At 45.9% G+C, this 71250-nt stretch overlaps 2 protein-coding genes across 3 annotated transcripts in view; one reads left to right on the top strand and one right to left on the bottom strand.

Annotated features, from left to right (window-relative positions):
- The first annotated feature begins 31117 nt into the window (after nucleotides 1-31117).
- Nucleotides 31118-64886, top strand: OTUD3 (OTU deubiquitinase 3). 2 transcript variants are annotated; one of them, XR_011563315.1, is made up of 9 exons: nucleotides 31118-31482; nucleotides 39591-39739; nucleotides 44767-44879; nucleotides 51296-51418; nucleotides 56386-56517; nucleotides 57197-57293; nucleotides 58837-59021; nucleotides 59902-60190; nucleotides 63538-64886. XR_011563315.1 is itself a non-coding variant. In XM_070777695.1 (8 exons), the coding sequence occupies exons 1-8, from the start codon at nucleotides 31262-31264 to the stop codon at nucleotides 60073-60075; spliced, it is 1194 nt and encodes a 397-aa protein (XP_070633796.1). In that variant the 5' UTR covers nucleotides 31118-31261; the 3' UTR covers nucleotides 60076-64886. The 2 variants fall into 2 exon arrangements, 1 of the variants encoding a protein (XP_070633796.1); XM_070777695.1 differs by having other exon boundaries at nucleotides 59902-64886.
- Nucleotides 64887-70621: 5735 nt separating this feature from the next.
- The window catches only part of PLA2G2E (phospholipase A2 group IIE), a 3409-nt gene continuing 2780 nt past the window's right edge, over nucleotides 70622-71250 (bottom strand). The window contains exon 4 of the mRNA XM_019985999.2: nucleotides 70622-70821. Coding sequence (XP_019841558.1) covers nucleotides 70679-70821 — 143 coding nt within the window. The 3' untranslated portion in view covers nucleotides 70622-70678. The remainder of the gene's footprint in view (nucleotides 70822-71250) is intronic.

The following is a 71250-nucleotide window of genomic DNA, read 5'->3' as shown; positions in this document are numbered from 1 at the left end:
AATCAGAGTTTCTCTTCAAATGTTCTAGATTGCACAAGCTCCCAAGGACATGTGCACAAACCTGGGGAGAAGAGGGTCAAACAGGATCAAGATAGAATTTCTAGGTAGTCAGGCAGGTGGGGGGGGACCCATTATTCTCATTAGAGGATGAGCATTTTCTTATGCCAGGTTGTTAGGGAGTTCGCTGCATACTCATGATATAGACACTAACTTTGATCCACACCACAATCTTTATATCTCTTTTACTTTCAAACTTTGGTGTATCCCATTGAATGAATACTTTATGAGATTCCAGCGAGGCCTTGTCACATACAAAATGTCATTTTACCTCACATTACACTTTGATGGTGAATAAGGGAAATATTGTTTCATTTGCTGGAGCCTAGGAAGAAAGCCGATTCATAAACGGGTCTTTTGTGGCTCTTTCTGATGCCTCTCTAACTTTCACTCCTTTGATCTGCTTTGCCCTATGCATGTGGGATTATCCCATGCTCTGTTTCTGTCCTCTATTGCCGGGAGCCAGCGAGAGACATTCCACTCTTGACAAAGGTCATGAGGAAGGAGGCTTGGCATACGCAAAGGTGGGATCGAGCCTCAGGAGTCCCCCTGGATATTCTTGAGCATCTACCCCCCAAAAAACCAGAGTCTGCCTACTTTATTGCTTTGTGCTCTCACCTCTGATTTTACTGGGGGCTGTCCCCTACCACCATCTCGCTCTCTCTGACAAAGGGTTAACTTACAGCTCCAATTAATAAAGTTCCTGGGCAATTAGGAGTGTTTAAATCCAAACCTCTCAGATAGCTCTCTAACTCGCCTGACAAGTTTACCCGGACTCCTACAGCTATGCATACGACTGTTTACAGTCTCCCAGCCTCGAGAGGCACGGGAAGCTTAAGATATTCAAAAAGCTTAGAGCCTCTCAGAGAGTTAGAAACTGTCAGAATTAAAACTAGTAAAAGATTTCATTGGTGAGTCAATGCTTGTTGCCAAGTTTTCACATCCCCTGAATTGTATCCTTGAATGTGTATTAATTAGTGTAGTTGGTATGTAGAAAAAATAAGTAGTGGCCTTGGTGTTAGTAACTTTAGACCCTTAAGGTAATAAATTCTTTCCTTTGTTGTAAACCCATTACACATCCGCCCTATAGGAATGCAATTTTATCTTCGGAAGATGGTGCCAAACCTTAAAATAATTACTCTTAGAGAAAATAAGTCTTTGTTGATAAGTCTTTGTCAAGAGTCATAAAATGTTAATAAGCCTTCTGGCCAGAAGATGATGTAAATCACCTAAACCATTTGTATACGATAAATTTGCAGGAAAGAAACCCTGGTTTTTGATAAGGATCAAAGACTGCTGACTTTGCATCCCCTATTATCCTCTATGTGTAACTTAGGGTATATAAGCCCCTGTTGAAAATAAAGCTACGGGCCTTACTCACCAAAGCTTGGTCTCCCCATGTCATTCTTCCCCTTAACTTCCAGCTGAGTCTCCATCTAGAGCGCGGATATCCTCTGCGACCATTTATTTGCCTGGGCTTCTAAGACCCACTGGAGAAGGTGTCTAAGGTGGGGCACCTTCCGCTATTCGAGAGGGCGCCTGCAGCCTCCGTGGTCAGAGCTAACCTGGTGTCACGGGTTATATTGATTTTCCGCGTAAACCAAGCTACTCAGCTTCTTTTCTCCACTGAATTTTCCTACTGAGCTATCCTCATTCTATTATATCTTTGATGAATAAATAAATAAATAGTTGCCGACGCCGTCTCCCCTTTGAATACCCTGGATCAGCCGGGGCTGGACCTCGGCACTCTATCAGTACTCCTTGCCTGGCTGTTATCCCCATCAGTTCTAATCTTCTCAACACGGGGACACTTCTGTTTTTGCCTCAACAATTGCCTCCAATCTAACAGGCATAAAGAGCACCTCCCCTGTGTCCGGCATGCTGGTAGGCATTCCCCAGTGGCACTCACTGGGGAGGTATACCTGTCTCTGATTTTCAGAGGTGGGATCTAAGATTCAGAGAGGTCAAGAACTGTGTCCAAGGTCACACAACAGAAGTCACAGAATGGGATTCACACCTTCCTTTTCCGGGTCTCAGTCTCTATTCTCTGCCTAACCCTACTTGGTTGCCTTACACAGTTCCCAGGCTCTCCATCCATTTCTAAGGAGGAAATGAGATAAATGTCAGAAGAAAATCTATGTTGTACACCTGTGAATCCCGACTCGCGTGTTAGTACCTACTCTGATTGAAAGTCACCCAAGAGTCAGCTTAGGCAGTGAAGAATCTGCCTGTAATGAAGAAGACCTGGGTTCAATCCCTGGGTTTGAAAGATTCCCTAGAGAAGGGAATGGCTACCCATTCTGGTATTCTTGCCTGGAGAATCCCATGAACAGAGGAGACTGGCAGGCTGCAGCCCATGGGGTTGAAAAGAGTTGGACACGAATGAGTAAATAACACATACACGAGTAGAAACTCAGTTTTGACTTTGATCTTAGACATATCGTTATAATAGCAAGTTTAGCTCTTGCAGTTCTATGTCCCAAAGTGAGTCCCATGGATTAACTATTGCATAGGATTTTTTGCAGATGGTGTTGGAGAAATCAGCTCACTCTATTTTTAAAAAAAGTTGAATCTCTATTTCTTACAATATGAAAAAAAAATCCTCCAGTGAACATAACACCTATTAGTGAAAGATAAAAACTATAAAACTAATAGAAGAAAAGCACCATTGTCTATTTTTGGACACATTGGCATAGGTAGGGATTTCAAAAATAAGAAGCTGAAACACCAATTTTAGGAGGAAAAATGGACTTAGCTGCATATAAATTAGGCTTCCCTTGTGGGTCAGTGGTAAAGAATCCACCTGCCAATGCAGGAGACGTGAGCTTGATCCCTGGGTCAGGAAGATCCCCTGGAGAAGGAGACGGCAACTGACTCCAGAATTCTTGCCTGGAAAATCCCATGGACAGAAGAGCCTGGTGGGCTACAGTCCATGGGATTTCAAAAGAGTCAGACACAACTTAGTGACTGAACATCATGTATAGGTTAACATGCTTCCTAAACAGAAGATACCATAAACAAAGTTAACAGATGGATGAATCAGAAGAAGGTATTTTCAATCTTAAACCAACAAGGAACTATTATGTGGAGTCTAGGTTCTAGATCTGCACTGTTCAATATACCACTAATCACATATAGCTGTTAAGCACTTTATATATAACTAATATGAACAGACATGAGTTTGGGTAAACTCCAGGAGCTGGTGATGACAGGGAGGCCTGGCTGCAGTCCATGAGGTCGCAAAGAGTTGGACACGACTGAGTGACTGAACTGAACTGAACTGAATACGAATGAAGATGTGCTATAATTGTAAAATACATACTGGATTTCAAAGACTCAGCATACACAAAGGAATGTAATGTATCTCAACCATCCTTATATTGATTACATACTGAAATGATAATATTTTAGATGGGGCTTCCAAGGTGGCTCAGATGGTAAAGACTCTGCCTGCATTGTGGGACACCTGAGTTTAATCCCAGGGTCGGGAAGATCCCCTGGAGAACGGAATAGCTACCCACTCCAGTATTCTGGCTTGGAGAATTCCACAGACAGAGGAGCCTGGCAGGCTACAGTCCGTATTTTAGATATATTATAATAAATATATTGCCCCAATTAATTTCACCTGCTTATTTTTATTTTTTAAATGTGGCTATTAGAAAAAATTTTAATTGCATATGTGGATCACACTATATTTCTACTGGACAGAGCTGTTTAGCGTATATAAGAAACTCCTACATAGCTGGAGAAAAAAAGAGTGGAAATCCAAGAGAAAAATGGGTAGAAGGTGCAAACAGGCAATTTACAAAAGAAAACTCCTATGGCTAAAACGTATGTGAAGAAATGTTCAACCTCACTAATAACCCAAGAAATACAAGTATATCCATGAGAGAACTTGATACCTATCAAATCAGCAAAAGTCAAAAGTTAGATAGTTTTAAATGAGGGTGACGTGTGGAAAAGGATTTTCATGCATCGTTGGTGGGAGTGGAGACTGGCAGGGCTGTTTCTGAATAACTCTAGTTGCCTGGGCTTCCCTGGCGGCTCAGATGGTAAAGAATCTGCCTGTAATGTGAAACACCTAGGTTAGATCCCTGGATTGGGATCCCCTGAAGGAGAGAATGGCAACCCACTCCAGTATTCTTGCCTGGGAAATCCCATGGACAGAGGATCCTAGCGAGCTACAGTCTGTGGGGCAGCCAAGAGTCGGACATGACTGAGCAACTCAGCACTGCTAGTTGCCTGATGAAACTGTTAATGGATATTCAAGGCAGAGGTTGAGTTTAGGAGCATCAATATGGCTCATGGAGAGTGTCCATTCTGGGTGGTCAGTATCTGCATTTTTATTTTTTTAATTGCATAGTGACCAGGGGTTGAACCCAGGCCCTCAGCATCGAAGGCGTGAAGTCCTAACCACTGAATGCCAAGGAATTCCCAGTGTCTGCATCTCAGCGATTGTTAAATATTTTGAATATCACACATGTGTATGACCCCCGGAGGAGGAAATGGCAACTCAGTCCAGTATTCTTGCCTGGAGAATCCCACGGACAGAGGAGCCTGGAGGGCTACAGTCCACGGGGTCGCAAAGAGTCAGACATGACTTAGCGGCTGAGCACACACATACTCTATGAACTAGCTTTCTCATGCTTAATAATGCTCCTCAGAAACTCTCTCATGCACGTCTGTAAGATAACCACAGAAATGCAAATAAATACTATATTATTGACTTGACACCCAATAAATGTGTACACAGTGTGACCCAGAGATGCTTGTGAAGTCAGGAGGTAGAGGTCACCAAGGTGGCCCCCACTGGGGGACTGTCAAGTAAGACTTGGTTTATGCATTCAATGAAATACTATATAAAATGCAGAACTAATGATCCAAATGTATATACGGCAACATGGGTAGATCTCAAGAAGAAAGTGTTGAGGAAACAAGTAGGAACAGAACGAGATTTATGAACATTTCCATTTGTGTGGATTTAAAACATTAATAGGATACAGCTTCAAATTTATGTATATATCAAAATAAAACAAATGGAAGGTAAATTACATGGACTTATCCTAAATAAAATCAACATAGGTGCTTATAGTGGGCAGACTAGAAGAGGAAATAGAAGATGAAGGCGAAAAAGAAAAAATAAACTTTAAAAGAAGAACTTTCATTAGTGCTGTCATATTTCACAAGTGAAAATACAGAACATCCAGTTTAGGGACTTCCCTGGGTGGTCTAGTGGCTGGGAATTTGCCTTCAAATGCAGGGGACGTGGGTTTGATCCCTGGTCAGAGAACTAAGATCCCACATGTTCCAGGGCAACTAAGCCCACGAGTTGCAACTACTGAGCCCTCGGGCTCTGAAGCCTGAAAGCCACAACCGGAAAGATGCTGCCACTAGAGAAACCCCTGTACCACAGCGAAAGGTCCCACGTGCCACGACTAAGACCCGATGAACCCAAATAAATAAATATTAAAAAAAACAGCATCCAGTTGAATTTGAATTTCAGACACATAATGATTTTCAGCATAAGTATGTTCCCAATATGCGCAGTTAAAATTCAGATACAGAATAGAAAATATTTTAACATAAGCATATCTCCGTAATTAAATATATGAATATGTCTATAGTGCTGACAGCGGTTAAATAGATGGCTAAATTCAAGTTCAACAGGACATTTCTCAATTTCATCTGTCAATTCTAGATTCAGGACGTCAGTGAGGTCTCTCCTGTACCTGGCTGAGCTGACCCCGCAGTGATGAAAGTATGTTGATGAGATTAGAGTTCTTGGAATCGTGGTCTCTGCTTTCCACAGTGGAAACCCTGGACGGACCCTGGCACTACCCATACCTTGCCAGTTGGATCACTGGATATCACAAGGCTATCTCTTTGGCAGAAAAGTGGTATGAATCAAGGGTCTCTTGAGCCATTTACAACCATAAACACAGCTTACACATGTTTAGCCCTTATACTATGTTGATAGCCTGCCTTAAGACCCCTTCAGGCCACCACTCCTCAGTCACATCTTATAGTGAAGAAAGAGAGACAGAAGCAGAAAGAGAGAAAACAAATGATGGATTATATCATAGGCGTTACTGCCAGCCCAACCTTGGTTCAATTCCCAGGCCTGATGTTTCTCAGCCCTGTGATCTTGGGTAACTCACTTCTTGAGCCTCAGTGATTCCATCTGTAAAATGGGAGGAAAAAAACAGGTATGTCACAAGTTTGCTTCGAGGATTGAGATAACAGTGGAAGGAATGATGATAAGAAAACATATATAAAGGGCTTAGCGCAACTGTTGGAAATACTTCTGTAATCATACACAGAAAAAACCGTGGGAGCTTCCCTGGTGATCCAGTTGTCAAGAATCTGCCTAACAGTGCAGGAAACATGGGTTCATTCCTGGTTGGGGAGCTAATATCCCATATGCTGTGGAGCAGCTAAGCACTCCACTGCAACCACTGAGCCCATGCACAACTAGAGAAACCGTGCCCTGCAAAGAAAACCCTGCATACCACAAGTAAGACCCGACACGGCCAGATAACATTCAATAGTTTAAGAAAGAAAAACATGGGAGGAAATTGGACATGCGCACAGTGGTTAAGTAAATGACTAAATGAGGAAGATCCTGAAAGATGCTTATCACATGATAGTCAGAGAAATATAGGTATCATTTTCTATTAGTATTTATTGGTGATGGTCTCATGAATGATGCTCCTTTTTTTCTTTATACTCTTTGGTCTCTTCTCCCATATTTTATAAAGTGAAAGCATAATAATATTTGAGACAACAATTACTTCTGGGGCACCCACCAGATCCTGGGCACTGTGTTGGTTGCTTGGCATGAATTCAGAACAGACGAGGTCTTTGTGGAAAATTCAGGCTGAGACGACAGTATGGTATTTTTCCTGCTTTGGTGTGTTGCACTATCTGTAGCCTAGATACAATGCATGGGATATGCAGTAGTCATGTATGGATGTGAGAGCGGGGCCATAAAGGAGGCCGAGTGCCGAAGAATTGATGCTTTTAAATTGTGATGTTGGAGAAGAATCCTGAGAGTCCCTTGGACAGCAGGGAGATCAAACCAGTCAATCCTAAGGGAAATCAACGCTGAATACTCGTTGCAAGGACTGATGCTAAAGCTCCGCTACTTTGGCCACCTGATGTGAAGAGCTGACTCCTTTGAAAAGACGCTGATGCTGGGAAAGATTGAAGGCAAACGGAGAAGGGGGCATCAGAGGATAAGATGCTTAGATAGCATCACTGACTCAATGGACATGAATTTGAGCAAACTCAGGAGACAGTGGAGGACATGGGAGCCTGGCATGCTGCAATCCATGAGGTCACAAAGAGTTGGATATGACTTAGCGACTGAACAGTGGGATAAGCAACATAGCCCTTTTGGATCATTCTTCACCATCACGTACCCTCTTTCTGCTTCCCTCATCCTTTCTTCACTACTGTCCCATCATAAAGTACTAGAAAGGGACATTATACATCATCTACATCGTCCATCAACTTTACCGTTGGAGCATCGACCTGCGGTTTCTCTCTTCTCCCATCACGCTTTCTATTTTTCCTGTTCTGTTTTCTTTTCTTCCCCTGACACCCCCCTGCTACTTTTCTCCTAGTTGTCCACAGTCTTGATGAACCTGCGGTGGTAGGAGAAGTTTCTGGTTGATGCTTTTGCTCTTGCTGGCCTGCTGTGTGCCCTGCGTCCTCCAGCTGCAGGGAACATTTGTACCCTCCATCGGTGGAGGGGTTTACTACCTCTCCGTCAGTGTTCTTGGTCTTTAAGAGACAGAGTTGGGTAATATTAAAATACACTAGACCGGATGTTAAGAGTCTCCGAGTTCAAGTCCCCAAATACCAGTGATACCAGTTGTAATATAGTCTCTGCTTACTGTATCCCAGGCTCTGGACTGAGCCCTTTTGACGTGTTTTCTTGCTGATGCTGAGATACACAGAAAGGTGATGAAAGACAGCTTCATGGGGTAGTTTATTCTAAACAATGGATGGATGCTAGCAAGGCCAGTCAGCTGAATCCCGTGGTTTTAAAAACCGCTCAGGTGCTGAGAGTCCCCTGATGACCTAGTAATTAGGATTTGGGGCTTTTGCTGCCGTGGCTTGGCTACAATACCTGTTCGGGGAACTGAGATCCTACAAGTCCCACGGTGCGGCCAAACAAAACAAAACAAAACAGTTAAAAGAAAACGGTTCGGTTGGTAAAGCATCTTTAGTTACAGAGGGCTTCCCAGATGGTGCAAGTGGTAAAGAGCCCACCTGTCAACACAGGAGATGCAGAGACTTGGGTTCAGTCCCTAGATTGGGAAGATCCCCGGGAGGAGGGCATGGCGACCCACTCCAGTATTCTTGCCTGGAGAATCCCATGGACAGAGGAGCCTGGCGGGCTACGGTCCACAGGGTAGCAAAGAGTTGGGCACGGCTGAGGCCACTTGGCACGCACATGTGTGCACTTTAGTCATTGTGTTCTTTGTGGAACATTATAAACTTATATAGCTGTATCTATATCTCTATCTATCTATCTTTATCTTTATATACTTTCCTCGAAGAACAAATGAATACAACTACACTATGTGGTCACTTCATTAAAAAAAAAAAGAGAGAGGTTGAAACATGGCTTCCTTTGAGTTTTCTCGCTGTGACTTCTTTATTTGAGTACTAATTTTTGATCACTTATCGGATCATAAACAAATACTATACTTATCGGGGGAGCCTTTATGGGTCAGATTCTCAGCAGATGAAAGTTTGGGGAGGGGGGGAAACATTTTTATGTGAGAAAAAATTAAAATTGGCAATGCTTACATTTTGAAAGAAGTTTCCCTTCTTTTTAACCCAAAAAGGACAGCTTTAATTGTGGAATTTAAGCTGGTGGTGGTCCCAGTGGTTAAGAGTCACCTTCCAATGCAGGGGACATGGGTTTAATCCCTGGTCAGGGAACTAAGAGCCAATATGCTGGGGGGAAACTGCTCAGCCCATGCACTCTAGAGCCCGCACACGGCAACTACAGACGCCCGCGGGCCACAGTGAAGAAGCAGGGAGGCCAATAAAAAGATTAATTAATTAAAAAGCACTAAGCTAGTGTAACATGTCAGTACAGAAGGTCTTGTCTGGAGGCACAGACACCCTTCCAAAGTCATGCAATTGAGGCGGCATTTACCTTGTCCTGGAGAAGCCTTTCCAGTGCGTGGGCCTCAGTGGCTAAACATTCTCCAAGCTTCTTGCTCAGATAGGGTGGGAATAGGCGTCCCCAGGAGCCCCCCTCATGGGACGTGACCTTTGTACAACTCTGAAGAAACGAGAACACGGTAACAGGTGAAAGAGCATGACCCAAGGGGCATTGGCCCCATCTGGGTGGTGGAGTGGGTGTTTCCAGGTGTGTCCAGGTTGCCACGTGGACAAGCATGCACCCACCTGCTACTTTCAGAGAGACCCTCTCCCCTTCCCAGTGTCGTCTGCTCTGGGTTTTCGCTTCCTCAGATGACTGAGTGAGTCTGGGCCCCAGGCAAGCCGCCTGTCCCCACTCCGTCGTTTAATATCTAGGGACACATCTGTAGGTGGGGAGGGAAAGGCAGTGGAAGATCACTGACTTCTGAGTGTTGGACCAAAGTCCCGCTGCTTCCTAACTAGATGGCTGTGGTGAGGGCCTTAACCTCCCCAGGCCTCAGTTTTCCAATCTGAAAGTGAGGGTCATGATAGAATCCTCATTACAAGGTTATGTGAGAATTAAATAAATAATACACGAAGGGATTTTTAACACAGTGGGGAATGCTCAGTTAATAGTAACTTGGAGAGTTATTAATGCCCTGAAAATTCAAGATGTGGGATCACCCGATCCTTAGGGAGACTCATAGGCCTGGCATGTATGTCTCCCATCACCGTCTCCCTGGCAGTCCAGTGTCTACTCTGCATATTTCTTAGAAGACAAGTGGCTTTTTCTCCATTGGGGTAAAGTCCCCCCACTGCTGTAGGGAATTCGGGGTGGGGGGGCGGAGCGGAATGGAATGGGCGTTGGATTCTGATCTCTGTGGATGACTCACCTGCTTTGGCTTGAAACCTACCTTTGCAAAATGGGGACAATAAAACATTTTCCCCTTCACTGCCTCGCCCTTGTCTCCCAATTTATGAGGCTGGCAGAGCACTGATTAGCCTGTAAACTGTTCTGGTCTCCCTTGGAGAATAACATCTAACAGAAGCTATGAAGATGGTTGCAACTTAAGAACTGAAGATTTGTTTTCAGAGCAACACTTCCTGTTACCTGCAACTGAACACTTTGTTCTGTACAGACTCGGGTGGGTATGGGTGGAAATAGCGTGGAGCTCCATCTTGGAGAGCCAAGAGTCCTGGGATTGACATTTGTGCCTGAATCTTTGTGGTAAGATAAGTAACTCTGAGACCCTCGATGACACGAAAGTTCTGTTCAGAACTTTGTGTTTAGGAGCACAGACTCTGGAGTTGGACTCTCAGGCTTGAATCCTCAGAGCTCAACTCTTGATGCTTGTGTGGCTTTGAGCTAATTTATTAATATCTCTGTGCCTGAATTTCTTCATCTGTAAAACAGGAATAATGTTAGTCCCTAACTTACAGGATTGTTGTGAAAATTGAATGAGTTAAAAAATCTAAAGTTTTTAGAACAGAGTGCCTGACATAGCAGGGAGCTTGATACATGTTAAGTTTCTATCTGTCTGTATCTATTTATCTATCCATCTATTGATCTATCTTTATGTATCTATTATCTATCAACCTTCTGTCAATTGATATCATTATCTAGACTGAACAGTGCAATGTAGAAGAAAGAATCGAGGGTTTGAAACAGATATATCTCTTCCCCCAATCCCACCTGTACTATTTAAAAGTTTTGTAGTCTCTGAGTACAACTATTCTTAAGTGTTTGTATCCACTAATAGTTGGAAGCTGTACATGTTACCCGAGTCCAAGCTTGCTCTACTCACCACATGACGGGCCAATAAATCCAAGAGACAACACGTCGAGGGAAGGAATACAACTTTATTTGGAAAGCTGGCCCCGAGAAGATGGCAGACTAATGTCTCAAAATAACCATCTTGTCTGGGTCTGGAAGCCAGGCTCTTGTACAGAACAAGGGTGAGAAGGAGAGGTGAGGAAGCAAAGTAAAAAGGCCATTAATCTTGCAAACACGTCCTAGAATGGCAAGCTTCTGCGAGGGGGGTGTGTTAACTTCTTCCTTCCTGTAGCTATCCACAGGTGGATAGGGTCCTGAGCAAAGGAGCCTTGATATTCAGGCAGAGGGGCAGGGTTCCCCAAGGCAGACCATTATGTAAAAACAGTGTCCTTTCAGCAAACAAGGCCACAAGAAGCAAAGGTTAACGTAAAGAGGCAGATCCAATGTGGAGTCAGTTCTCCCCTGTAACAGAGACACTTAGCTGAGCTGTATAAAATACAGAAACATCCTACAAGTGTCAAATAGCTAACAAGATAGCGAGCAGTGTTGGTTGAGATCTGAGAAAAGACAGGATCCAAAAAAGTTGAGCCCTACACGCAGGGTCACTTGCATTGTTCCACACATTTGCTGGTATCAATAAGTAGCTCTCTCAGAGCTAGTGGAACTAAAGTAGAATTTTGAATCCCATCAAGGGTGAGGATCCTGGTAAACCATTCCCACTTTTAGCTGAGACTCAAAAGGGCTATACCCTAGGAGATGGGGTAAGATAGAAATAAGCAAGCTTTAGCTCACACTGTGGCCAGCCTTTGAGCCATCAGGGTGGCCCTGATGGAACATGGGTACAATAATACCGGTATCATGCATTCTGTATAGGGTTGTAAGAATTAAATTTAGATAAAATATGTACCAGGCCTCCAGTGATACAATAATGCTATATATTTGAACTCCTTGAGCCTCTGTTTTCACATGTGTCCAAAATCACTCCAGTAGAGTTGTTTTCAGTTTTGGCTGAGACAAACTGTACATCGTAGCTGAATTCCTACCATGTTGCCATTTGCTGTGCTAGGAGCACGCTATCTATTACCTCCTTTCCAGGTGGATGAAAACATGAGACACACAGTTGTCTTCTTCCCTCTTAGATGTCTGAGAACCAAAAGCCTTGCAGGGGTCTCACCACAGGAGTGTCCTGAGGGAGGAGGAGGAAGAGAGAAGAGATGTTTTAGATCTTGGGAGATGCTCTTGATCTTCAACTTCTACTGCTAATTCTGAGCTCAAGGAGGAAAGAGATTACTTTGTTGAGCAAGATTCTCTCCTCCTGTATCCCAAGAAATTAAAAAAAAAATTGACAACACAAGTCAGAAAGGGTCCCAATATCTCTCACCCTATAGTCACTAACCTTTTAAGAAATAAATATCTGTTATAGTAAAACCCGTTTCCTTTGGGTAAGGTGAAGGGGGTAGGGGGTCAAAAATCTCATGAGGCTGATTTCAGGGGATTCAAAGCCCTGTATTTATTTATTTAATTTTTATTTACTGGGGGTATAGTTGCTTTATAATGTTGTATTCAGTTCAGTTCAGTCGCTCAGTCATGTCCGACTCTTTGCGACTCCATGAATTGCAGCATGCCAGGCCTCCCTGTCCATCACCAACTCCCGGAGTTCACTCAGACTCACGTCCATCAAGTTGGTGATACCATCCAGCCATCTCATCCTCTGTCGTCCCCTTCTCCTCCTGCCCCCAATCCCTCCCATCATCAGAGACTTTTCCAATGAGTCAACTCTTCACATGAGGTGGCCAAAGTACTGGAGTTTCAGCTTTAGCATCATCCCTTCCAAAGAAATCCCAGGGCTGATCTCCTTCAGAATGGACTGGTTGGATCTTCTTGCAGTCCAAGGGACTCTCAAAGGTCTTCTCCAACACCACAGTTCAAAAGCATCAATTCTTCAGCACTCAGCCTTCTTCACAGTCCAACTCTCACATCCATACATGACCACAGGAAAAACCATAGCCTTGACTAGATGGACCTTTGTTGGCAAAGTAATGTCTCTGCTTTTGAATATGCTATCTAGGTTGGTCATAACTTTCCTTCCAAGGAGTAAGCGTCTTTTAATTTCATGCTGCAGTCACCATCTGCAGTGATTTTGGAGCCCAGAAAAATAAAGTCAGCCACTGTTTCCACTGTTTCCCCATCTATTTGCCATAAAGTGATGGGACCGGATGCCATGATCTTAGTTTTCTGAATGTTGAGCTTTAAGCCAACTTTTTCACTCTCCATTTTCACTTTCATCAAGAGGCTTTTTAGTTCCTCTTCACTTTCTGCCATCAGGGTGATGTCATCTGCATATCTGAGGTGATTGATATTTCTCCCAGCAATCTTGATTCCAGCTTGTGTTTCTTCCAGTCCAGCGTTTCTTCCAGTCCAGCGTTTCTCATGATGTACTCTGCATAAAAGTTAAATAAACAGGGTGACAATATACAGCCTTGATGTACTCCTTTTCCTATTTGGAACCAGTCTGTTGCTCCATGTCCAGTTCTAACTGTTGCTTCCTGACCTGCATACAGATTTCTCAAGAGGCAGATCAGGTGGTCTGGTATTCCCATCTCTTTCAGAATTTTCCACAGTTGATTGTGATCCACACAGTCAAAGGCTTTGGCAAAGTCAATAAAGCAGAAATAGATGTTTTTCTGGAACTCTCTTGCTTTTTCCATGATCCAGCAGATGTTGGCAATTTGATCTCTGGTTCCTCTGCCTTTTCTAGAACCAGCTTGAACATCAGGAAGTTCATGGTTCACATATTGCTGAAGCCTGGCTTGGAGAATTTTGGGCATTACTAGCATGTGAGATGAGTGCAATTGTGCGGTAGTTTGAGCATTCTTTGGCATTGCCTTTCTTTGGGATTGGAATGAAAACTGACCTTTTCTAGTCCTGTGGCCACTGCTGAGTTTTCCAAATTTGCTGGCATATTGAGTGCAGCACTCTCACAGCATCATCTTTCAGGATTTGAAATAGCTCAACTGGAATTCCATCACTTCACTAGCTTTGTTCGTAGTGATGCTTTCTAAGGCCCACTTGACTTCACATTCCAGGATGTCTGGCTCTAGGTCAGTGATCACACCATCGTGATTATTTGGGTCATGAAGATCTTTTTTGTACAGTTCTTCTGTGTATTCTTGCCACCTGTTCTTAATATCTTCTGCTTCTGTTAGGTCCATACCATTTCTGTCCTTTTTCGAGCCCATCTTTGCATGAAATGTTCCCTTGGTATCTCTAATTTTCTTGAAGAGATCTCTAGTCTTTCCCATTCTGTTGTTTTCCTCTATTTCTTTGCATTGATCGCTGAGGAAGCCTTTCTTATCTCTTCTTGCTAGTCTTTGGAACTCTGCGTTCAGATGCTTATATCTTTCCTTTTCTCCTTTGCTTTTCGCTTCTCTTCTTTTCTTCTGCTTTACAACAAAGTGAATCAGCTATATGGATCCACACATCTCCTCCCTATGGAGTCTCCCTCCCTACTCTCCCACCCTCTGGGCCATCCCGGAACACTGCTGTGGGCGCCCTGCGCCATACGGCAGGTTTAACTCATGCGGTGTATGTGTTAATCCCAGTCTCCCGACTCATCCCAACCCCAGCCCCGAGTGCACACAGCCACTCTCTACATCTGTGTCTCTATTCTTGTCCAGCAAATAGGTTCATCTGTACCATGGCACCCCACTCCAGTACTCTTGCCTGGAAAATCCCATGGATGGAGGAGCCTGGTAGGCTGCGGTCCATGGGGTCGCTAAGAGTCGGACACGACTGAGCGACTTCACTTTCACTTTTCCCTTTCATGCATTGGAGAAGGAAATGGCAGCCCACTCCAGTGTTCTTGCCTGGAGAATCCCAGAGATGGTGGAGCCTGGTGGGCTGCTGTCTATGGGGTTGCACAGAGTCAGACACGACTGAAGCGACTTAGCAGCAGCAGCAGCAGTACCATTTTTTTAGATTCCACAAAAATGCATTAATATACAATATTTGTATATTAATATTGTAATAATATTATTATTTGTATATTTGACTTACTTCACTCTGTATGACAGACTCTAGATCCATTCACTTCTCTACAAATGACTCAACTCATTCCTTTTTATGGGAAAGCCCTGTATTTAGTTACATCTGTCCAGCAAGCACTTTGAGCAGGCACTGCATGACCCACTCCTTCAATTTTCACAGCTCTTTTAAGGTTGTATCAGTTAGCGCTATAATACTGGATGCTCTATAACAAATACAACTTAACTTTTCAGGGGTTTAACACAATCGCAGTCTGCCGTCCCCTCCCCTAACAGTCCATCGCGGGCGTTCCTGCTTACTGGCGGTTTTCCTCTTTGAGGTGGCTCAGGGACCCTGGTCTGGAAGTTACACGTTTCTCAGTGGTAAAAAGTTGTCTTTGCATCTGGATGCAAAAGGGGCTGGAAAACGGAGACCATGGTCGGGCAGTTCCCACTGTGGAAGAGGAAGCATGGGGTTTTGGTGGACAGCTAGTTATCTGTTTTGTAAATATCATCATCACCGTCCTCATCCCCATTTCTGGATGGGGAAACGGAGGCTCCAGTACTTAAATAACTTACCTAAGGTCATAGCTGATAAGTGACAGAGGCTGGACTTGGAGCCGGGCAGTCCGTCTTCAAATCCCACATGCTTGCCGTTGTATCTGCTATCTCACGGTGATGAATAGCAGGCAGGATCCACTAAGAAGGAAAAGAAAATATCAGGCATGCTCTTGAAATTTTATTTTCATGAATAAAGCTTCTGGGACTTCCCTGACAATGCAGTGGTTAAGACTGCATTTCCACACCAGGGGATGAGGGTTTGATCCATGACTGGGGAACTAAGATCCTGCACGCCCTGCAGCCCTGCCAAATAGAAAGAATAAAGCTCTTGAAATGAGGTAAACAAGCACTTGAGAAGAAGTGCTCTCACAGTCGCTCAGAGCTCAAACGCCGCCTTCTCAGAGAGGCCTTCCCGCTCCCCTTACCTTCCAACAACCCTGCTCCCCCAGACACTCTGTCTCCTGTACAATGGTGTATTTTCTCCATAGCACTCTCATTATCTGAAACCAGGGACATACTTGTTTCTTGTGGATGGACTGTGTCCCTGACCAGAACAGAAGCTTCCTGTAAGCAGGGAGCTGGTCTGTCTTGCTCGCTTTGTACTCCAGCGCCCGTCACGGAGCCTGGCACACAGGAAATCCTCCAGAGATTTTTGTAAAATGGGAGGTGTATCTGCAAGGTACAGATGCATTCATTTATTCATTCTCACATTCTCACCACATATTAGTCATTCATTCATTCAGTCATTCATTCACTCTTTCTCAAATGCCTGGGCCTCATCTGAGGATTAGAATCTGATGCGTAGAGCCTGCTCATTGGAAAAGACCTTGCTGTTGGGATATATTGAAGGCAAAAGGAGAAGAAGGCAGCAGAGGATGAGATGGTTAGATATCATCGCTGACTCAGTTGACATGAATTTTAACAAACTCTGGGAAACAGCGGAGGATATAGAAGTCTGGTGGGCTACAGTTCATGGAGTCACAGTCAGACATGACTTAGTGACTGAACAACAGCAACAATAATCTGAGGATGGAGAGATGATAGTCCTTGGTCTACGGGTAACTAGTGAAACCTTGGAAGGCTTCCTGTAGGAGGTGATATTAGAGCTGGAGGGAATATTTAATTGTGAATTGGAGAAAGGGGTGTGTCATATTACTTCTCTTGATGCTTTTACATCTCCCCTTGGTCTGTAACCAAATACACTGCTCCCCTGGGCTTTGTAAACTACCATTGTTCAGCACGGAGACGAGCCTGGCTACCACTTTATGATGGCAAGGTTCCTGAACCCTATCTACAATATAAAGAATAGAAAGTGGACTCACAATGGGACAAGGTGGGCTTGTCCTTTCTGTGTCTCGTAGAGGGGACAGGGGCAGGTTCTAGGTTTACAGCAAAGGGTTGGTAGCTTTCTTTAGCTTATAAATAAAAACGACCCAGTCATCCTTATGATGGCCAACCCACCTCAAATTCCTGGTCACAGCAACGCCAGTGTCACAGCTGTAAGCATAGTGTCCCTAAGGAGAGGTGTTGTTTGGTCGCTCCGGTCACTCTGCCACTCCACGGATTATGGCGCACCAGGCTCCTCTGTCCATAGGATTTCTCAGGTATGAATACTGGAGTGGGTTGCCATTTCCTTCTCCAGGGGATCTTTCTTATTCAGGTATCAAACCCAGGTTTCTTGCGTCTCCTGCATTGGGACGCTGATTCTTTACCCCTGAGCCACCAGGGAAGCCCAAGGAGAGGTACTCAATGCTTTTCTTAGAAATCCGAGTGGCTACTCTCCAATTTTCTTTTTGGGCAAATCAAGGCAGTGGATATGACAGCTACTCATTTTTGGATACAACGAATACACTTAGATAACGTCACAAGTGACACGCCTGCAGGAATCAAAGTTAGGCTCAGCTGCTGGAGAATGAACCCTTTGACCTTTCCCAGTAAGAGGCTGCTGCGCTGTGAGTTCTGATGCTAGCAGGAAGCTTTAGGAAAAGGATAAGAGCAAAGAACCAGGTGTCCCAAAGACATGGTTTTGGGAATGTTTTTCTTCTTACCATTGTAATAAAGTTTCAATGTCTGAAATTCAGAAAAATACAAACGTGCAGCAATGCAAACAAAAGGAAAATAAAAATCACCTCTATTTTCAAGAGCCCAGGGATAGTCAGCTTAGCATTCTGGTGTCTACTCTTCCATTCGTTATGCATGTATATGTGTGTCTTTTTTATAAACAGAAATAGGATCTTTGTGTGTGCTCAGTCGCTCAGTCCTGTCCGACTCTTTGCAACCCCATGGACTGTGGCCCACCAGACTCCTCTGCCCATGGGGATTCTCCAGGGAAGAATACTGGAGTGGGTTGCCATGCCCTTCTCCAGGGCATCTTCCCAACCCAGGGATTGAACCCAGATCTCCTGCATTGCAGGCAGATTCTTTACTGTCTGAGCTATCAGGGGAGCTTTATCTCTTTGCAAACTGCCTTTTTCATGTAATAACACACTACATATACATGATTCCATTCCACTTCATTTGATTGATCATGTTTGATGAGACTATTTGGAATGTCTTCAGATATTCTATGGCATGACAACATCATAGTTCATTTGACAAATCTACTCTTGGTGGATATTTAGGTTGTTTATAATTTTTTCCCATGATAACAAATGGTGTAATGATTATTTTCAAAGCTCAGCATCCAGTCAAGTGGTGTGCATATTTCAAAAGCATAACTTGTTCTTTACCAGCAAAGTGAAGTCCTAGCGGCTCTAGCTGAACAAATTAAAATAAAGGCCAATTTAAATAAAGTGTGTGTCTGTATATAATGGTAAATACAAAAAATAAACGCTCTTTTCTTTGAATAGATCTACTCCATGGGGATCATTTTGACCCCAATTCCTTTTTCATCTAACTGGAAAAAAGGAGATGTTTGCCAGGGGAAGAGTAGGTAGGTGGAACCACCAGATTTTACCTCCTTTTGTTATCCACTAGGGTTTTTGGCCTCCTTAATCAAGAGAAATTGATCAAAGGCCAGACAAGAAATTCAGGCAAGGCTTTACTGGGGCCCCTCCTGCAGCAGGGTGGAACGAGAACAAACAGCAGTTTCCCTTGGGGGCTCGCTCCCCAAGCACGCAAGCTGGTTCCTTATAAGCGCTGGGTCCAGGGGTGGAGCCAGAGGGGTGGCTCAGTGGTTTGCCCACCCTTTGGTGGTGTGTGTGCAGGGGGTATGCTCAGCACCCTGCTTTAGCTCCAAGATCTGCAGGAGTGGCAGTTGGACTTTTTGGTCTCTTTGTTGTTCAAATTTGCCCCATCTGTGCCTGCGCCGTTGTTTTTAGTCGCTTATGGTTTTTTCTATTTCGAGTTCCAGGCAGAGACGTTTGTCCAGGTGTAAGGCATTGCAGGGATGCAGCAAAAGGTCGAAGGGCCCAACAAGTCTCATTTTGAGGAGGCTTTTGCACCTGGAGACTTCACATAGGATTCTTAGGTGAATATGGGCACGTTCTTTTTTTTTTTTTTTAAAGATTCGCTGATACACACCCTTTCCCCCTTCCATCTTTTCTAAGAAGAGAAAGGGACACAGAAGAAAAGGCAGCTTCCTGGGATGTCAGAGATGTACCTTCCTCAAGGGACAGACATGTTCTTGGAGAGGGTTGATGACAGCCGTTTCCAGGACCAGCAACTGGCAGCAGCTGGCACCGTGAGATTCTGGGTTTCTGTAACTGTGAGGAGTTTTCTTTTTCTCTCAATGAGCAGGTCCAGCTTCAAGTGTCAGAAATAGTTTCTTGCCAAACCAGCCTGCCAATAAAAACTGCTCCCTTTTATAGGATAATCAGTATAGATTAGGCAGTTTACATCCATCAACTTGCAAAGTGGGCATCGGTATTTATTTTTCAGGTGAAGAGACAGAAGTTGAATGGTTAGCTAACTGACCCAGCATCACATGTTCAGGAAGTGGCAGGTTCAGGATTCTAACTCTACTCTGATTCCAGAGCCCCTAAAGTCTTGTCGCTATGCCTCGTTGCTCCTCTGGTTTATTGTCATCCTTGCGTTTTTCAGTTCATTTTACAGATAATTTAAACTCCTCAGAGTTAAGATTTTAGCTACTAAAGGAATTGAGTTTTTTTTTTGGGGGGGGTTGTCTGTGTTTTAAGGTTCCAGCAATGCCGTTTCCTACCAATCATATATTTTAATTGTCAAAAAAACTGGGGATAAATCCTCAGAGAATTCTGAGACATGTTGACATATTCTCAATGCCTTTATCTAAAAATGTGGGCTTTTGCTTGCCATGGTGAAAGGGACTCACCACCTTTCAGGAATGGCCTCAGGATCCTCTGGGAGCTTTTCCTGATGTTCCTGCTCTGCCCTTCACTTCTGGATGGCAGGTCCTAGCACCCCAACTCTGGCACTAGAGATGTGACATTACCATGAAACGTGCAGTCTTGATGTCCACCTCTCCCAGACACGAGATCCTTCTTATCAGCGGTGCGCTCTGCCTTGGGTACCCAGCAGAGGAATCCAGGCTAAATTTTCTAGAAGAGCGGTCCTTACTCATTCACTTCCTGCACTTGTCCATTCCACTCAACACCCATTAATGGGGCCTCTAAGGCCACAGATAATCAATACAGAGTTCCAGCATGGACTGGCCTAGTCTAGTGGAGAGAGGCTGATAGCAACCCTGAATATTTAAAAGCAAAAATTTGAGAATTAATCAACAAAAGTGACATGCATCAACATGGATAAAGTTAATAAAATATAATGTTCATACAGATAACAAATAGGCACATGAAAAGATGCTCAATATCACTGATTGTTAGAGAAATGCAAATCAGAAGTATCATGAGGTACCACCTCACACTGGTCAGAATGGCCATCATTAAAAAGTCTACAAGTAACAAATGCTGGAGAGGGTGTGGAGAAAAGGGGCCTGTCCTGCCCTGTTGGTGGGAATGTAAATTGGTGTAGCCAATACGGAAAACAGTAGGGTAGTTCCTTAAAAAACTGAAAATAGATCTGCCGTGTGACCCAACAAACCCACTCCTGAGCATGTCTATGGCGAGAACTGTAATTTGAAAAGAAACACGTGCTGCAATGTTCAGGGCAGCACCACTTACAGCAGTGAAGACGTGGAGACAGCCTCACGTCCACTGACGGATGGACGGATACAGATGCGCTGTGCGTGCATACATACATATACATACAATGAAATGCTACTCAGCCAAAAAAACAGAATGAAATAATGCTGTTTGCAGAACATGGATCAACCTAGAGTTTATCACACCAAGTTAAGTAAGTCAGAAAGAGAAAGACAAATCCCATATGATACCACTTATATGCAGAATCTAAAATATGACACTAACTTATTTACAAACCAGAGACAGACTTACAGACGTAGAAAAGAAGCTTACGGTTGCCGAAAGGAGAAGGAGACGGGGAGGGATAGATTGGGAGTTTGGGATTAGCAGATACTGATAGATAAATAGATACATATTATATAAAAAATATAAAATTATATATAGATTATTATATATAAACAAGGACCTACTGTATAACACAGGAAACTATATTCAGCACCCTGTAATAAACCATAATAGAAAAGAATGTGAAAAAGAATAAATGTGTGTATTACTGAATCACTTTGGTGTACCCTGGAAACACAACATTGTAAACCAACTACTTCAATAAAAATGGTAAACAAGTCATAGAAGGATACATTCACTTCGGTATCGTTTATGTAAAGTTAAAAATGCTAAACCATACTGCATGTTGCGTAGTGACATAAACCTGTGCATGATAAACAACAAATTTATGAGTGTGGTTACCCCAAGGAACTGGGAGGGAGCAGGTTTGGGGGAGCGTGGGTGTGGGCTTCAGCTGTATGTGACATTTTGCTTCGCAAGAGAGGAGGGTCAGGCATGTTAGCGTACGCTGCATTACTCTTAATTCATGTTTGTAATCGTCAATATTTCATTTTAAAAGGCAGATTTTAAAAATGCACACACCTGCACATACAGTCTCATCTTAATTTTGTATTTAAAAATGCATTTTGTTCATCATAGAGAAAGGATGGGAGGAAATGTGAGGTTAAACCACATGAAACTGTTATTTTTGTAGGTTATTAAGTGGTCAATTGTCAGCGATCTCATATCAACCTCATACACTGAAATTGCAACAATCACTGTCTCTGAGAGCGGGATTATGGATGAGTAAAAAAAATTCTTTAACGTCTTTTCAGGTTTTCTCCCGTGATAGGTTATATTTTTCCTATCAGAAAAACTTCCCTGCGGATTGTCTGGGAAGAGAGAAAGCTGTCTCTCTGCTGCCCCCTTGTGGGCCCTGCAGCACAGGGCTCCTCTGCCCAGCGCCTGCCAGAGAGTTAATCCGCGCCGCTGCGTGGGGTCCTGGCACGTGAGCTGATGAGGCGGCTTCAGGTGGTTTGCCCATATGTCTGATGATAACCACAGACACTGCGGGCTATTAAGATCCTTGGCACAGAGACACCAAACAAAGAAATTGTTCTGGAGCCGTACAGATAAGTCCTGCAGCTCAAGGGCTAGCAAAGTCATTTTGAATGAGTATGAGCATCTCCTCCAGGACTGGGGGCTCCCATTCCCACACCCATCACCTTTCATCATCTTCAGGGGGCATTGATAAAATGGAGAAGTCAAATGAGGGCCGCGTGGAACTAAAAACTTTGTTAAAATTTTTTATTTTTAGAATATCACTCTATTATTAAGGGAATGTTCTTTTCAAAGAATTTGGGACAATTTGGTCTACATTATAATAGTGAAATACTGTTTAAGAGTCAGTATTACTTCCTTTAAAATTTTTTTTTATTTTATATCAGAGTATAGCTTATTAACGGGCTTCCCTGGTGACTCAGACGGTAAAGAGTCTGCCTGCAGTGCGGGAGACCCGGGTTCGATGCCTGAGTTGGGAAGATCCCCTGGAGAAGGGTGTGGCAACCCACTCCAGTATTCGTGCCTGGAGAAGTCCATGGACAGAGGAGCCTGGTGGGATACAGTCCACGGGGTCGCAAAGAGTTGGACACGACCGAGTGACTAACATACACATAGCCAATTAACAATGTGATAATTTCAGGTGGACAGCAAAGACGCTCAGGCATACATACACAGGTATCCATTCTCACCCCAATTCCCCTCCCATTCAGGCTGAAAAACCTGTGTCTGTTAATCTCCTCAAAAGCCAGGTAAAATATTCTGTTTAGTTGCCAGGAAAATTAACAATGTAGGATATTGAACTATTCACTTTACATGTAAATGTAATTTGGTATTGCAGACATGAAATTAAAAGACACTTACTCCTTGGAAGGAAAGTTATGACCAAACTAGACAGCATATTAAAAAGCAGAGACATTACTTTGTCAACAAAGGTCTGTCTAGTCAAAGCTATGGTTTTTCCAGTAGCCACGTATGGATGTGAGAGTTGGACTACAAAGAAAGCTGAGTGCCAAAGAATTGATGCTTTTGAACTGTGGTGTTGGAGAAGACTCTTGAGAATCCCTTGGACTGCAAGGAGATCCAACCAGTCCATCCTAAAGGAGATCAGTCCTGGGTGTTCATTGGATGGACTGATGCTAAAGCTGAAACTCCAATACTTTGGCCACCTGATGTGAAAAGCTGACTCATTTGAAAAGACCCTGATGCTGGGAAAAATTGAGGGCAGAAGGGGAAAGGGACGACAGAGGATGAGATGGTTGGATGGCATCACCGACTCAATGGACATGGGTTTGGGTGAACTCTGGCTGTTGGTGATGGACAGGGAGGCCTGGTGGTTCATGGGATCGCAAAGAGTAGGACATGACTGAGTGACTGAACTGAACTGAATATATTTTTACATAAATATATATATATAATTTATATACATATTTATATCAGTTTTATAGCCATTTAAGGGGAACTGGAGAGAGTCAGCAGTGGTGAGGTGGAAAAAAAGGAGAAGTAAGGGAGAGAGGAGGCAGGAAACTCATATTTAATGGATTGGGCACTTTCTGAGGGTTGTGATATTAACATCTCAGAAAAACTCAGAGAAGGAGCCACCGCTGCCCTCATTTCTGGGACAAGGAAACCACAGCTTGGGAAGATGATGGAAAGCAGGGCTGGTCACACAGGCGGCTGGCAGCAGACATGGGGTCTGGACTTAATTCAGCCTGACCGCCCCGAAAGCCTTTTCTTTTTCATCTACCCTATGCTGAGGGAGTGAGACAAAGGAGGCACTGGAGCTTCAGAGAAAGATGCCGAGAGGGGAAAACGAGAAGGACAGAGGCACCCACGGGGAGCAGCCGCCACCAAGAACAGGGGCCATAAAGGGAAAGAGGCAAAGAGGGGACAAGACTTCACGCGCGTGTGCACACACGCACACACCACCCCACCAGACACAGAGGACGCCCGAGAGAACAGGAAAAAAAAAAAAAAAAAAGACAAAACGTTTATTTGACTGTGTCACGCAGGCTCTTGGTTGTGGCATGTGGGATCTAGTTCCCTGACCAGAGATCGAACCCAGGCCCCCTGCATTGGGAGTGCAGAGTCTTAGCCACGAGACCATTAGGGACGTTCCAAGACTTTTGCTGAACAACATTCTTCCCTGTGGCCTGCTATGAGACGGAACAGAAGGCAATCAAACCGTGCTGCATTGCCACAACATTAAGCACAGAGGATGAAATGAAAGACCTGGCCTTGGTACTCTCTTCCCTGAACTTGTCCTCTGAGACTCTGCCAACCAGCCAACTGCACAGAGCACCCACCCTGCCCAAGTGAACATGCAGAGTGGTTCCGGGGGGTGGGGCGAGGGGACGTTCTCTGTCCTGAGTACTCGATGTCTACATGTCCGCTGCATGCCCATCAAATGGAATGACGTGTCATTAACTCAAATTTAGTACTAAAAACATCTGTGATAGTTTGGACATGGCTGAGTTGACACTTGATTTTGCTTAGAAAGCCATGTCCTGGGACTTCCCTGGTGGTCCTGTGGTCAAGACTCTGCCCTTCCTGTACAGGGGGCATGGGTTCTATCCCTGGTTGGGGAACTAAGATGCTGCACGCTATTGAGAGGCCCAAAATTAAAAACAACAAAAAAAGCCAGGTCCCCACAGGAAGAGCAAATTAACAATACAGTGAGATTGATCTGAGGGTGGTACAGTGGGAAAGGCAAGAAAGCAAGATGCTAAGGACGCTTAAAAGACTTAGGGAAAAGCAATATGCTTATCACCAATTCGTCTTACCTGATAAAGCAGGTCCCCCAAAACTCTATTGAGCTTCAATGTGACGGAAAGAATAGATTTTATTAGCCCAGTAAAAACAAGAAGGCAATGGCACCCCACCCCAGTACTCTTGCCTGGCAAATCCCATGGATGGAGGAGGCTGGTGGGCTCAAGTCCATGGGGTCGCTGAGGGTCGGACACGACTGAGCGACTTCACTTTCACTTTTCACTTTCCTGCATTGGAGAAGGAGATGGCACCCCACTCCAGTGTTCTTGCCTGGAGAATCCCAGGGATGGGGGACCCTGGTGGGCAGCCGTCTGTGGGGTCGCACAGAGTCGGACACAACTGAAGCAACTTAGCAGCAGCCCTCCCAGTGGCCAGACTAGTTTACCTCCCAAGGGTAGTGTGTGAGATTTCTCATTTCCCCATACTCTCACTGTATATTCTTGCAAGTCTTAAAACTGCATTTCTTCACTAAAATTCTACTTTCTTGTTGTTAAGTCATTAAGTCACGTCTGACTCTGTGACCCCATGGACTGCAGCACACCAGGCTTCCCTGCCCTTCGCCGTCTCATGGAGTTTGTTCAAACTCATGTCCATCGAGTCAGTGGTGCCATCCAACCATCTCATCCTGTAGCCCCCTTCTCCTCTTGCCCTCAATCTTTCCTGGCCTCAGGGGCTTTCCCTATGAGTCAGCTCTTCGCATCAGGTGACCCAAGTATTGGCGCTTCAGCTTCAGCATCAGTCCTTCCAATGAATATTCAGGGTTGATTTCCTTTAGGACTGACTAGTCACACTAAAATTTTTTTTAAAAACTAATTTTATTTGGCTGTGCTGGGTCTTAGTTGTAGCACATGGGTTCCTCAATCTTCCTTGAGGCATGAGGGATATTTTCAGTTGCAGGATATGGGATCTAGTTTCTTGACCAGGGATCAAACCTGGGGCCCCTGCATTGAGAGCATGGAGGCTTAGCCATAGGACCACCAGGGAAGTCCCTAGTCACACTTTAAAAAAAAACTAATTTGGACTAAATGCCAGTCAATGAGGTTCAATGATTCTTTTAATTAATTCTGGAGAAGCTAGAATTAGAACGTTCATTTTTATTCACTAGTCGTCCCTTCCTTTGGCCTTTAGATATAATTTATAAGCAGTATTGACTTTCACTCAAAGGGAGACATTGTCAAACACAGGCCTGTGATGACAGAAGAAAGACAAGCTCGTTCAAAATTCTAGGCATGGCCTGACAGGTCAAGGGCTTATGCAAGAAAAGATTCTACAAGAAGGGCTGCAATACGGAAGAACGGACCTGACTGCATATTAGATCTGCTTTTTACTTTAACCTTTGATTCGATTGCTTTTGCTTCCAGTTAAGAATGTTGCCTATAGCCTGAAATACACAAGATAGCCCATTCTCAAGGCTCTGACCTTTAAGGGTATAACACTTTTCTACTCATATAGAGAAAAGAAGTCGCAGAACAGAGAATAAGATTTGTCATATTGATGGTTTACAAGAATATTGTGACCTGACCTGTGTGGATAGCTGCAAGAACAAAGGATTTCTACACTAAGAAGTCTGGAAAAACCAACTAAGACCCTCTCTCACCTTGTCTTTGAAAATGGCTTGCTGAAACCCTTCTAGGAGTTTGGAGTTTTGGGGGCTCAAGTCACCCATCTCCTTGGGGCTTCCTAGGTGGCATTAGTGGCAAAGAACCTGCCTACCAAAGCAGGAGATGCAAGAGACACTGGTTTGATCCCTGAGAAGATCCCCTGAAATAGGAAACGGCAACCTGCTCCAGTATTCTTGCCTGGACGATTCTGGGGACAGAACAGCCTGGTGGGCTATAGTCCATTGGGGTTGCAAAGAGCAGGACACGACTGAGTGACTGAGTGACTGAGTGTACATGCGCGCACACACACGCACTCCCATCTCCTTGCATGGCCCTGCAAGAAAGCTTTCTCTGCTCCAGACACTGATGTCTTGGTTTGTTTGGCTACATGAACTTGTGCTCAGTGCGCAAGTCTTTGCAGTTGTCAGTATTCCCATGTGTCCTGCCTTTCCGCGTGTTTGGGGAACTCTTCTTTTGTGGAAACTCTTCTTTCCTGGTTTCTGAGGTTTGCAATGTCACTCTTTGCCCTGAGCCCAGGAGTTTTCCACAAACAGAGGGACGATTCAAACAGCTTAACTGTGCTGGTGCCTGCTGCTGACCTGGGGCTTTACATTTTTATGTCATTTTTACAGCGCTTCCTCCCATTCTAATGTTATCTTAGTCGTTTTGCAGAATAGAAAGCTGAGGTTCAGAAGTTAAATAACTCATCTAAAATGAAACCAGAATAGAAACCCAGGCCTACCAGGCTCTGAATCTTTATGATGCACTTTAACACAGAGAGAGTGCAGATGGTAGTGATATCTGACAACAGATACAGTAGAAAGCCTGTATCGACAATTATGGGCAGTGTAAGGCAGTTAATAATGAGATAAATTCAGGTGTTTTGTAGAGGGCTCTCCATAGTTTAAGAAAAAGTTACATGTGTGGTATAACACAGTGGTTAAGAGCACGTACTCTGGAGCTAGGTGGCCTGGCTTCACATCCTATCTCTGCCACTTCCTGGCTGTGTGACTTTGGGCAAGTTACTTGACCTCTCTGTGCCTCAGTTTCCTCAACTACAAGGTGGGGATTAAAAATAACACACGTTTCAGTAGGTCAGACAGAGAAAGAGAAATACCATATGATATCATTTACATGTGGAATCTATAAAAAGGGTACGAATGAATTTCTCTACAAAACATAAGCAGAGTTACAGATGTGGAAGACAAATTTATAGTCATCAGGGAGTAAGGCAGGGGAGGGATGGACTGGAAGACTGCGGTGGACACATACACCCAGCTAAATATAAAACAGACCACGTAAGGACCTATGGCACAGCACGTGGAACTCTACTGCATACTCTGCGACGGCCTATACGGGCAGAGAACCTAAAAAAGAGCGAATACACGTGTACGGATAACAGACTCACCGTGCTGTGTACCTGAAGCTAACATGACATTGTAAATCAGTCATCAGTTCAGTTCACTTCAGTCGCTCAGTCCTGTTCTGACTCTATGAAACCCCATGGACTGTAGCCCACCAACCTGCTCTGTCCATGGCGATTCTCCAGGCAAGAATACTGGAGTGGGTTGCCATGCCCTCCTCCAGATGAGGAATACTCAGCTCAGTCCAGTCGCTCAGTCGTGTCTGACTCTTTGCGACCTCAGGGACTGCAGCACACCAGGCTTTCCTGTCCATCACCAACTCTTGGAACTTTCTCACACTCATGTCCATCGAGTTGGTGATGCCATCCAACCATCTCATCCTCTGTCGTCCCCTACTCTTCCTGCCTTCAGTCTTGCCCAGCATCGGGGTCTTTTCCAATGAGTCAGTTCTTTGCATCAGGTGGCCAAAGTATTGCTTTTTCAGCTTCAGCATCAGACCTTCCAATGAATATTGGTGTGTGTACTCCTTTCCCAATTTGGAACCAGTCTGTTGTTCCATGTCCGGTTCTAACGGTTGCTTCTTGACCTGCATACAGATTTCTCAGGAGGCAGGTCAGGTGGTCTGGTATTCCCATCTCTTGATGAATTTTCCACAGTTTGTTAAGATCCACACAGTCAAAGACTTTAGTGCAGTCAATGAGGCAGATGCTTTTCTGGAATTCTCTTGCTTTTTCTATGATTCAGCGGATGTTGGCAATTGGATCTCTGGTTCCTCTGCCTTTCCTAAATCCAGCTTGAACATCTGGGAGTTCTTGGTTTATGTACTGTTGAAGCCTAGCTTGGAGAATTTTGAGCATTAGTTTGCTAGTGTGTGAAATCAGGTATACTCCAATAAAAATTAAAAAAAAAAAAGTTCAGTTTCAAAAAACCCCCCCAAAATTTCCCTGGGTTGTTGTAATGATGAAGTAAGGCGGTATTTGTAGAGCAATAGAATGATGCCTTTACCTGGTAAACACTGTGAAGCTTATCACTACTACCACCGTGATCGTCTGTGGTGTGCACTGTTCCTCCCGTTTTATAGGTGAGGCAAAGGGTAAGCGACTCACCCACGATCGTGGAGTGAGCCAGGAATAGACTTGGGCCACAACCTGGGTCCCTACCGTCCTGTCCAGGGTTTCCCACTCCTGTAACTGCCTCCCAACTTCACTAAATGTAAGCAGAGGGGTTGCTGCAGGCCTTGGAATGTCGGTTGCAATTAAAGACAGGGCCAGGTATAATTCATCTTCTGAGAACAAAAGGGGGATCTGTAGAGGAGGAATTTCAGGAACTTCAGAGAAGCATGTGAAACATTCCACAGCAGTTCAGTCCAATTCTGTTTCATGAGCTTTTTCTAGCACGTGAATCCATCTTCCCAATCTACCACTCCCCTTTCTCTCCATCCCAGACTCAGCATCACATCCCCATCACCTGTCTTTGGATAGCTACAGGAACTTTCTGCCTGGCATCCTACCTTCAACACATTCTCCTAACTAAAGCCAAAGATATATTTTAAAGGTAAGCCTACTCATGTCAGTTCTGGATGAAAATGCTTCGGTGTCTCCCCATGGCTCTAAGGACTTGGACTAAACCCTTTCCTCTAGCCTGCAAGACTGGGCTCAGAATGGACCCTTCCTTTCATTTCCTATCTCATAACTCATGTTCTGGGCTCCTTGGTCAAATTAAACTTCCTTCAGTTCCTCAAAATAGAGCTCTGGTGTTGGACACACAATCCCCTCTCTTTTAACCGTCTTACTCTGGCCAAGTCCTACTGATCCTCTGAGCTTCAGCCCAGAACGCAGCTCTTCTGGGAAACCTTTTTGCATTTTTCACTCCACTTTTTGCACTCTTGATAACACATGTCATGCAGCATGGAAACTGCTGTATCCTTGACTGTATCTCTCACTGGAATCTGGGCTCCTTGAGGACAATAGCCGTGCCTCTTTGATGCAATGCTACACCCACATCTAACACAAGAGCTGAAGATAAATACGCTAGTTGAAACTGAGGACATGGAGGCTATTCCCAAAGAGGAACTTGTAGGTAGAGTGCGAAAATAAAATTATTAAGGGCAGAAACTTTAGGAACATTTCCAGAAACGGTGAAAGAGGCTGTTTGGAGGGTCAAGGGGTAGGCAACACCTGTGGGAAGAGAGAGCGGTAAGAGAGCCCGGAGCGAGGCAGGAGAGGGGTTCTGCAGGGGAGAGGCGATTACTGACGGAGTTAGCTTTTAGGGGAGCTAGATGTGGATTAGGGTTACCCAGCTACTTTGGTTTGCCTGGTGCTGTCCCCGTTTTAAAATCGAAAGTCCTGTGTCCAGTGAAAACCCTGGGTTCAGGCAAACCTAGGTTGGTGGCGTTAGGGTGGAATCCAGATTATTAGAGGAACTGGTGGTTCTGGACAAGGGCTACTTCTCTCTGAGTTATGAGAGAAGGCAGAGAAGGAGAGAAGGGCAGGATTAAATCAAGGGTGTGCGCTGAGCCATCAGGCTTCCCTGGTGGCTCAGATAGTAAAGAGTTCAGTTGCTCAGTCGTGTCTGACTCTTTGGGACCCCAAGGACTGCAGCACGCCAGGCCTCCCTGTCCATCACCAAATTCCAGAGTTTACCCAAACTCATGTCCTTTGAGTCGGTGATGCCATCCAACTATCTCATCCTCTGTCGTCCCCTTCTCCTCCCTCCTTCGAACTTTCCCAGCATCAGGGTCTTTTCCAGTGAGTCAGTTTTTCCTATCAGGTGGCCAAAGTATTGGAGTTTCAGCTTCAACTTCAGTCCTTCCAACGAACACCCAGGACTGATCTCCTTTAGGATGGATCGGTTGGATCTCCTTGCCGTCCAAGGGACTCTCAAGTCTTCTCCAACAGCTCAGAAGCATCAATGCTTCGGTGATCAGCTTTAAGACAGTAAGGAATCTGCCTGCAATGTGGGAGACCCAGGTTCCCTCTCTGGGTTGGGAAGATCCCCCTCTAAAAGGGAATGGCAACCCACTCCAGTACTCTTGCCTGGAGAATCCCATGGACGGAGACTACAGTCCATGAAGTCGCAGAGAGTCGGACACGACTGAACAACTTTATTATTTAATTGTTCCTCATCGGCTTTGGAACCTTTCCCTGTTCTCTCCGGTCCCAGCGGCGCCGCAGTTAGGAGGTCTGCTCACCGCTAGGGGGAGGAGCGGCGCAAACAGACACGGGGAGAGCCCCTCTAGCTCTCGCCGACGAGCTCTCTATGGCGCTTGTCAGCCCGGCCAGGGCGAGTGGGGGGGGGGGGAGGGGGTCCCGCCACGTGACCGAGGTGCCTCTCCCTCCCCCCACTCCCCCGCCCCCGCCCTCGCCCTCAGGCCGGCGCAGGCGCGGTGGTCGCGTCGCCGTCGCCGGGCTCCGTAGCCCGCGCCGCTTCTCCTCCTTCGGCCCCTGAGGCGGCCGCCCCGGCGGTGCTGCGGCTCTTCCTCCTGCGGCTGCGGGCCGCGGGGGCCGAGGCCATGTCCCGGAAGCAGGCCGCCAAGGGCCGGCCGGGCAGCGGCAGCCGCAGAGCCGAGGCCGAGCGCAAGCGGGACGAGCGGGCGGCGCGCCGGGCCCTGGCCAAGGAGCGGCGGAACCGGCCGGAGTCCGGCGGCGGCGGGGCCTGCGAGGAGGAGTTCGTCAGCTTCGCCAACCAGCTGCAGGCCCTGGGGCTGAAGCTGCGGGAGGTGCCGGGGGACGGGTGAGGCGGGCCCGGGGGGCGGCGCCGCGGTTCGCGCCGGGGCTTGACCGTCGCGTGCGTCGGCGGAGCGCGGGACGCCAGCGAGCCGAGCCCGCCAGGCGCCTCGTCCTGGCGAGCTGTGGGTCCTGACAGAAGGTCTCCCTTAGATCGGTGGCCGGGAAGCACCCCCTCCCCCCAGCAAAAATAAGGTGACTCTTAAGCCGAGACCTGAGGGAATGAGACGGAGCCACTCAGAGAGCAGGGCCGTACGAAGAGCTGTCCTGTCACAATGACGGTCAGACAGACGCAGGGAGGCGTAAGCCCCACTTGACAGGACGCTCGGACTCCTTTGAGCCCTTACTGTTGGGTACTGCCCTCCTGCCACACTCGGGAAATTGGGCCTGCGAGGCCCAATTTTTGCTAAGTTTGCTAAGTTGAAGGCAGCTTCTCTTGATTCTTCCTTGCATGGACTTCAGTTTCTCCTCTGTAACCAGTGGCGCTTACCCAGGGTTGCTTGGGGGGTTTAGACAGGAATCTAAGTCCAGCTTTGTAGGTCCAGCTTTTTGAAAGGACACGGGGTAAACAGATGGGATAGTAGGAGGGAGAGAATGGATGATGGGAAGGAAAAATGACCCGCAGGAAGAGGGATATGGATCCAGGAGTGTGGAGGAAAGAAGAAAAAGGGAAGGGAGAGGGGAGGAGATCAGTTAGCATCCCCATTGTGGGGGTAGGTAAACGGGAGTCTGGTTGCAGGAGTGTGGCACTGTGGAAGAGGCAGTATTAATAACAGCCTGGCTATTGTTTCTTCCTTCATCTGGGGGCTCAGCTAGGCAAAGAGGCAAGAAAGATGAAGCTGAAGACCGTATAGAATTGCCTTAGCCTTAATCGTGGAAGAGGAGCAGGAAAACGTTTTTTGGATTACATTATGTTGCACCTTATTAATCAAGACTGTTTATGACCTGGCCTTAATTTACCTTTCCCAGTTTTCCTACACGGAGAAGGCGATGGCACCCCACTCCAGTACTCTTGCCTGGAAAATCCCATGGATGGAGGAGCCTGGTGGGCTGCAGTCCATGGGGTTGCGAAGAGTCGGACACGACTGAGCGACTTCACTTTCGTTTCTCACTTTCATGCATTGGAGAAGGAAATGGCAACCCACTCCAGTGTTCTTGCCTGGAGAATCCCAGGGATGGGGGAGCCTGGAGGGCTGCCGTCTCTGGGGTCGCACAGAGTCGGACACGACTGAAGTGACTTAGCAGCAGCAGCAGCAGTTTTCTTACATATGTGCAGTGTTTTAGGCAGATTGGATTTAGAGCTTGATTGCAATTTATTCGCCACCACCTAACACACTGCCTGGTACATTAAAGGCATTCACTGCTTTTTTGTTGAATAAATGATGATAAGAATATCATAGAGGAAGGCTACCTAGGCCCTTAGCAGGGCCCCTCAAAGAGGTGTTTTCTTAGTGGAGTCGCTACAGTTCAAAGGTTGCTTTGCTGGGTCTTGCTTTTAGCCTAATAGCTTGATTTTTGTCAAATATAGTTTATTAAATATTCTGGGCACTAGCCACTCATAAGCACAAGACATTGGTATATAAACCGAAGTACTAGTTGAATTTGGTGGGTCTGAGCTGGTGTCTGACTCTTCCTTACAAATGATTGGATTGCTTGTGTCTGCTATACTGGGGATGGTATTCCCACTGTCAGTGTGTCCAGGAAACTGACATACTCAACAGAAGGTTGCTTATGAGCAGGAATTGCGGCACAGGGAGTTGTAAGATCTTGAGGGAGTTTTCATAATGCTGTGGGAAACTTGGGGAGTACTGCTTCTGCTCCCCTGCCCCTGAAGAGAGCGTATTTCTTTAGTTAATTCGGCAAGCGTTGGTTGAGGAACGTGCTGGGAATACATTGCCTAGTAAGAGAGAGACAGGACAGCAGGTCTCAAACATTCTGGTCTTAGGATCCCTTTGCCCTCTTTGGAATGAATGAGGACTCCAAAGAGCTTTGGCTTATGTGGATTACGGTTATCAGTGTTTACTATATGAGAAAGTAAAATAGAGTAAAAGCATGGTATGCAAACACATTATATTAGCTTTCAGAGTGATAGCATCAGATATTGTATATCAAGTAGCCTCTAGAAAACTCCAGTGTACACTTGTGAGAGAAGTAGAGTGAAAAGGATAACTGACATTGGTTGCGGAGTCAGAACTCTGAAAAGGCCTCAGAGACACCCTCCCTTCCCAAACTGGGCCGTACTCTAAGAATGAATGGTATAAATACTTAAAATACAAGTTGACATATTCTTTACAGTGACTGATTACAGCATACTATCGAGAAGAAAGCGGCCAGCACTCCCTGAAGTGGCCAGGGAGGCCGCGTCCATTCAGCACACGTTCATCGCAACCTGCCCTGCGCTAGATGTCTCTCAGAGAAGGCCATGCTCAGGCTGGGTCATGAAGGCCAATAGAAATACGCCAGGAGAGCGTTCTGGACTGAGGAGTAATATGTGTAAAGGCACAGGAGCGCTTTATTTTTGAGAGATCTGCAAAGTGTTGAGTATGACAAGGCCGGAGGCCAGCTTGACTGCAGTGCTCACGTCTCTCCCTTCTGACGAGCCTGTTCTTTGGACAGTGTTAGGTCAAATGATAATGGTAATTCCTCCTCTGTGGGCTCCGTGAAGCGAACCCCTTTCCGTTCACAAGTTCTTCCCATGGGTGCCATGCAGTGGGCTGTTTAGTCCTCTTTAGTATTACCCACTCCAGTACTCCTGGCTGGAAAATCCCATGGACGGAGGAGCCTGGTGGGCTGCAGTCCATGGGGTCGCTAAGAGTCAGACACGACTGAGTGACTTCACTTTCACTTTTCACTTTCATGCAATGGAGAAGGAAATGGCAGCCCACTCCAATGTTCTTGCCTGGAGAGTCCCAGGGACCGGGGAGCCTGGTGGCTGCCGTCTGTGGGGTCACACAGAGTCGGACACGACTGAAGCGACTTAGCAGCAGCAGCATTGTCAGTTTTGGATATGGTGAAGACAGGCTTTATCACCGTGCAGTGGGTGGTGCTTCCTGTGTTTGTTCGGGTTGGTAGATATCAATGGATTATTTTGTTTGTTGATATTTCTTGAGTACTCTTGGTGAAATATGAAGTTAGGTAATGAAAAAATAATCAACTCTGCACTCTTCTGACTTTCCATTCTGGTCTGATAAGAATATTGAATAGCCCGAGATAGCATCTCACTATATAAATGTATTCATTGTTGGCAGTGTGGCATTTGTAGCGTGCTAGAACCTTTGGGTGCTTGGGAATAAACCAGCTGGTGTTCTGTAATGTAGCCTGCATGTGGGCTGGACCAGTGTGCCATGGGTTAATCAGGGAGCCGCTTATGGGGTGTTGTGATGCTTCGTGGGCCACCTTCATATTTATTGTGTTGTCTGCAGGGTGGCCCCACATAAATTGGATTCAGTTTCAAAACAGGAAATATTTTAACCTTGATGTGGTTCTTAAAAACATGATTGAATGTAGCATGAACAGAATCTAATTGGATTAGGCAGTACAATAGTAACATTTCTCTGAACTCGATCCGGTTGTGTCTTCCTAAATGTAGCCTCAAATTACAGGACTAACTAGTAGTGTTCTAATATTAAAGCATTAAAGATTCATTAATTTTAGCTACTTATTTCTGTCTCAGACAAGTTGTTTTATTTTTAAAGTTCTACCTTGTTTTTATAATTGTAGGATTTTAGTGACAGAAAGGTATCTACAATACCCATTAGTTCCTACATCACGTGTATAGCAGCCTCATCTTTTGAGTCTTGCTCAGTGGTTTTCCACCTTGGTGGCACAATAGAATCACTTGGGGAGCTCTGGAAAAAAATACAGTGAGTGGGCTCTGCCCCAGATCAGCCACACCAGAATCTCAGGCAGTGGGGCCTGGTTGTGAATAATTGGGAAAAAAAAAGTCCACATGTGATTCTCAAGTGCAGTTTTATTGAGAACTGCTGATTTAGAGTCTAGACCCTAGTGCTGCTCAAACTTCAGCATAAAACAGAATCACCTGGAGGGCTAATTAAATCCTCAGTGAGACTAGATTGCTGGATCCCAACCCCAGAGAGTTTGACTCAGCGGGCCTGGGGCGGAGGGCTCAGAATTTTCATTTTGAACAAGTTCTCAGGTGATGATCAAGTTGCTAGTCAGAGATCACACTTTTGAGAGTCAGTGATTGAGCCCATCGCTGCCTGATCGAAATCAGAACCACATGTATAATTTGAAAAATTTTCAGGAGCCATATTAAAAACGTAAAATGAAAAGATGAAATTAATTTTAGTATATGCGGCAAGCCACTGTGTCTAAAATGTCATTTCAGCATATAGTCAATGTAACAAATTTTAATGAGATACTTTACATTTTAAAAAAAGTGTTCGGAATCCAGTATTCAACACTGAATTTGGATTAACCACGTTTCAAGTGGTTAGTAATCACCTGTGGACAGTGGCAACCGTCTTGTATAGCACATAAGTGGACAGTTCCTGAGGCTTGACAATAGAAATGTACAGAGTCCTTAGTCTGTGCAGTCTGTCTGTATAAAACTAACACAGAGTCGCCTTTTGTTTGTCTTTGTCTCTGTAGCTTCCTTGTTTTGGTTTTAGTTTTATTGCACAAGGATAACATCCCTTTCACCATGACAGACAGTTGGAGGCAGCTTTCATGTCCCCTGGAGCCTTCTTCTGGCTGAAGGTCACCAGGTTTAAAGCCACATCACCTCACTTGAACATACCTTAAAATGTACTGATCATAATTATATCTAGTACTCTAGCAGTGGTCTGACCTCAAAAGTGAAAGTCACTCAATCGTGTCCAACTTTTTGCGACCCCATAGACTATACAGTCCATGAAATTCTTCAGGCCGGAATACTGAAGTGGGTAGCCATTCCCTTTTCCAAGGGATCTTCCCAACCCAGGGATTGAACCCAGGTCTCCCACATTGCAGGCGGATTCTTTACCAGCTGAGCCACCCTGGAAGCCCAAGAATACTGGAGTGGGTAGCCTATCCTTTCTCCAGTGGATCTTCCTGACCCAGGAAGTGGACGGGGGTTTCCTGCATTGGAGGTGGATTCTTTACCAGCTGAGCTACAAGGGAACAAAACCTGACCCGCCACCCATTTTTCTGCATATTGTACTATTACTGCACCCTGTGTGTGTTTTAAGTCGCTTCAGTCGTGTCCAACCCTTCGACCCTATAGACTGTAGCCTGCCAGGCTCCTCTGTCCTTGGGCTTCTCCAGGCAGGTATGCTGGAGTGGGCTGCCATTGCCTCCTCCAGGGGCTCCTCCCAGCTCAGGGATGGAACCCAGGGCCCCTCTGTCTCCTGCACTGGCAGGCAGGTTCTTCACCACTGGTGCTACTTGGGAAGCCCTACTGTACCCTAAGAGCCCGTTAGTTATGTTCATGTCTGTGTTGCAATATTGTCTCGCGCTAAATCGTTGAGCCCCCAAAGCCCTTGGATGCTACTTGTGTGATTGATGACTTGTGTCTGTGTATCTGTAGGGATGGTGACGTGGTTCTGAAGTGGGGAGGACAGCGGCTGGAAATGCTTTTGGCTGTCCCATTGGCAGGAGAGCAGTGGCAGTGGCGCTCGCGGCCTCTAGTCGGTCGAGGCTGGAGATGCTGCTGAACACCTTCCGGAGCGTGGGACAAGGGACTGTCAGAAGACCGGCAGTGTGAGGGTGGAGAGGCGCTGCTCTAGCGTAGTAGGTGAGGGCGTGGACCCGGAAGACAGCGGGGTCTCCTGAAGGCCCTCGGGCACTGGCCGCACTGTTCTCCTGAGGGTGGTGCGTGCTCTTCCTGGGCTCCCTAAGGGAACCCTGGTCATTTGTAGCGTGTGTTCACATTTCCTGTGTCATTGCCTTATAACTTAGGAAAGGAAGTGATCATCTGTCTTGATTTTTCATTTTGACTATTTTTAGTGAGCTCGAGGAAAGTTTTTTTAAATATAGAAAAGTATATTTAACATTTTAGGTACTCCCAGCTACCCAGGGGTAACTTCACTAACATTTTGGTGCCTGGCATTGAGTCCTGGATGCACCACCTACTGATTTTGTGACCTTGGGCACTTTACCGTAGGGGGATAGTGATTGTGCCTGTCTCATAGTTAATTGTAAGGACTGAATGCTTTTAGTGCGTGGGAAGTGCTTGGAACAGCCCCTGGCACACTGTCAGATGCGTAAGTGGTGGTTTCCGTGCTTTTTCCCGCATACATCTGTGCGTGTCTCTGCATCTGTGTACGTGGTATGCAGATGAGCGTGTTGAGCTTATGCAGTGTACACAGTTTTATACCTGCTTTTTTGACTTGTGTGTGGAATATTCGCCCGTTACTGAAAGTTCTTAGAAGACATGTTACTTTCTGTAGAACACCATGAATTTTGAGATATCAAGTGTAAAATAACTTCATATGTAATTTTTTGCCAAATCGCACCTCTTAAATGGAGTTCAGGAGTAAACTAGTGGTAGCAGTTGGTAACGGAGAAGGTGCTGGCCCCACCCCAGTACTCTCGCCTGGAGAATCCCGCGGGCGGGGGCGCCTGGTGGGCTGCGGTCCACGGGGTCGCTAGGAGTCGGACACGACTGAGCGACTTCACTTTTGCTTTTCACTTTCCTGCATTGGAGAAGGAAATAGCAGCCCACTCCAGTGTTCTTGCCTGGAGAATCCCAGGGACGGGGGAGCCTGGTGGGCTGCCGTCTATGGGGTCGCACAGAGTCGGACACGACTGAAGCGACTTAGCAGCAGCAGCGGCAGTTGGTAAAGGTTTAAGAAAAGTTTGAGAGGGAAGCTTAAAATGGAGAACATGTTGTCCACTGGCTTCCTTTTTTACCCCTGTGGTGGAAAAAAGACCACCATTGTTAGATTTGAGCAACAGACCCCTCATTCTAGTGTATAGGACTGTTACGTTCTAGTCCCTTCTAGAATGTTGCCCCAGATAGATGCACAGTTTCTTGGATTCTTTTGTTTATAGAATCTGTTGCCTTTTAAATCTCCCTTCTTACCTCCCCACCCCCCAAAAAAGTATAAATCCTTATACGTTTGATGAGATTCCTGCCTCTCCAACTTTCTGTTGAAAACTCACTTTTCTAAGTTGAAAATAAAAAAAACCTCCGTCACCAAACACTTAGGTCTAAAGCCGTTTGAAAAGTGATGAGTTTATTTTTGGGATTAGAATGTCATAGATTTTCATTTGGAAGAGTGAACAGTTTGATGTGAAAGTGGGCAACTGTTTGGCTTCAGAACGGCTCTTGCCTTAGTTTTGAGGATGCCAGATTGTGTTCCAGTCTCTGTGTATCTGGGCTCTGTGTTTGTGATGTAGTTTGGAATTTTAGAAGCCGTTAAGGGGTGTGAAAATAAACTCTTAAGATTTATTACCAGCATTTTAACTTTAGGAAGAAAACAAAAGGAAAACCAGGAGAATTTTCATCTGGCAGAAGTAGAAACATCACTGTGGCTCCTCGAGTAAGAGGAGAGGCGCCAGGGAGGGAGAGTGTCGCTGTGAGCTTGCCTGTGGGCGGCCCCAGTGCTCTCCCTCCCAAGCCTTTCTCCACTGTGTCCTCAGGACTCAGAACAGGGTGGGACGTGTGATTGCTTCTATTGGGAGCTTGACAGAGTGCTGTGTTTTTGATAGTTGTTGATTAGTTAGCTGTGCAGCCATAGTGGAAGGGCTTTCGAAAAAGAGGTAGTAGATACGATTTACCATTTTGGAAGGAGATCTGAGCGTCATAGATAGCCCTTAGATGTGGAGTGGCCATAGTGTCTGGACCCTGTCTTCAGGTGGTTAGTAAATCACCAACTCCACTTGAAGCAGTGGAGGCTCAGAGAAGTTCAGTATCTTTCCCGAGTCAGCCAGCTCGTAAGTGGGGAGTAGATTCTTGTTTGTTGCCTCTCAAAAAGGTAATGTGGTTGAATATCTTCCCTGGTGCTCTCCTGCCCCTGGTATCTGGGAAGAATCCTGGGCAGTCAGAGGGTTGAAGCTTTATCTCTTCTCTGTGTGAAAGATTACCTTGGATGGCCTGCCATGAAGCATCATTGTTTGAGATGAACTAAGCTCATTTTTAAAAGGTCTTGACCAGCATTTTTGTTTTGATAGCAATTGCCTCTTCAGAGCTCTTGGTGATCAGTTGGAAGGACACTCACGAAATCATGTCAAGCACCGACAGGAGACAGTGGACTACATGATAAAGCAGCGGGAAGATTTTGAACCCTTTGTAGAAGATGACATTCCTTTTGAGAAACATGGTAGGTTCACCGTGGGACACTGGATCCTCCAGGAGTAACGCATTGGGCAATTAAATCCGTTAGCATCCCCGACCCTCCCAGCTAGGGGTTTGATTACATAAATTATGGCATTTTTTATTCAAAAAATATTTGTTTGTCTGCTCTGTAACAGGCAGCATGTTAGGCAGTTAAGAATCAGTACGTTTAGATGTGGGTGCCATTGATAAAAATGATGATAATTAACTAGAAAAGTGACTTTATTTGGGGTGGAGGGGAAGGGAGAAGGGGGAAGCAGGTTATAAAACAGTGTGTTTAGATTGATCCTATTTTTAAAAAAAGTTTTATTTATTTTTGGCTGTGCCTTGTCTTCGTTGCTGCACACGGGCTTTCTCCGGTTTCAGTGCGGGGCTACTCTTCACTGCAGTGCATGGCTTTCTCACTGCAGGGGCTTCTCTCGTTGCAGAGCGCAGGCTCTGGATGCACAGGCTTCAGTGGCTGCAGCATGCAGGCTCATGGTTGCGGCTCGAGGGCTTTGGAGTTCAGGCTCAGTAATTGTGGTGCACGGACTTAGTTGCCCCGCAGTATGTGGGATCTTCCCAGAGAGGGATTGAACCTCTGTCCCCTGCAGTGGCAGGTGGATTCCCATCTACTGCGCCACTCCGCATTCCAAGATTGACCCTATTTTTAAAAGGTGTGTTTATACAAAACACATTAGGGAAGGTCTGTAGTTGGTGTCTGACTCTCTGAAACCCCATGGACTGCAGCACGCCAGGCTTCCCTGCCTTTCACTACTTCCAGAGCTTACTCAAACTCATGTCCATTGAGTCGGTGATGCCCTCCAACCATCTCATCCTCTGTCGTCCCCTTCTCCCGCTTTCCATCTTTCCTAGCATCAGGGTCTTTTCCAGTGAGTTGGCTCTTTGTATCAGGTGGCCAAAGTATTGGAGCTTCAGCATCAGTCCTTCCAATGAATATTCAGGGTTGATTTCCTTTAGGTTTGACTGGTTTGATTTTGTAGTTCAAGGGTCTCTCAAGAGTCTTCTCCAGCACCACAGTTTGAAAGCCTCAGTTCTTTGGTGCTCAGCCTTCTTTATGGTCCAACTCTCACATTCATACATGACTACTGGGAAAACCATAGCTTTGACTATAAGGACCTTTGTTGGCAAAGGGATGTCTTTGCTTTTTAATATGCTGTCTACATTTGTCATAGTTTTTCTTCTAGGAAGCAAGTGTCTTTGTATTTCATGGCTGCAGTTTCATGGCTTAATTTCATGGCTGCAGTCACCACCTGCAGTGATATTGAGCCCAGAAAAATAAAATCTGTCACTATTTCCTCTTTCCTACCCTTCTATTTGCCTCAGAATAATGGGACTGGTTGCCATGATCTTAGTTTTTTGAATGTTGAGTTTTAAGCCAGGTTTTTCAGTCTCCTCTTTCACCCTCATCAAGAGCTTCTTTAGTTCCTCTTTGCTTTCTGCCATTAGAGTGATATCATCTGCAAGTCTGGAAAGATGCTAACAGTTTATGGTTGTTAGTTATGTTTTATAACTCTTGGCTCCAGTTATTTATCAGAAACCACTCTCTGTCTTTCAAGAACTTCTATTGAGGGGAAACAATAGGACCTAATTTCTAGGGGGTTTTAGTAAAGAGTAAACTAGATTATGCAATTAAAATAAGTTCTTAGTAAGTGCCAGCCATCTGAGGATCCTGGGACTATTGAGTATTTAAATTATCTTCTGTAGATTTTCTGATTTTTAAGTGATTATGAATTACTTTTATAATCAGAAAAACCAGTAAGGTCATTTTAATTTCTCCCCCAAACCCAACGACAATCTGATTTCTCTGAGGCAAGTCAGGGATTTAAATTAGTACTTTAATAGGCTCAAATCTAGTAAGAAAATACTTATGAGTTTTAAGCTTTGATTCTGACAATTATTTACTGAGACTGCTGTGCTAGGTGCTAATATATTTATGTGTTACAAATAGCATTTTCATCGCAGGGCTCATAGTCTTATCTGTCTCAGGAAAGAGAATCATTCTGTGTTTTGGAGCGCTGACTCTGGGAACCAGTCAGGAGTGGGTGGGGGGAGACTGCGAAGGGGCTGAGGTGGAGGGCTCTGCACGTTGGTGAAGGGGTGAGCACGTTCCCCCAGCGCTCTTCCTGGGGATGATGAGTGGGTCCAGGCCAGCCCCCAGTGTGGCAGTGTAGTTGACAGGCCTCCCTGGAGGTGGCAGAGACAGAGATGATTTTGAAGTTGTGCTTGAGGAATGGCTAGGGTAGCTGTGCTTTAATAAATTAAAGGGCAGCAGGAGGCACACATTGGAGCAGGAAGCTTTTCTCATCCATCACTGGGAAAGCGCTCATTCATTAGGCACAAGCAGCAAGAGAGACACAGCAGCGAAACTCCACCGAGTAGTTTCTTCTAGTGCCTGAGTTCTCACGGTCCTCTTCCTGGATCAGTTTTTGTCTGGCAGGCACCAGTTAATTAGGTGGTCACCAGTTTATAGATTAGATATGGATATATGGAGCAAGTTTTGTTGCTTAATGATATATGAAATGAGTTGAGTCATTGACTCAATAAATATTTTATGTGAAGAGAATCTTTAGTTTGTGACTTGGAGTTCTGCTTTGGCCCTCTTCAGTGAAGACCATGCGGCAGGTTTAGGGGGTGGAGGACCTTAGATGCACAGGTGCTGTGTCTTGGTTTGAGTATCACAGGGTAGTGGCTCTGATTGCCATAGCAGACAGAAGTGAAACCTGGAATCTGCACGTTCTCCTTGTGTGTCAGTGGAAGTCTGGACTTGTTACGTTTCCTGCTCGTGTAGTTATGTGTTTTTAATGTCTACCTTGTTACACTGTGAGATTCTTGAGGGCAGGAACTGTGTCTGTTCCCCACTGTGGCAATGGCTGGCACATTCCACACTCATATTTGTTGATGGAATTGAATGACTCACTTAACTCTTCAGGACCTGGTTATCCTTGCCTCTGACTGTGTCTTTTCTCTGGTCTATGGCTTTGGAGAATCAGCATCATCTTTTCCCTAACTAAACAGATACCCACCAGAAACCTGCATGTTCCTAATGCCTTCTCATACTGCTCACTTGTGAAGTCTTGTCACTTTTCCTGTAGTGTGTTTCCCTCATTTCTGCCGCCTCGCAGAACCAGGCCTCTGACCATTTGCCGAGATTTCTCCAGTGCTGTGGATTGCTCTCACTGCCTCCTGACCCTTTCACTTTGCTTTCCGTGTGGAAGCCAGAGAGGTGATCAGACATATATTAAATAGGTCTTCCCCCGTCTAACACTTGTAGGCAGCTCCCCATTGACCTCTAGAACCTTCCAACTCTTTAGCCTTTATGATGTGTGATTTTCTTGTTCCCCTACCCTCTTGCCATTTCCCAGTATATTTTCTTGCTCCCCCGCCCTGCCATCTCAGCATTCTAAGTTCCTGCCAGTACTGTGCAGTCCGTAAACTCATTGTGTTCTCTTTCTTGCTTCTGCTTGGAACACCATCCATTCCTCTTCTGTTTCTCTTTTACCTGCCCTTTGGGAAGCATTGTAGTTGTCTCAGCTGAGAAGCTTATCTGGTACACCTCCCCACCCCTCCCCACTGTTCACACTGGCTTATGTTCCCCACGTGGAGTTAGCCAAGCTGCAAGGTTTGAAGACACAGTCTTAAGACTGACTTCTGACACCAGCTGCAAATTTGTGGTTTCTCAGAACTATTCTCAGGTTTGATAGTTTGCTAGAAGGACTCACAGAGCTCACTGAAGTCTGTTATACTCACAGTTATATAGTGTATTACAAGGAAAAGATCCAGGTCAAATTAGCCAAAGGGTAGAATCGTTAGAGAAGACTCTTGAGAGTCCCTTGGACTGCAAGGAGATCCAACCAGTCCATCCTAAAGGAGATCAGTACTGGGTGTTCTTTGAAAGGACTGATACTGAAGCTGAAACTCCAATACTTTGGCCACCTGATGCGAAGAGCTGACTGATTTGAAAAGACCCTAATGCTGGGAAAGATTGAAGGCAGGAGGAGAAGGGGACGACAGAGGATGAGATGGTTGGATGGCATCACCGACTCAATGGACATGGGTTTGGGTGGACTCTGGGAGTTGGTGATGGACAGGGAGGCCTGGCGTGCTATGGTTCATGGGGTTGCAAAGAGTCGGACACGACTGAGTGACTGAACTGAGAATCTTGGAAGGTTATACAAGGGTAAAATATCGGAAGGTTACACAGTACACAGTACTGTCAACCAGGGAACCTCACCCAAACATCAGTGTCCGGAATTTTTATTAGGCTGTCATCATGTAGATGTTATTGATTGATTGCCTAAGTGGTTGAAGTCATTCTCTAGTCCCTGAGGTCTTTCTAGTGTGACTTGACCAGAGAGGTCCTCCGAAAGTCACCTCATGCATAAACTTAGCATAAACAGTTAAATGTGGCTGAGGGGCCCACTGTGGATAATAGAGACACCCCTGTCACTTGGGAAATGCCAAGGTTTTAGAGGTTCTCTCCCAGGAGCCAGGGGCAAAGGTCAGACTTCTCTGTGTAAGGCCAGATGCTTTACTTCGTGTTTCTTTCCTGAAGCTCCTGCATATCACAGTGTCTGTTTTCTTGTTTGTCCCCCACTGGTTGTAAACTCCTTGAGGGCAAATTGTGACAGGCTGTATAACGCAGTGGCCAAGAGCCAAGATCTTGGAGTCAGGATGCCTGGGGTAGAACTCAGCTCTGCTGTGTACTGACTTGTGACCGTGGACACAGTTACAAACTGCCCTCTGCTTCAGTTTCCTCATGTGTAAGACGGTGTGCATGGTGGTACCTCTTTCACTTCTCTCAGAGGGCCGTTTTGAGGGTTCAAAGTGATTCATGAGATAGAGAACGAACTGTGAACGTGCAGACTGCCAGACTCTGACAAAGCCACTGGACTTTGCTAGGCATATACCCCGATTTCTTAGTTTTGGGACTAGACGAATACCAAAGCGTGTTTGCATTTGGGTTTTTCCATTATAAAGACTTTGTTTTTCTTTCCTGTTTCCTTCATACAGTGGCCAGTTTGGCAAAGCCTGGAACATTTGCTGGCAATGATGCAATTGTAGCCTTTGCAAGAAATCATCAGTTGAATGTGGTGATTCATCAACTTAATGCCCCTTTGTGGCAGGTAGGTCATCTATTGAGGAATTTATGTTAAGCTTTTATTTAAAAATTATCGTTGGGGATATCCTAAGATAATGGGGCTTGACTGATAACATTGAACTATGCAGGGTAGCTTGGACTGTGAACCTCACCAAGCTTGTGGTGGCTTGGAATTAAACCCTGCATTACCAATGGAGGCTGAAGTATAATTCAGAGACTTAAAATGCCAGAAATACTACTAACTAACTAACTAACTAAATACTACTAACTAACAGTTAGTTAATTGGGTGATTTGGGGCAGAGAGCCTAATGTGGAAATAGCATAGATAATTTTGTAAAAATCTCTGGATGAGAATTCAGAGGATTTGCATGCAGATTCTAGTGTGAATACACCTGTTCCATGTGTATGTTTTTGTTTTTTAGATGCAGAGAAACAAAGACCAAATTGACTATAATAAAGTGTTGCTAAAAAAGAACTTTTGAACAACAAAATTTCATGGCCTAGGGCGTCAAGCTCTATGTCTGTGCTCTCCCCAGCTAGCCGTAGCATTCTGATAGTGTTTCTGCAGCAAGTAGGATTTCACAAGTGTTCAGTTTGTGCTGTGGGATGGCAGAGCGTGATGTTGAGCCGCGTAGGCCTCCCTTCCCCTCCTCATACCCCTTCGCCCTTACCGTTGGTATTCTAAGTTACCTTGGTGTTCTAAATTAACCTGATCTCCCAAACAGTCCGTCAAACCAAACGTTCTGGAGCGTGGAAGTCAAAGGTCGGGATGAAAGTGTGCACAGACCACCCCTGCTCGCCTTCCTTGCACGTGGCACCCTGTGGCTCAGCTCCTGGAGACCGGCCAGGCGGTTCCCACCAGACTCCTCCCTCCCCTTCTCTACTGCTTCCCCAATTCTAGCTTTGTTTACATTAGAAAGTAAAACATAATGATTATAGAACAATTTGAAAATTCAGAAAAGCCCATAAAGGCAAATAAAAATCACCCACACTTCCTAGAGATAATTGCTGTTAACATTTTAGTGTGTATCCATGTTATTCACACACACTCTTAAATATACAAACATTCGTATGTGACTGGGAAGAGACATACCACAGTGCCACAGTTTAAGAACTGGCTCAGGGGTAAAGAATATGCCTGCACCGCGGGAGCTCCAGGAGACTCTGGTTCTGTCCCTCGGTCGCGAAGGTCCCTGGAGGAGGAAATGGCAGCGCACTCCAGTACTGTTGCCTGGGAAATCCTGTGGACAGAGGAGCCTGACGGCTACAGTCCGTGGAGTTGGACAGAGTCGGACACGACTGAGCGACTGAGCATGCACACACACATAGATACATCCGTATGTATATATCTACACACAGTATATATCCCTATATAGCATATTACAAAGGTAGCAATGACCTTTCTTCCCTCATTGTTTTCCTGTGAAAAGTGAAAGTTTTAGTTGCTCAGTCATGGCTGACTCTTTGGGACGCCATGGACTGTAGCCCGTCAGGCTTCTCTGTCCAAGGGATTCTCCAGGCAAGAATAGTGGGGGGGGTTGCCATTTCCTTCTCCAAGGGTACTTCCCAACCCAGGGATCAAACCTGTGTCTCCTGCATTGCAGGCAAATTCTTTTTTGTCTGAGCCACCAGGGAATCCCATTTTCCTGTACCACCTGCATATATATTTCTTTGTAAATTGCTTATTCCTTTGCTTAGCTTTTGCTCTTTAAAAATAAAGTCAATTATAGATATATAATTTACATATATCAAAATTCACCCTTCTCTGGTGTATAGTTTGTGTTTGGACATAGTCATGTAAATGCTGCCATTACCTCAGTTCAGTTCAGTCACTCAGCCGTGTCCTACTCTTTGTGACACCATGAACCGCAGCATGCCAGGCCTCCCTGTCAATCACCAACGCCCGGAGTTCACCCAAATTCATGTCCATTGAGTTGGTGATGCCACTCAACCATCTCATCCTCTTCATCCCCTTCTCCTCCTGCCCTCAATCTTTCCCAGCATCAGGGTCTTTTCAAATGAGTCAGCTCTTCACATCAAGTGGCCAAAGTATTGGAGTTTCAGCTTCAACATCAGTCCTTCCAGTGAACATCAGGACTGATCTTTAGGATGGACTGGTTGGATCTCCTTGCAGTCCAAGGGATTCTCAAGAGTCTTCTCCAATACCACAGTTCAAAAGCATCAATTCTTCAGTGCTCAGCTTTCTTTATAGTCCAACTCTCACATCCATACATGACTCCTGGAAAAACCATAGCCTTGACTAGACAGACCTTTGTTGACAAAGTAACAGCTCTGCTTTTTAATGTTCTGTCTAGGTTGGTCATAACTTTCCTTCCAAGCAGAAAGCGTCTTTTAATTTCATGGCTGCAATCACCATCTGCGGTGATTTTGAAGCCCCAAAAAGTAAAGTCAGCCACTGTTTCCCGATCTATTTGCTATGCAGTGATGGGACCAGATGCCATGATCTTGGTTTTCTGAATGTTGAGCTTTAAGCCAACTTTGTCACTCTCCTCTTTCACTTTCATCAAGAGGCTTTTTAGTTCCTCTTCACTTTCTCCCATAAGGGTGGTGTCATCTGCATATCTGAGGTGATTTATATTTCTCCTGGCAATCTTGATTCCAGCTTGTGCTTCTTCCAGTCCAGCGTTTCTCATGATGTACTCTGCATATAAGTTAAATAAGCAGGGTGACAATATACAGCCTTGACGTACTCCTTTTCCTATTTGGAACCAGTTTGTTGTTCCATGTCCAGTTCTAACTCTTGCTTCCTGACCTGCGTCCAGGTTTCTCAAGAGACAGGTCAGGTGATCTGGTATTCCCATCTCTTTCAGAATTTTCCACAGTTTGTTGTGATCCACACAGTCAAAGGCTTTGGCATAGTCAATAAAGCGGAGATAGATGTTTTTCTGCAACTCTCTTGCTTTTTGGATGATCCAGCGGATGTTGGCAATTTGATCTCTGGTTCCTCTGCCTTTTCTAGAACCAGCTTAAACATCTGGAAGTTCACAGTTCATATATTGCTGCAGCCATGCTTGGAGAATTTTGAGCATTACTTTACTAGCGTGTGAGATGAGTGCAATTGTGTGGTAGTTTGAGCATTCTTTGGCATTGCCTTTCTTTGGGATTGGAATGAAAACTGACCTTTCCCAGTCCTGTGGCCACTGCTGAGTTTTCCAAATTGGCTGGCATATTGAGGGAAGCACTCTCACAGCATCATCTTTCAGGATTTGAAATAGCTCAACTGGAATTCCATCACCTCCACTAGCTTTGTTCGCAGTGATGCTTCCTAAGGCCCACTGGACCCCGTACTCCAGGATGTCTGCTACCTGCGTATAGAATATTCCCACTGCCCCAAAAAGTTACCTCATGCTTCTTTGTAGTCACTTCTCCTCTTCCCCAGATTCTTGGAACCACTAATCTCATTTGCCTCTTGTAGTTTTGCCTTTAGTTTTCCCTGGTAGCTCAGCTGGTAAAGAATCTGCCTGTAATTCAGGAGACCCTGGTTTGATTCCTGGGTCTGGAAGATCCCCTGGAGAAGGGATAGGCAACCCACTCCAGTATTCTTGGGCTTCCCCAGTGGCTTGGAAAATAAAGAATCCACCTGCAATGTGGGAGTCCTGGGTTCGATCCCTGGGTTGGGAAGATCTGCTGGAGGAGGGCATGGCAGCCCACTCCAGTATTCTCGTCTGGAGAATCTCCAGGAGAGGGAACCTGGCGGGCTATAGTCCATGGTGTTGCAGAGCTGGACACGACTGAGCAACTAAGCACAGCACAGCACGGTTTTGCCTTTTCAGAGTGTCATATAAATGGAAATATATCACTTTTTGTGTCTGGCATAATGTCCTCCTAACAATCGCACTACAACAGGATCAAGTAGCTACTGCCTAGACGGGTGAGGACTCTTACTTTACAGGGACACGGCGAGCCAGAGGAAACGGTATCCGCGTGTGCTGTTTGCTCTGGGGCAGTGTCGTCGCGCGTCCTCCCAGGAGAGCCGTCGTGTTACTGAGGCGCGCTCTTCCTCCGGATGTCTTTGAGTCAGGAAGACTGGTTACCTCCTTCATTGTCCCAGTTCTGTACTGCTTAGCAGAAGTCATCAAAAGCATTTGAATATACAGCATAACAATCCTATTCTTGAAGGAGTATACTCTGTGCCAACTTAGTAACTACAGCTTGCCTATTGCTCCATCAATAGCTTTTTTAAAGTTTCTTAATTTTCTAGGTAGTTGTGGAAGATATTTTTCAGTTAGACTTTTTTTTTTTTCTCTTAAATCCATGTATTTCTGTAGTGTTCCCTTTTATGAATTGCTTAACAGTCAAAGTGTGTGTTTTCAAAATAAATACATTTTCTGTATACCGTAATTATCCACTAGGTTTCCCCCATCACCCCCTACCCCAGTGAAGCATCTTATAAAATTTGAGAGTTAAAACTGAATTAGCTTTTATATTAATAATGAGGAGGTTTATACTCAGCCTACTATTTTTTTTTTTTTTTTGGCTGCAGATAGAATATATGCTTCTGTAAACAGTATAGACACATGTAAGTATAGACACGTATAGAAAGTGAACGTCCTCTGTGAGCTCCCTCACCTCGAGCAGCACAGTTAACACTTCGGTGACTGGTGCTCAAGTTATTTTTTCCTCTGGATAATACATACATAGTGTGTTATTATTATTTAAATATGTAAGTGCTGTAGGGATGACATCACTCACAGATTCTGATTGGCTTATTTCCTTCCCAGTAGTCTTCCTGGGAGATGAGCGGTGCTCTCTGTATTTTCTATGTGTCAAAACCAGACTCTATGCCCTTTGAGACCTAGATACTCTACCTGGAGAAAACTGCTGTGATTCTGACTGCTAGACCTGTGTGGTTCCTGTTTGTTTCATGGTTTTGCTATGTTTTTAGACCACAGATCAGATCAGTCGCTCAGTCGTGTCCGACTCTTTGCGACCCCATGAATCGCAGCATGCCAGGCCTCTCTGTCCATCACCAACTCCCGGAGTTCACCCAGACTCATGTCCATCGAGTCAGTGATGCCATCCAGCCATCTCATCCTCTGTCGTCCCCTTCTCCTCCTGCCCCCAAGCCCTCCCAGCATCAGAGTCTTTTCCAATGAGTCAACTCTTCGCATGAGGTGGCCAAAGTACTGGAGTTTCAGCTTCAGCATCATTCCTTCCAAAGAAATCCCAGGACTGATCTCCTTCAGAATGGACTGGTTGGATCTTGCAGTCCAAGGGACTCTCAAGAGTCTTCTCCAACACCACAGTTCAAAAGCATCAATTCTTCGGCGCTCAGCCTTCTTCACAGTCCAACTCTCACATCCATACATGACCACAGGAAAAACCATAGCCTTGACTAGACTAACCTTTGTTGGCAAAGTAATGTCTCTGCTTTTGAATATACTATCTAGGTTGGTCATAACTTTCCTTCCAAGGAGTAAGCGTCTTTTAATTTCATGGCTGCAGTCACCATCTGTAGTGATTTTGGAGCCCAGAAAAATAAAGTCTGACACTGTTTCTACTGTTTCCCCATCTATTTCCCACGAAGTGATGGGATACTATTTAATAATAATGTCTTAGCTGCCTATGACTTTGTGCAAAGATAAGGAGGTGCTGATATTTGGGGGATTTAACAGACAGTCTCAGCCTTCTAAAGGACAGGTTGAGGATTACTCTGGAGCCTCTGTGGAGATGGTGGTTTGGGGGAAATGCCTAGGCTGCATCTCAGGGCGTGTGTTTCGCATGACTCCTGGGAGCGCTGTTCTGGCCGGGTTGTGCTCCAGGGGTGCAGTCACACAGAACACTGTGAGAGCAGCACCTCTGGGGTGTGCAGTGCAGGAGTGCTGCTCAGCTGTACGTGGTTTTGTTTTGAAATTGACATAGATGGGACATTTGTGTGTTTCTCAGTATGTGTTTGATGAAAAATGCTGTTTTTATTTTAAAGACAGGGTAGATTTTCTGTGAAGCCTAAGTATGAGGTCTTTCAATTTTATGGCCCCCTTTCAAGGTCTTGGGAAGGGTGATAGCAATTTTATATATTTTTTTCATCAAAGAGGGCCCCCAGTTTTCTGAGATGCAAGGCTCACAAATCTGCATCCTGAGCATTTGAGGGGCTGAGGGGTCCTGATGCTCCTGAAACTTAGACTTACTTAACTTTGTGGTAAATTTGCCCACTTACTTAACTTTGTGGTAAATTTGTTTTTGAACATGCCTTTTCAAATGGCTTTATTTCTACTTAGTTGCATATTAAGTACATGGAGTCATACACACATGAGTGGGAGAAAGATGATTCAGAACTTGCTTAGGACGCATCACAGTGGTGCTCCCAGTCGGTGTTGTAGAGAGCCTGTGGACGGGGCGTCCTGGGGGCCAGGTGGCCTTTCTCTTCCGACGTGGACACCGCAGACCCTCGCTGGCATCTTCTCTCCCTCTGCCTGCAGATCCGCGGCACAGACAGGAGCAACGGGCGGGAGCTGCACATCGCGTACCGGCACGGCGAGCACTATGACAGCGTGCGCAGGCTCAACGACAACTCAGAGGCGCCCGCACGCCTGCAGACGGAGGTGAGCGGGGCCGGCGTCCTCTGCTCTCAGCCCTGTGGGGATCCGGTCGGGGGCTCCGTGCCCTGGAGCCAGAAGCCAGGCACGTTTTCATAGAAAGCTGCCTCTAAGAATCTGTGGGCTTGTTTTTTTTTTTTAAACTTTGTTCATTTGGGTGAGGGCAGTGGATAAAATTGTCATTCTGCTGCTTTCCCTCACAGTGATGGCTGTGGTTGCATGAATATAATTTATATAAACATTTAAAATTACTTCCATGTTTTAAAATTGATTCATGCTTCGTATCTAAAATTTGGGAACTATAGAAAAAGTAAAGAAGAGAATAAAACAACATGAATCAGCATTTTTGTAACTGTTTTCGTATTTGTATAGCTTTTCCCATTATTTCGTATGTCTTTCCTCACGTGATCAGACACTTTCTTTGTAATTTAAAGACACACGGTGCGGGTCACTCTGTCCCCGTTTGCCTCTCTGGTGACAGTGGGTGCGGCCACTGTTGTTAGCACACCGTAAAACTGCCCACAGGTGTGTGCATATCAGGCATCACGTGCGTGTGTGCATGTGGTGTAGCTTTGCTAGAGTGCGCGCTCCTCATCCACAGTCGCGGCATCCTCTGCGTAGCGTTCTGCGCTGCGCGTTTCAAATGGAACATATCTCGGAGTTTAATTCATAGCAGGACATAAGGAACTTCCTACATCTTTTTAAACGGCTCCGTGGTTACTTAGTGTGTGGATGCATTATGATGTGCTTCAGTAGGCCCTTCGACGGACTTTAGATGGCTTTCAAACTTGGTTTTTACAAACAACACACAGTGCCTTACATGCATGTCTTTTCACACACGCGCGGGTGTATCTGTGGAGTAAATCCCTAGAAGGCTCTTTCCGCGTGGAGGATGTGTGCGTCTATGGCTTGGTGGCTTTGCCAGGCTGTTCCCTGCCGCAGTCTCACCAGCCCGCCCTCCCACTTGCAGCGTGTCTCTTCTGTACCTTTGCCGACACAGTGTGTTACCAGTTTTTAAATCTGTGTCACTCAGGGAAAAATCCTAACAGAATTTTAATTTCTATTTTTCTTATTAATGAGCTTATACATCTTTTCTTGTGTTTAAAACCAGTTTGTACTTTCCTGTGTGTGAACTGTATGCATGTTCTTTATTTTTTTTCTGTTCAGTCTTCTTAATGATTTTTGGGAAATCCTTTATGTACTAGGGAAATTAGCCTCTATTTGAGATATGAGTTGCAAAATTTTTTTCAGTCTGTTATCTTTTTATTATTTCTCATATTGTCTTTGCTATGAAGGAATTTTAGATTTTTATGTGGTTAAATTTATCTCATTTTCAAGACATCAGGTAAATGTCTTCTGGGTTTTTGGGTCATAATTAGGAAGCTCTTTCCCATTCTGAGTTTAAAAAGAATTTTCACATACTTTATTTTAGTACTTCTGTATGTTCATTTTTTAAAAGAAAATTAGGTCACGTCTCTATTTGGTACTTACATTGTACAGATGTGAGTGTATGGATTCAACTGTATTTTTCCTTGTTGTTACTTTCTTGAGCCCAAACTGCTTATTTTTATAATTACACGTCTTTTTCTCCATTGATGTAGCTTGCTGCTGCTTCCATGTACTAAGTTCCCATATGTAGTTGGGTCTATTTCTAGACATTGAGTCTATTCCACTGTTTTTTTCTGTTCAGATGTTCATGTGTTCATTGTTTTAATTAAGAAAGTATATTTTAAAATCTAGTAGAATTTTTCACCCATCATTATTTTCTTTTTTTATGGTTGCCTGTATATTTTTGCTTTTTTGTTTTATATATATGACTGTTAGAATAAGTTTGTCTAGCTAAAAAGTCCTGGTAGTATTTCCTTTCATTGTAATCTCATTAAATTAACAAACAAGCAGACACTGACATCTGTATGATGTTGGATCTTCCTAGCCGGGAACCTGGTGATCTTTTTATTTGTTTAATCGACTGTTTTCGGTTATCTGCAGGAGCGTTTTTTCATATAGATCTATCCCATTTTTTGCTGATCTTACTCTTACATGTTTTGTGTTTTCCGTCCCTTTTGTAAGGAAAGGGTATTTTTTCCCTTTACATTTGTAGATATGAAATTTGATAACAAAATATTAGTTATGGATATACTCAGCTAGCCTACAGAGTTTTCTTTCTTTTTAATTGAGGTAAAGTTCACATAACGTAAAATTCACCATTTTCATGTGTACAGTTCATTGGCACTGAATACACCCACAAAGCTGAATAAACACTTCCTCTATCCAGTTCCAAATAATTTTCAACACCCCACAAGAAAGCCTGGTGCCCATTAAGCAGTTACTGCCCATTGCTTTTCAGCCCCAGCCGCCACCAGTCTACTTTCTGTCTCTGGTTTTACTTTTTCTGGACATTTTTTATAAATGGAATCACACTCTGTGTGGCTTTTCAGGTCTGGCTTTCCTCAGCGTGATGTTTCTAGGTTCACCCACATCACTGCATATCCCATTACTTAGTTCCTTTCAGGGTTGAGCAGTACTCCCGTTTTATTGATACACCACGCTTTGTTTACCCTTTCATCTGTTGATGGGCATTTGAGTGGTTTCTGTTCTTTGGCTGCTGTGAATAGCGCTGCTGTGGTTATTTGGGTGTAGTGTTTGTTTGCGTACCTGTTTTCAGCGTTTTGGGAGTACAGTGACCTTTGAACAAGGGGTCAGGGGTACCAGTGATGCACAGCTGAAAATCTGAGTGTAACGTACAGTTCACTTGCAGATCTGAGCTTCTGTGTCTGCAGTTCTGCACTTAGGTTTGGCCAGTGCTGAATTGCGCAGCACTAAGGCCTTGGCCCCTGGGAGCGTCTGTGTGAGCGCACCTGTGCGGTCCAGGTCTGTTAGCTGGCTGTGGGAGTGACGCGCTGGGCCCTGTGCTGACTCTGCCTTTAGCTTTCTGGGAAACTACCGTGCTGTTCTCCGCAGTGCATAGCTGCTCTGTTTCACGTCCCCACCAGCGGAGTATGCAGGGCTTCACTTTCTCTCCATCCTCACAGCACTTGTTATGTTTCCTTCTTTCTTGTTAAAACTGCGGCCAGCCTACAAGATGTGAAGTGGCATCTTGTGGTTTTGATTTTCATTCCGTGTGATTAACGATATTCAGCATCTTTTCATGTGCTCGTTTGCCATTTGTTTATCTTTGAAGAGATGTCTGTTCAAGTCCTTTGCACGTGTTTTAATTGCACTTTTTGTGATTTGGTTGTTGAGTTCTAAAAAGCTCTTTATATACTCTGGACACTAGATTCTTATATGACTTTCCAGAATTCTTTTTGTTTGAAGTAGTTTTTTTTTGTTTTGTTTTCTGTCTCTTTTAAAGGTGTAGAATTATCTGCAAATAGTGATACCTTTTCTTCCTTTTCAGTTTTATACTTCTAATTTTTCTTTACTGGGGGGCTAATTGCATTGCTGTTCTCCAAGACGTTGTTAAATAACCACGGTGGTGGTGAAGCTCCTTGTTGTGTTCCTTACTTGAGTGGGAATGAAGCTCCATTCTGTGGGTAATTTAACTACACCCACTCTCAGAAACCTGTAGTTGTTTGCAGTTATTCACCACCCTTCGTGGCAGTGGGATGAGCACTTTTACATAAATCCTTTCTGTCTGTGGTATTATTTCCTTGGATAAATTTCAAAGAATCCTGATACACATAGCCAAACTGTTAGGGTAAAGTTTTAGAATAGGTTTTGCTTTTTATTATACATTCTATGGAATATACTGCCCGTCGCTGGCTCCCACTTGCCCTTTTATTGGCAGAAAGCGAAAGTGTCCTTGTTTATGTCCCACTCGCTGCATTAGTAGCAAGCAGAGGGAGAAAGTGATCGGAAGCCATGGACGGATGACTTTAGCTTTTCTGAAATGGGCTTAGGTCATAAAGTCCTGTGGACACCAAGTGAGTGGCCCTTGGTGGCTTTAGAATTGGGACTACAGGTTCCCATGAGTGTGGTGGTAGTACAGGAAGTTGGCGGACTCACGCTCACCTGTGATGATCTGCTCTGGACAGGAGCTCCAGCACACAGCTTGCTGAGCCAATAGAGCCTAGGGAAGCAGGTGAGAGTCGGGTGTGTGTCTCTGCAAGGTGAGCTGTCCTGCTGAAAGAGCTCATTGGGTGCTCACATAGAAGACTGATTCTGTTACTAGGCTCACAGCTCTAGAATCCAGCTGAGACAAGTATGTGCTGCCCGAGTCAGCAGTCATTGCCAAAATGTTGGTCTCTAATGCCATTTTTAGAGAAGGCAATGGCACCCCATTCCAGTACTCTTGCCTGGAAAATCCCATGGACGGAGGAGCCTGGTAGGCTGCAGTCCATGGGGTCGCAAAGAGTCGGACACGACTGAGCTACTTCACTTTCATGCATTGGAGAAAGAAATGGCAACCCACTCCAGTGTTCTTGCCTGGAGAATCCCAGGGGTGGGGGAGCCTGGTGGGCTGCCGTCCATTGGATCGCGCAGAGTCAGACCCGACTGAAGTGACTTAGTAGTAGTAATGCCATTTTTACTGAACAGTTTATCCCATATCTTAGGCCTTCTTTTAAAAAAAAAAAAAGCTTTATTTGTGCCAGGTCTTCGCTGTGGCACCTGGGGCATTTGATCTTCACCGCGCCTTGCAGGAGCTTCAGTTGTGGCTGTGAACTCTTTGTGGCGTGTGGGAGCTAGTGCCCTGACGGGTCAGACCTGGGCCTGCTGCATTTAGGATGTGGGGTCTTAGCCACAGGACCAACAGGGAAGTCCCTGGGCCTTTCCTCTTAACACTTCAAGTTGTGGCCTGGGGTCTCAGTGTGTGCATGAAATGTAGCTTCGTGCTTTCTGTTCCTTTAAGATGGTTTCTGAATGTTTTTTCATATATTTGAATGTTTTGAGATGATGGAGTATTTTCCTGTATTCAAAATTCTGAACATAAGTTGCTAGAGTTCCATGATTATCACTCTTTCTGCGTCCTTTAGTTTCAGATGCTTCATCAAGATGAATCAAATAAAAGAGAGAAGAGCAAGGCAAAGGGAGTCGACTCTGAGGATGACCTGCGAGATGAAGTAGAAGATGCTGTCCAGAAAGTCTGCAACGCAACTGGGTGTTCTGTTAGTATTTGTCGTGTGGTAACTGTGATTTAGCAGCGGTCCCTGACCTTTTTGGCACCAGGAAGTGGTTTCGTGGAAGACAGTTTTTCCACAGATCAAGGGGACCTGGGGGATGGTGGTTTTGGGATGATTCAAGTTCATTACATTTACCGTGCACTTTATTTCTAATCTAACGCCACCGCCGATCTGATAGGAGGGACTGGTCCGTGGCCTGGAGGTTGGGGATCCCAGGTTTATAGACAGGCATTGTTGAAAACCCGTCGGTACAGGTTTAACTTTTTGAGAAACTGCCACACTGTTACGGCCTCACTCTAGCATACCAACACCCGGTGAGCCAAAGCAGGCCCATGATGTTTGTAGTTTGATTTAGTTATGTAGTGTGACTTACTGAGAGCTGTTTATTCGTTTCTGTCTTGTTTTCTCCAGTTTACCCAGTATTGTTCAAAATCCTAAGAAAGTATGTGGGTTTATTATTTTCTGACTAGTGCACTTTTATATGAATTCACTTTATTAAACAGTTATTTCAGGTGTTCACCTTACTGAGAATATGAAGACATTTTCTAGATAGAAAGTCTTGAAACCTTGCCTCAGTTGCATCATTTTGCGCATCAAATTGTTGACATAGAGATGGACAGGAAAGTACACCCAGGTTCCGATGTGTTCTTTGTTTCTTTCATAGGATTTTAGTTTGATAGTTCAGAACCTAGAAGCTGAAAATTATAATATTGAATCTGCGATCATTGCCATGCTGCAGATGAACCTGGGGAGAAGAAATAGTAAGTCTGTGATTGATATTCCTAAGCTTTCAAGATGATTATGTTGGTGATTTTTCAAATATTTAATTTTAATATTTTTATTAATAATTGGAGAACAATTGCCTTATAATGTTGTGCTGGTTTCTGCTGCACAACAGCATGAATAAACTCTTAAGTACGCATATATCCTTCCCTGTGGGGCCTCCCCTCCGCAGTCCCCCCCCAGGTCATAGGTCATCATAGGCCACCAGGCTGAGCTCGCTGTGCTGCGCGGAGCTTCCCGCTGGCCCTGTCTACACGGGGTGGTGTGCATATGTCAGTGTCACTCTCTCAGCTCCTTTCCACAGGTCGGTTCTCTGTGTCTGTGTCTCTGTTCCTCCCTCTAACTAGGCTCATCAGTGCCGTTTTTCTAGATTCCATGCGGTGCATTGATAGATGGGATCAATTTTTCACTTTTAATCACGTGGCAGGTAGTTAACTGTATTGTCATTTATTCATTTAGCAGTTGTTTATTGAGCACCTTGTGTGTGCAGGCGATTTTTCCTGGGTGCTAGCTCTGCATCAGGAAGCGTGTAGTCTGGGGGTGGAGGGGCAAGGTGGAGGCAGGTAAGTAAACTGGCGTAATCATATGTAATGAAGTTGGCGTACAGGGTGCTAGGGCGTGCATGGGAAGGCCACCTAGCCAGTTTTGGACGAGCGGACAGTGTCAGGGAAGACTTAGCCTTTTAGAAAGAAGATTCCGTTATAATACCAGAATGATAACTGAAGTGGAATGGAGAGAAAAATTACTTTTCTAATGGAAATATTTACATTATTAGCATCAGTCAACTGGTGATGATTCAGAATTTTTCTTTGCTTAAACTGAGTTTAATTGTATGATTCAGAGGAAGGAAAAAAATGTTAATATCTGTTTTTGCAAGTTATTTATTTTTTGAATGATTTCAGTATTCATTGCCAGACATTTTATGCCAGATACTGTTCCTGGCATTATATTAATACTTTTCTGATTGGGTATTTTATTATCCTCCTTATATGTTTGTTGTACCTTCTTAGAAAGCTGATCGTGTGATTTTAAAGCAGCACCAGAGTCTGTGCTACCCTGTGTGGTGTGTACTTGACGGGGCTAAGTGAGGCTGAGGAACTAAACTTAAAATTTCATTTAACTTTATTTTTAATTTAAACAGCCACATGTGGCTAGTAGCCACTGTATTGGAGAGCACAGTTTTAGAGCTTATTTCCTTTCTGTTTTAGGGGTACAAATGAAAGATTTCTCCCTAAAAATTCATGTTAAAAAGTGGTTTAAACTGATACAGCACTCAGCTGGTAGGAAGCTGATGAGAGGATTGGTCAATGGGTTATTTTAAAATTTCTCTTCCAAATTTTACCAATAATTTTTTCCTTATGTTCCCCACTGTATTGACTTGATACTGGAATTTTGCCTCAAGGAAACTTGCTCTCTGAATGACAGTGATATAGGGAGCCAGGTACTTTGAGTCTTTTAACACTTGTCATGGTGTGTAACTATCTTAGATTTTCAGTTTAACAAACCGTCTTTCTCTGAAAGATGCAGAGGAGAAGCTTGAGCCCAGTGGTGGAGTGCTGACGCAGTGCGGTCCTTTATGGGAAGAGGGTGGCAGTGGCACCAGAATCTTCGGAAATCAGGGTGTAAATGAAGGCAGGACCGAAAGCAGTAAGGCGCGGGCCAGCCCTGCTGAAGAAAACACAGCAAATAAAAACCAGGTCCCAAAGGTAGGCGTGCTGGGGTTGCCGGCGTAAATGGTGAGTGAGTGAGTGAGTGAAGTCACTCAGTCAGGGCTCTGTAATTTGGCAGCCGTGGCGGGAACTTGGAGCTCGCGTTCGTGTGTGATTTTATTTTGATTTATAAAGTGGTTACTGTAGGAAGTACGGGGAGTGCCTGGGGGTATATGATGAAGCGGAATGAAGACCCCACTTGTCCCGGTTGGACTTTGCAGTGACGCACGGAAGGAAGTATACTCTGAGTTCCTGCTCTGTACACACAGATCGGCTCCTTCTCCTGCCTAATGTCACAGCGTGTGGGTGGCTTTCTTGGCTGATCATGTGATTGCATCCCATTTGTTGTAAATGCTGTCACCTTTAGCGAACACCTTGTGTATAAATCTTTGTATATTGCATTATTCGCTTGGCTAGAGTCCCAGAAGAAGAATTAACAGGTTAAAGGGCATGGAAATGTGAATCTTTTTAAGATCTTCTGGTAAGTTGTCAGATGGTTCCAAGAAAAGTTGTGCTTCTCCCTTCCCAGCCCAACACTCACAAGCAATATATGACGCCATGACTTTTACTGAATTTGGGACCTCTTGTTAAGATTTTTACCAGGAAGTTCTGAGCTTAGAATGTAACGTAATGTAAAAAGTCACAGGCAGGGGCTGAGATGCAGGAAGCTTGTAAGGATTCTGTTAGGACCCCTGGGGCAGTATACACAAAAAGGCATCCTGTGGCATTTTTGAGCATTGTCTCCAGCTGGCCTAGGGTTAATGTTTCTTTAGGTCACTTTGACTTACTTTATGAGGAGAATGGAATTGCCTATATTTGCTGGCCTGGTGCGGGGATGTACACTTGGACTGACTCACACGGCAGTCTCCTCTCTCAGGTCACAAACAAACAGAGGCGAGAGCAGCAGCGACTAGAGAAGAAGAAACGACAGGAGGAGAGGCACCGCCACAAAGCCCTGGAGAGCAGGAGCCACAGGGGCAGCAACAGAAGCGAGGCTGACGCGAGCACCCAGGTCACCTTGGTGAAGACCTTCGCGGCTCTCAGCATCTGACTCTGGCCTCCTGGGAGTTGGGGAAGCGAGTGGAAAGTGGAGGGCTGTGTGCCAGGCTTTCCAGTGAGGCCGTCCTTTTACAGAACAAAACTCAACCCACAGAATCACTCACTGAGTTAGTTTCCTTCAAGCTGCCTCTTTTTTGTTCAGAGTTTTGTCCAGTGATGTGTTTTATTTAATGAAAGTGCAGTGAAGCCATTCATGTTCTGTGTTTAAAATACCGAGTTTTAGGGGTGGATAGTTAGGTAAAAAAAAAAAAAACACAAAAAACTTTTAAGTGTGGTTTTATTTGTCCTGAAAATTTAGAGTCTGGTGACCCTGGGATCTTTCCTTAACACTTGGGGTGAGTTTTGCTGTAATTGTGGATGAAGTAGTTTAGATTAATTGCTAGAAATTCAGAGGACAAGTTTCCTTTGTTTCTGTTTCATTTTCAAACAGACATTAATATGCAGGATAGTTTATAAATGATCTCCAACTCAGGTACATGTTTAGAATTAACTTTCTTCTACTCCAAGTTAATCAGAGAATAATTCAGGAAATGTTTTTCCAAAGTAATGTGATAGGGAGGTTGTGGCCTGTAGTCAGGGTGGCGGTTAAACAACCGCGTTTCTCTTCCTGGTGGTGATGTTCAGATGGGATTGCAGGCACTGCCGGTTCGTTTGTACTCAAGCCATATGATAAATGGGCCTGACTGTTAACTAGGCCTGGGCCTTGCGGGAAAGTTGGTCGTGTTGCTGAGTGTTTGATACTTGCTTCTTGGTGGTAAGAAGGTGTTGCATGACTGCTTATGATACAGGTCTGGGATTCTGAAAGCATGCAGTCCAGAATCCGTAGTTGTGAAGGGAAAGATCACGAGAGTCTGAGGTTTTGCACAGGAGGAGTCTGAAGAGTTCTTTTTGTTTTGTATGGAGAGAGTGTCTGGAAGACTTGCTAAGGTTTTTCATGTTCACATTTTAAGTGAGTGACTGTCTTTTCTTACTTGCTATTCTAGATTTAGAGAGATTCCTTCAGAGGGAAAGTAACTTGAGCTGTTGCTTAATTTGTTAGTATTGTGAAAATGAAATCCCATAAAGTGCTGCACTTTCTTCTTTCTAGTTAAGTCCTGATTGGGATTTTGCTCTTGGGAAAACTCTCCAGCACCCTCTGGAAGTCGTCAGGGACTTAGGTTAGACCAGCTGGGCTGAGAAAGCACTGTGGCTGAGGCCCTGCCGTGGCTGCACAGTGCTGAAATAGTCGGGTTTGGGCAGTGGGAGGCATCGCTCCTCAAACTGAGTTAGATGGATGTGAGCTTTAAAACTGACCCTTCAAGTGGCCAGTCTTGGACCGTTTTGCCTTTTGAGGACCTGGTATTGGAAGAAATAATATATGCTGAACTGAAAGGTGAACTACTGGTTTTCTCCTCCATCTCCGATTTCAAACTTACAAGAGTTCCAAGGCAAACGGAAAACGACAAGAGGTTTTGACACGTATAGACATAGCGTTGTGTGGGCTGCCCTTGGATTCAGCGGGTTGTCTCTATCAGCAGGTGATTTGCTTTCATGGTTTTGATTATGTGTTTTAATTTTCTGTGTGTTGGACTTTGGTAACTTTTCATGGTTGGAGCCTCAGTAGTCTCTTGGAGGTTGCCCCCAGGACACGCTGGTACAGTACATGAGCCTAGCAGGTTTAGAAACGACAGAGCGTTTTTTCTTTGCACACTGCAGAGTGTGAGTAAGAGCTTCTGGCGCTCAGTGCGAGGAGGTGAGCCGTCTCTGTTGCCTCGCTGTCTCCAAGGGAGCGCGCACCACTGCTTCAGGCTCTGTTCTCCTGGCTTTCCACTGTGGCCGAGCATCTGAGTGGGTGCTGCTTCTTGAATGTTTGTACTGTGAGGATTCAGGAGACCAGCTCCTCTCACACGATTAAGCAGTTAGGAGTCTGAAATAGCTGAGGGAGACCCATCGTCAGAAGTAGGATTGCTTTATTTTCATGGCTAAAGATCGTGGCCTTGGGCTCTGTTGGGTTTTAGAAGTTGCTAAAGAGTTACTATAGAATATTGGGTGCATTTATTTATGAATTACCTAATTCTGAGGATGCGCTTCGCCTTTTCTTGGGTAAAGTAACTGGTTTTAAAAACTAATCTGGTGGCTTCAGTAATTGTCTTGTATTACTATTTCACAGTTTTCCAGTTATAATTGGTCTGTGTTCAGTATGTTAGTTATTAGGGATGGGGCACATGTATCCAACTGTAGTGATATCTTCTAGCTAAGGGTTTAACTGTAAACCTCACTGCCTCTGTCCCACCAGAGTATGAGGTAGGTGCAGTCCATGTGGTGGCTGGTGGCCTTGGTAGGCTCGGGAGAACCCCCTTATTGGCAGCCAGGTGGGGGCCTGGCGTGTTTGCTGCTCCTGGGCTGACTGCTCAGTGCCGGTTGCCCGTGCAGTTACTCAGGGGCACAGCATAGTGAGGAGTGACGTTTTCTTAACCTCTGAGGCTGTTAGATGTTTGTTCTGGGGGGTTATCTCCGTAGCTTTGGTCAGGAGAAAGGGGATGGGGTGGTGGTCCATAGCTGCTTACTTGTCTTATAAGCTGTACATAAAAGTTTCTTGAATTTTTTTTAAAAAAAGATTTTTTTTTAAGGTCAAAATAAGAAATAAAATTTTAGTGGCAACAGCTTTGTACTAGAGAGGTAGATGCATTAAAACAGCATAGAACCAGAAATTCTAAATTAATATAGTTGCCACCAGGAGATGTTAGCGAGAAGTTGTGTATGTATATTGGATTTTTCAATAATAGCGTATGCTTTTAGGAGTGAAGTCTGGCTGAAGAATTGTGGCAGAAAGGAGTCTCAAAGGGTCGAGCTTGTCTGTGGTTCCCCCTGTAAGCTCTGAATACACTTCCACACCCCGTGTGATTCCGAGGGCTGGTGAAGTGGGAGCTCTGCTGTGGGGCAGCTGGGGCCGGGCTTGGAGGGGGTGGTTCCTGACGCGCCGCCTCCCCGCCCAGGGAGCTCTGCCGGCGACGGGGGCGCCGCGCGTGTTCCATAGGTGGGATCAGGACTTGGCGCGGGGCCGTGCCTGCCTCGTGGGAGTCCTGTCCTCGGTGTGCAGTCTCTCTCACTCTGAGAAGCTCTCTAGACTGCCTGGGCGTTACCAGGTCCACAGGGAACGCCGTCAGGTTACCTCTGTGAGACGTTCAACCCAGAGCGTGCAGTCGGCTGAAGGAAACTCGGGTTCCTCGTCAGGGCTGGCTCACACTCAGCCTGGCCAGAAGGGTCGGTGTGGGCGGCGTGACGGGGGAGCTTCTTGCTTTCGGTGCCGTGGCCCTCTGGCCCCACTTGGGGTAGACACGTAGCTCTTCACCTTTTTACCTCAAGGCTCTGTCTATCTGTGGCAAACCTTTAGACTCAGAGTCTGATGCAGTTTTTTTGTTTATTTTGTTTGTTTGTTTTGGCATTTTCATCATTCACTGTTTCGTCATCTCAGCTTTCAGAACAAGTGTTGCTCAGACTCTGGGGCCTCCGACGGCTGTTCTGAGGCGATTTGATATCGGCACTTTCCACAAGGTGTGTCTTTCTGACTCTAAAGCAAACTGTATGTTTCCACTGATGTCGTTAAGTTGAAGATCTCGATTTTAAATGATGGCCGATCTTCTGCCGTCACCTACGAGAGAGGGGACCGACAGTTGGTTTGCAGCAGAGACACTGAGCAGCAGTCACGAAGAGCGTGCACGGAACTGAGCTCAGAAGGTGCCCCCAGAACCCGGCCCTGGGCAGGATTTGGGCCTTGTCCACTGCCTGTCCCCATGTGTCCAGGGTAACATGCCCCGTGAAAACCTTAGGCTCTTACCCATTTCCTCGGAGGGATTACCTTCTAGAGTCCTGCTCCCATAGTTCAGACTACTTTGTAACTCGATTAAATTGTCTAGCATCCTTGCAGAGTTACTCGAGAAGGAGCTGATGCCAGTGAAGAAGAATTTCTGTGAAAGCGCGAACGTGTGTGTGGTGACCTTGCTGTGAGCAGGGCGTCCCTCGGTCCAGAACCACTGGTGCTCGCTGTGCCGCAGCGCCGGGCAGTCACGACCACTGGGCAAAAGCTCGGCGGCCCAGCCTCCCGCTCCCATCTCAGCATCCACCGGGGCACCGTTGCCAGCTGTCCGTGATGGGGGTTTGAGTGTGGCCCCAGGCCTCGGCCTGCACGCTGATCCCTCGGCCACAGCTGGAGTGTTGCTGGGGCTCCTCTCCTGGTTCATCTTCTGGGGGGAACGGCCCTCGGCCTCCCCGGAGCAACCCTTCCAGCATCCACCAGCAGTGAGCACCGTGAGAAGGGAGGAGCCGGGAGCCTGACGGCAGACCTCTGTTCCCCGTGCTAACGGGGAAGCGCTGGTGGGCGTTAGTCCCCTTGACGAGGGAGGGCAGGTGGGTCTGTGGAGAACACCAGAGCCCCTGTGGCTCAGCCACCTTCTCTTTTTCTCCTAATTGCACTATACTTGCTCTCGCTGCAGTCCGGAGATACCCAAGACCTCCGTGGGGTCGTGACCCAGAGACTTGGCAAGTCTCGCCTTATCTGTGGAGCTCGACAGGGAGAAATGTGACCATTGTCTGATGTCTGTAGTTCATTTCTTCCTTCTTTCCTTGCGTTGTGTTACTCTGAAGCGTTTTGTTTTTATTTACCAAAGTACTGTACTTGGCTATTTGCAGTGTTTCCAAAACCAAATATTTTCCTTTTTTGTGTTTTTAATCTTCAATACTTGGTGCAATAGAAGCTGCAAAGATGTGCCACTTTATCTACGAAATGGAGTTTTGTACACCAATAAATTCTAGTTTAAAGACAGAGTTTCGAGTTGTCTTTGTCACTGTCTGACCGCCGTTTGACGGCACGAGATGGAGAGCCTGCTGGTCCTTCTCAGAGACTTTGCAGGAAACTGGGCCTGTTCTGCCTGTGGACAGTCGTTTGGGATCTCACTGAGCTCAAGCATCTGATTGCAGCTTCCGTCCAGATGAGTGTGGCCGCGCACACGGGGGGCCCTCCTCCTCTTTCCACCTGGTGTCTAAGAAGGTCTCTCATAGTTAGCAGTTGTCTAAATACAGAGCAGCTGTCTTTTGGCTGCCCCGAGGGTTTCTCTAGAACTCTGGGGCTTGGTTTGACTCCATTCCAGGAGGGATCGCCTTCCCCCAGACACACGTGGGCAGCAGTGACTGCACAGGTTACCTGGAAGAGGTGCTCGGGACGGGGAGGGGCAGGCGGCCACAGAGCGCCAGACGGATGGGACCCCTGGGCAAGACCGCCGGGGCCGGTCCCGAGGCCAAGGTTGCTGCCGTCTGGCCAGCCGCATCGCAGCCTTGTGGTTTTGGCCTCTGGGTTCCCGCCTGATCTTGTTCTGTGTGCTCATCAAGCAGCCTGTGGATGGGCTCCACGGTACCTCGACACCGAAAGGGCTCTGCTGCCACCCTGGGTGGGTGAGGACTCCAGCAGCTGGCGAGGCCGTCCCTTCCCTCTCGGTCACTGTCCTCCCCATGCGGTTTGCCTCCCTCCATGACCCGGAGACCTTGGGGTGCACAGATGCTACCCAGTTCCTGAGCCCACGAGGCCCAGACGCCGGACCCTGCTCACCCGACTGAGAATCTCTGAAAGATCTGCTAGGACTGGAGTGCTGCCCCATGTGGGGATCTGTCCCCCGACCCCAGGCGGAGAACGTCCACGGCCTCCTTGGTGCTGTTCCTCAGTGGTTCACCTGGGGCTGGGGCCGGGGGCTGCCTGCTGGGCTGCGTGGTGGTCCTGGGGCTTCCTGCCGGGGTCTTGGCGACCTGTGAGGTTGGGTGAGTCTGCAAGGGCAGAAGTGTCCTTGGGCGTCAGGGGACAATTACAGGAGTACAGTTTGTCGTTTATGTTTTCCTCCAGGCTGCAGCCTTGCTGACTCCGCGTGAGGGAGAGTTTATGGTGCCAAAGACTGAGATGCCGTGAAGGGCAAGTGGCTGTTCCCATGTCCCCTCTTGGTAACTAGTCATGGTTGTCTAGAAGAAAGCAGGGTTGGAAAACCCAGCATTAAAGTTACCTGTTCCCCAGATGGGCAGAAAGTGCATGTCAGCCTTGAGATTCAACCAAGATTTGTCATAAATGCTCTGCTCCAGTATGGGTTTAGCTGGACTGCTGGACAGAGCGGGCACTCAGCCCGCAGTGATGCAGTGATTTAGAACTTTGTACGTTAAATAGGATCTAGACCAGTCCTGCTGATTCATGGATTCTGGTTTGGCAGCAGAAAAACTTTTCCGTCTTGGAGAAACTTGTCTGAGATTCCCTATGTACAGGGACTTAGATATATCAAGATAGTCAGCTTTTGTTCAATATATTCACCAAACATCCAGGAGTTTATCATTTACTGAACCTGTGCTGTGTTGGAATCTTTATTCCTGGGCATTGAATCAGGCATGGACCTTGTCCTCGAAAACCTTTCAGCCCAGCGGTGAAAGTGGACACATAACTATGACCCAAGAGAAGACAGGCCGTAACAGGAGGTTCCGATAGGAAAAGGCTGTGAGTTCAGAAGGGAATGAAGTGTCGTTTAGATGAGGCATGAAAAGGGAAATAGGAGGTGTAAATGGGGAGTGAGGTTTTGAGGATCGAAGGGCCAGCATAAACCCCTCGAGTGGGAGAGTGGGATGTCCCATGAGTTTGGGACAGAGTTTACTGAGGATGGACAGTTCATTTGGAGGCAGACTGGGGACTCCTTTCTTCAAACGCTAGTCACATGTCTTTTTGCTCCCAGAAGACTATTCCTGCGCTTGCTGAATGAATTCCAAACATCAGGCATTCCCGATCCCTCCTGACCACGTATTCTCGATGTTCCAAGTCCGCCTCCGTGTGCATTTCTGACCTTGGCACACATCACAGGTAGCGGCCCTCCAGGAAAATGCTGCACACCATCTCTCGAGCCAGTTTTGCCTTACTGCCTCTGTAGGACATATGTTCAGGGCACAAAAGGTTAATGATTTCCAAACACATGTCCACTGAAGATAAATGAGCACTCAGAGTAGTGAGCCAAGGGGCTGTTCAAGTAAATTAGTACAGTATTTATCATGTGTATGATGCCACTTCCGTAAAATCACCATGATCATGTATCTGTGGATTCAGTTGAACAGATACTTAGCATCTGTCGTGGGATGGATTCGACAGGGGAGACAAAAATGCAAAGTAACCTAGCGCAGATGGAGCTCTCTGAGGCTCCAGGCACTTTGGATAAGTTGTCTCATTTAAACCTCAAAACCACCTGGTGAGGTTGATGGTCCTGTCCCCATCTTACACAGGAGGCAATAAATGATGGGTCCAAGACCACAGATTTCAATTCAGGGCAGTCTGCCCGCACCATGTAGGAACCCAAAGTGAGAGCCCAAATAATGGGTACGTATCCCTAGGAAAGGTAAGGACACATTGCTTGGTCCTTCAGAGGAGGGCGAGATCTCCACGTGGAAAAACATGGAAGAGGCAGCATTTGGGATGTGCCTTCAAGCACGCGGATGTGAGCGTGGTGAGGAGTCTATGAAGAGGGAGCCTTCTAGGTTTCAGGAAGCTATTGTGGAGCTGCAAAGGGAGGTGGGCCTGTCCTAGCAGTGGTGAAGAGCATAGAGAAATCCATGTGGCTGGATGAAGGCCTGGAAAAGCCCATGAAACCAAGCTTGAATGCTAGGGGTTGGTGGACAATGGGGAGCCATAGAGGGTTCAGGGCGGAAGAGTGATGTGATAGAAATCAAACTGGGAAATGAAGCTGGGGCTGGTGGACTGGATGGAGAATGAAGGGCTGAGGAACATTTGGTTCTGAGAGCCCGATTTTGGCTCCATTACAACACTTGCTAGTGAAGAGTGACTGGTGGTGTCTGTCTGGAGGTTGGCCACATCAGACTTGTCTGTCCCCAGTATTCAGCGAGGGGCCAGGAGCATAGTTTGTATGAAAGTGTATTGAGGGGAAGAATGAAATTTAATACGGTATTCAGTTCTCCAGAGACTACAAAGAACCCTGAGGAAGCAGACAAATGTCCATGAAGTCATAATGGGACTCAACTCGGGAATTCCAATGTGATTTGTTTTCTAACCACTTATTCAGCAAGTTATTTGATTGAACACTTGGTTCACAGCTTATGCTAGGGGCTAAGTGGGAACAAAAGCAAAACTCATCCAAGTCCTGTCATCAAAATCGGAGAGGCAAGCTATGACACCTTCAGGTGACAGAGCTTTCTTTCAGCCTCGGTTTAGTCCCATGCCTCATTCATTCATTCACTTGCTCAAAGAACTGAGAAACAGCATTTATAACAGTGCCTGGTGAGCGCCAAGCGCGTGATAAATGTTAGGAATTGTTACTACGACTGTCATTCACTTATGGGATTCTTTATAAGGCGCTCGGCATTATTTTGTGTACATTCATACATGCTAATTTATTAAACCTTGCTACAACCAGCCTGCCTGGGAAGTGTCATTGTTCCATTTGACAAGTGCAGAAACCAGAGCTCTGGCCATATATCAGGGCTTTTTGATTTCAGTGTATGTATGAACCACCTGGGGGTCTTGTTAACCAGCAGGTCTGGGATCAGGTCCATGATTCTGTTCTAATAAGCTTCCTGAGCAGTGAGGTCTTGAATGACCCACTGCTGCTAACTGGCAAAGCAGAGGGCTCTACCTGGAACCTCCAACATCAACTTCAGGGTTCTGCTTTCCTCTTTTCAGTCCTTTCTACCAAGTCTACAGCTGGAAATCACGTGTCAGGGCTATAGAGACACACAAACAGGACTTAGATGGAATCATTGACTCGTTCACCAAATATTTATTGATTCCCGGGAAAGCGAGCTGCGCCGAGGTTGTTCTCAAGTTCTACTTTTCACCCTGTCAGATGGTTAAACAGCTGTGGCGTCACCAGGGCCTCCTCCCAGTGCCACATCACGCCCAGAACACCGCCTTGCCTTCATCTCTCCCGAGTCAGACCCTTCTTCTGGGCTTCTCGTGTGTGCACTGGCACCGTCATTCTGAGATGTCTTTAAGGACTTACTACTTCTCAGCTTGTTTATTACTGAAGATACGAGAGGACTGATTTCACTAGCCCTGAAACACACTTTGCCCGCCCTGACAAAGGGAAATCGAGGTTTAAACCAAATTTGTTTGCTCCCGGCAGCCTGAACAAAACGGACGCCAGAGGGCGCCTCAGGACCACGCTTCCTAACAAACGCGGCCCTCTCTTCCCCACCCACCCGCGTTGCACTTTAAGACCTCATCTCCTGGTGATTTTTCACACAGGATTTGAGTCAGTCACAGCAGCAAAGCACACACATCTGCCCTTCTCTTGTTTGTTTGGCCAGCACAGAACTGCTTCACCGTTTAAAATTTATGATGATCATCCTTTCGATGGCATCAGGCTCTTTCCTGCCCTCAAAGCCCTGAATGTTGTCCGCATGCCAAGAGATGGAGAGGGAGTGAACGTTTAACCCTGTCCACTGTGAGCTTTGCCCGTGCACTGCGTTTTTACATGCTTTATCTCACTGAATAGGCTCATCCCAGCCCTGGGAGATTTTATCCGCATATTACACACAGTGGAGTATCATGTCTATATTTAGGAGTAGAATCTGCTGAAGTTTATTTCTTCCCAGGTAGGCTGCATTCCAATTTGATGGGAATCCTTTGGTGCATTAAATTGGCTCCAAAGTCAGTCTCAGGATGCTGGATGTAAGATGTAGAACTCTTTCCTCTTCCCCTCCTGGTATCAGGAGCCGGGCCTGGCATGGGTATCCTCACAGCTGACCTTCCCTGGGCACTCTGGGTTGTCCATGATGACAATCAGAGGGGTGGTGGGCAGTGACTGATACCGACTCATGCAGAAGAAGGTCCACTGGCTTGGGAGTGAGGACACCCCTCCAGGTAGAACCTTCCCTCTCTGACCTCCGGGGTGCCCCTCTGCCAAGGGAGGGCTGTGAATCAGATGATTTGAGAGCCTCTTTTCACTCTAAGCCAGATTTCTAATGGGAGGGAATTGAAGCCTGATGACATGGTGGGGGCAATGTTTTTAGGCTGGCATTTGCGTGCTTTTCACATTACGCCATATGGCCAGAAATATTCCTGCTAGAGACTGCCATTATTATCTCGGATAAGACGGTAAAACGTTAGAAAAAAAGAGAATCACAAAGACTCATTGTAATGGAAAACTCAAAGGACAGAGTGTTGGAGCTGCATGCAGGGGCCGCCCGAGCCAGACCCACGCTATGTCCCCGTGCTTAGCACATTTCTGGGTGCTCGAGAAACAAAGGCGTGAGTGAAACCGGAGACTGATGAACCCTGCGACACAATCTGAGGGCCAGTGTTAGAATCCTGGGCGAACAGTATTCACATATCAGAAGAGGGGACTGAGATCCCAGGGGACGGGTTGTGGAATCTTCCGGGTGTTTCAGGAGCCCCCTGCCCCCGGTGTGGCTCTTTTTGAGGGCGCTGTGGCCAGGGAGGCCAGGGACGGTCCAGGGCTGAGTCTGGGGCCTCTCAGGGAAGGATGGGCTTACGGGAAAGGAGTTTTCTGGCGGGAGAGCCTTTGGTGCTAACCCTCCCGAGGCCTGGGGCCCCGGCAGCTGGAGGCCTCAGCGGGAGGCAGAGTGCACCCTTAGCAGGGCGGGGTGGGCCCAGTGCACAGCTTGTTGGGGTAATGGGCGTATTTGCGGTTGTAGGTGCCCAGGTTGCGGCGAAAGCAGAGCGCGGCCTTCTTGTCACACTCGCAGGTCTGTCGCTGGCAGCTGGTTCTGCCGGCTGGATGGGATGTGGGCAGTCAGGGCCTGGGAACCTTGGGCCCGCCACTCCCAGCCATGTGCAGGGGAGCGTGCTGGGGTCCACGTTCTCTGCCCGGAAGCCCACGCTCACCAGGGGGATGCTCCGGGGGGATGCTCCAGGGTTGGGTGAGAGAACGGGCAGGGTGCTGAGGCCCTGCTGGGGCCAGGGATGCTGAAAGCCTGGAGATTTGTCCTTGCTGTCCCTTCCTCTCCCAAACCCACTCCACTCCCCTAAGCTTCTTCCCCACGGGGAGACCACCTGTCCCAGCCCAGGGAGGGCTGTGTTTCTGGGCGACCCTTCTCCCACGTAATGGATTGCTAGTGGTGTCGGCAGCCATGAACCAGAGAGGAAAACTACTGAACGGCAGCAGCTCGATCCCGGTGACCTGGGCGTGCCCCGGAGGGCCTG

The sequence above is a fragment of the Bos indicus genome, chromosome 2, assembly GCF_029378745.1.
Source record: "Bos indicus isolate NIAB-ARS_2022 breed Sahiwal x Tharparkar chromosome 2, NIAB-ARS_B.indTharparkar_mat_pri_1.0, whole genome shotgun sequence".
Classification (NCBI taxonomy): domain Eukaryota; kingdom Metazoa; phylum Chordata; class Mammalia; order Artiodactyla; family Bovidae; genus Bos; species Bos indicus.
This window is presented reverse-complemented; position numbering and strand designations above follow the sequence as displayed.

What these genes read in the sequence shown, in the direction of transcription:
- OTUD3 (XM_070777695.1), top strand. Translation starts at nt 31,262, where the DNA reads ATGTCCCGGAAGCAGGCCGCCAAGGGCCGGCCGGGCAGCGGCAGCCGC. An exon ending in TTAATGCCCCTTTGTGGCAG is followed by an intron (nt 44,880 to 51,295) that starts GTAGGTCATCTA and finishes CTCTGCCTGCAG; the next exon opens with ATCCGCGGCACAGACAGGAG. An exon ending in ATAAAAACCAGGTCCCAAAG is followed by an intron (nt 59,022 to 59,901) that starts GTAGGCGTGCTG and finishes CTCCTCTCTCAG; the next exon opens with GTCACAAACAAACAGAGGCG.